This window comes from Crinia signifera, chromosome 3 (genome assembly GCF_055691185.1).
Source record: "Crinia signifera chromosome 3, ASM5569118v1, whole genome shotgun sequence".
Taxonomy (NCBI): Eukaryota; Metazoa; Chordata; class Amphibia; order Anura; family Myobatrachidae; genus Crinia; species Crinia signifera.
In genome coordinates, this window is record NC_139219.1 from 271,559,595 (window position 1) to 271,631,683 (window position 72,089).

General features: G+C 42.3%; 1 protein-coding gene across 2 annotated transcripts; it reads left to right on the forward strand.

Annotated features, from left to right (window-relative positions):
* The first annotated feature begins 15,497 nt into the window (after nt 1–15,497).
* SLC25A36 (solute carrier family 25 member 36) lies at nt 15,498–58,352 on the forward strand. Of its 2 annotated transcripts, XR_014471819.1 has the most exons (8): nt 15,498–15,892; nt 26,876–27,046; nt 30,998–31,075; nt 35,622–35,722; nt 43,956–44,022; nt 46,982–47,271; nt 48,926–56,783; nt 56,835–58,352. XR_014471819.1 is itself a non-coding variant. In XM_083178043.1 (7 exons), the coding sequence occupies exons 1-7, from the start codon at nt 15,852–15,854 to the stop codon at nt 49,117–49,119; spliced, it is 942 nt and encodes a 313-aa protein (XP_083034169.1). In that variant the 5' UTR covers nt 15,498–15,851; the 3' UTR covers nt 49,120–58,352. The 2 variants fall into 2 exon arrangements, 1 of the variants encoding a protein (XP_083034169.1); XM_083178043.1 differs by having other exon boundaries at nt 48,926–58,352.
* The last annotated feature ends 13,737 nt before the right edge of the window (nt 58,353–72,089 follow it).

A 72,089-nucleotide genomic window follows, 5' to 3' on the forward strand; every position in this document is an offset into this window, starting at 1 on the left:
TATCTCATAGACTGGAAGGAATATGGTCCTGAGGAGAGAAATTGGGTCAATGATGGTGATGTACAAGCCCCTCGCTTAATTGCTCAGTTCCATCAGGAGAATCCAGCCAAACCTAAAGGTGTTCGGTGTCCACCTTCAAATGGGGGTAATGTCAGAAATCGAGCTGCGTGTACACACCTGCGACTGCGTCCCTTATGCAAGTCTCTGTTCAGCGCTGTTCCCGGTCATTCTCTGTGGCATGATGTGCCTGCCATTTCTCTGGGGCCTAGTTGGCATCCCATGTTGATCCCAAGCCGGTCCAAGGCTGATGGGTACTACCATGTCACACTTGTAATCACATGACTAGATTCTTCCAATGACTTCCCTGTAACCTTGATACTCTGACCTGTGCACTTGATCATGTGTTCAAGGTGAGCACAGGTACTTCCTGGGGTTAATTGATGCTGTGACTGGCAGCCAATCACAGACAGTCAGGGAGGATCTTTGTTAGGCCTCTGGCTCTTCCTCCTTGGCTTGAACAACTTCTCTGATCCCTGAGTACTCCCCAGAATTCAGCGTTCTAGGCTCCAGGTTCCCTGTTCCAGAGTTACCTGTGATGATATACCTGCGATCTGCTACTCCTATTCAAGCTCCATGGTTAACCATTCACCTGCCAGGTTATCTATGAGCTAATAACATGTATAGCTTCCAGGAGAAGAGGTCTGAGCTTCCCAACTTCCACCAGCAGAGAATAATGTTAGTTCCAAGCCACTTATCATCATCGACTCCCTAATCGACACAGGCGTCAACTCTCAAGTCTACAAAGTCTGTCCACGGCTCCCAGGCCATTCAAATTTTGTCTCCCAGGCTGTTCCCATTTAGTCTCCCAGGCCGTCAACACCCATTTCATCTCCCAGGCCGTCAACACCCATTTCATCTCCCAGGCCGTCAACACCCATCTCGGCTCCCAGGCAGTTGACATCCATCTTGGCTCCTGAGGCTGTCGACATTCCTCTAGGCTCCCAAGCTGACACAGTCCCTCCCAGACTGTTGACATCTCTTTCCACTCTCACACCATTAACAAGTATATCCGGCTCCCAGGCCTTCAACATTTCTCTCTGGCTCCCATGCCGACACAGTCCACAGCTCCCAGGCCGACACCATCGACAGTTCCAATGACTACTCAGTCCAAGGCTTCCCAGACAAGAGTAAACCAAAGACTCCCGTTCCCTAGCACGCAGCCATCACTATCCATTCCTCAGTGATTGGCCAGTTAGGTGTGGGAACTCAGTCAGAGGGCTGCAACCTGTCCACCGAACGCAGCAAAGTCCACACCTCCTTGCTAGGGGGTCCCTGGTGAAAACTGTTGGTGGGGTTAGACACCACTCCTCTGTTCAGAGTCTCATCAACTCCCCCACCTAGCTGTATCCTCAGTGCACAGTGCTCTATGAACTGTCCTTATCACAAGCCTCCTGTGTTCCAGTTCTCTGACCCTTCCACTGGCTCGCTTGCCCCATTCTTGGCAATGGAATGGCCCATCCTATCCATTGGATCGCCATCCGTCATAAACCTGCAGATGGCACGGTGGCGGCCACGATGAGAATGGCCCCATCTGTAGGTTTAAAAAGTATAATTAACGTATGGTTGAGCTTCTGCATTAGCCTAGGACGGCTGGAACCTTTAATCAGGCCCTGGCAACAGTGATTTGAATACATTTTACATGTTGATGAGAAGGAGAGATGAGGTGTCAATTCACAATCGATATCCAATGAATCTATAATGAATAACATGCCGGTATAATTAATTTTAAGCTGACACTTTATCAACTAGAGACACTTCATCTACTAGAGATCTTTGTCCCTAGCTAAAACGTGTTTTTGCCGATAATAGGGTTTTCTATCTATCCATCAGGAGGTAACACAAGGGAGGTTCTTCAGCAATGTCTTCTCCATACAGTACCTTTAAATGAGGAAGCTGATTTACCTAGGATCATGGCAGTACATGTCCACAGCAAAGCTTCTACTCAGAAAGATGGCGATAACTGTGGGAAATCATAGAATACTATAGGGGAAATTTACTAAGGCAAACACGCCTAAAAAATTCAATTTGTATAGTAAAATACGAATTTTTAGGCATACACGTATTTTCAGGATGTACTATCCTGAAAATACTTAAATTTGTATTCCTATTCATGGCACATTCGTATTTGTAAATACAAATACGAATGGATACGCCCTCGATAGAATACGACTAGGAATCACCATTCAATAGATTGAAAATACGGCCGCTATTTAGCGGTAAACAGACGCTAATTGCCGGCCAAATACGTCAGGAAATTATGCTTTATTTTCCTGGCGTATTTGGCTGAAGCCTGCAAGGCTCAGTCAGATCCGCGCAGTGTGTTAAAAAAGAGCCGGTCCTGGTTGTAAAAAATCCAGGAACAATTGACATAGGGTTCACCTTATTTTTTTATCACGTCTTCTTGGTTCCAAGTAGCATCCAGGAGCAAAAAAATTAAATGCGAAAACCAGGTCCATGCAGAACAGTCAGGAGGAGACGCATATATACGGCCGCTAATACAAATTAATACACCATCGGAAAATACAAAGCAGTCGTATATGACTGCTTTGTAAATTCCCAGCCGGAATACGAATTTGAATATGGCTATAACAGCCATATGCATTTGTATTAAGAATACGAGTACGATAAATCATATTAGTATTCTTAGTAATTTTCAGTATTTTTTCTATTTTTAAAAATGTTTTGTTTTTTCTATCTACCATTTTTTAAGTGTTACCCAATAAAACCGAAATCCCAAATATAGTATTTGTACCTTCTATGCTCCCTGTTATATATCCCCCTAAATATCACACAGACATCATAGTGATATACTCCATATACTCCATATGGTTTCCTTTGCACAATTCATTTAACAAACTACAATCTGTTGTTGGGTTTCATCGGACCAATTGCAGTTTAAAGGTTCTTTTCTGAATGAACACATCAGCTTTATCAGCTATTGTTAAGGCACATTAATCTCTAAAATGTTGATGTAAGGAAACAAAATACTCATTATTGATAACGAAAACCATTACATGATGATGAGAGCAAGAAAAACATGGAGCTGCCCTCAAAAGACTTCAAAAATAGAATTTCTGTATATTACTTTCTCTGGTCATTAACACTTTAGTTGCTTCATAATTTCCAAGATGGCAATGAAAAAAAATCTTAATTTTTGTAGATCGAAAAATCATATATACTGTAAGTAGGAGGTGCTAGATACAGAGACTGATGATCACATTTTCAAAGACTCATCATCGAGTCTGTCCGATGTATTAAAGTAGCACTCATTTAAAAGGAAAAAACAAGTAGTAGATGTACACAGTCTCCAATGCGGCCGCCCACACACATGCAGTGGGGCCACAAATGCTGCATGTTGCGATGTGACAGGATGGGTGGACGAACGGATTTCAAGGCGAACACACGCATTTCAATGTATGTGTTCACAAAAAAATCTGGTTGTCAGTGGTGAAAAGGGTGGCACTTAGGGCAGTGGTACAGATAGTGGTTCGGGTCCGCAGTTTCATAGTTACATAGTAGGTGAGGCTGAATAAAGACCTGCGTCCATCTAGTTCATCCTATGTTTATAGTAGCTATATATGGATCTTGGTGAATATATGGATCTTGGTGGTTCCATAGAGAAAATGATCATTATATGAACTGGGCATATATATATATATATATATATATATATATATATATATATAGTTACTATGTAACTATATATGCCCGGGAGGCAGCCCGGGACCCCCAGCGGTGGCAACAGCGGTCTGTGCCCCCCATCATTGATGGCAGCATGGATAATCTGGGGACCCCCATGATCATCAGTGGCGATGGTCCGTTTCCCCCCAGCAGTGGTGGTCCTGAGTCCACTTGCATTGCAGAGAGAGAGAGTGGCAACTTTTAAACATTTAAAACGGCCATGGACAGCCATTCACGGCTCACTGTTTCAAAGTCCCACCCCCTTGAGATGGCTATATTAGACAGTGTGAGACAGCGGGCAGGCAGGAGGAGCAGAGAACAGCTCCTGAAGAGGCAAACTCTTAGGGATTGCCATAGACACTATTGCCATGAATGGTTGCCATCGATCACAATAGTGCAATTGGCCATCGCTTTTATTTTACTGACCCCTTGGGTAAGACAATCAAAAATATTCGGTTAAGATTTGCCAGTGATGGAGGGAAACCATCTGGTTCTCCCGATTGATGGCAAAACTATTCTACTGCACATTGGTAATAAACCATGATGATTTTAAATCATCGATGCTCAGGTGACCAGTCCTTGTGCCCTTTAGCCCAGAATAACCTCTTCTTTTTGTTAATGGGACCCAAAATGGTTTAAGGGCTGCTACATGCCCCTTTAACCCTGCAGCTTTTAGCCGGCACTTGACAGTAGTGACTCTGTAGGGGCTGTTTGGAACCTTTCCCATCTACTACTAACTATAATATATTTGTCTACTTGTTTTGTGGTCACACAGGGCTGTCCAGGTCACAGGCGACCACGCACACTGTTGATTTCTGCATGTTTTTTTAAGGGTCCACTGCACCCAACCAGGGCAATCTTCTCTTGCTGGGCAATTTGTCGTAAACTAAAGCCTGCCTTCTCAAAGTGACAATGCAGATCATTTTTCGATCGATAGCCCCTTCCTGGGAGCCATTATTCATAACACATTGGTTGCACTCACAAATATATACTATAATAACAAAAGAGTAACACTGAAGTTCCCCAAATCTGTTTCCAGTTCCGGATGAGCACCAGGCATGCACCTGACATCCGTGCACCTTTGAGCATGAGTTTCGAACAGTTGTGGGAATCATATACTATGTTCTGTTGTAAACTTCATTATCTAGCAAGATATAAATATCTGCTTCCATGTCAGTGTCTGCTTGTGTGTCAGTCTCTCTGCATCAGCTTCTGTCCGTCAGCTTCTGTATGTCAGCACCTCTGCATCATTTTGTCTGTCAGCATCTGTGTGTCAACTTAGTGTGTCATTGTCTGTCAGATTCTATAAAGAAATTTACTAAGATCGATTGGGTATTAATGGTCGTATTCGTCAATGCAAAGATCATACATATTACACGCATCAGCAAATTTACAAACATACGAATCCATATGATACACAATTTATCTATTTTTACACTTTAGTATCAGCCCAGTGCCCACCACTCTGGGGCACCGGAGACAGCCCCAGGCTTCAGCCTGGGAAGGGGGTATCCTGGAGGGGGGACCCCTTCATTGGGGGGTACCCACTACCCCAGGGTCCCTGCCTGGGTGGAAAAGTTGTGAGTTAATGCTTTGGCAGGGGAAAATAGTGTAAATAGTTCCCCTGGCTGTGGCAGGTAACTGTTTGGGCAAGGTGCTAGTTTCCAAAATATGGGGGACCCTATTCTTTTTGTCCCCTGTATTTTGGGGACCAGGACCTACCCTTGAGCCTAGTGCTGGTGTTATATTCGGCCGCAAAATATGTATACGACCCGTTAACGAATGGATACGAACGGCTACGACATTGGAAAATACGAATGAGAAGAATACGACAGCTTTGTAAATTTGTCATATTATGTATTCATATTTTCGGGTCGTACACGGACGATCCCGTTTGTGCAGGAAGCGACCATATTCGGCCAGCATAGTAAATTCCCCCCCATGTGTCTGCATCTGTCACTGTGTAAGAATCTCTGTCTCAGCATCAGCATCAGACGAACGGATTTCAAGGCGAACACACGCATTTCAATGTATGTGTTCACAAAAAAATCTGGTTGTCAGTGGTGAAAAGGGTGGCACTTAGGGCAGTGGTACACATAGTGGTTCGGGTCCGCAGTTTCATAGTTACATAGTAGGTGAGGCTGAATAAAGACTTGCATCCATCTAGTTTAACCTATGTTTATAGTAGCTATATATGGATCTTGGTGAATATATGGATCTTGGTGGTTCCATAGAGAAAATTATCATTATCTGAACTGGGCATATATATAGTTACTATATATGCCCGGGAGGCAGCCCGGGACCCCCAGCGGTGGAAACAGCGGTCTGGGCACCCCATCATAGATGGCAGCGTGGATAATCTGGGGTCCCCCATGATCATCAGTGGCGATGGTCCGTGTCCCCCCAGCAGGGGGTGGTCCTGAGTCCACTTGTATTGCAGAGAGAGAGAGTGGCAACTTTTTTAAATTTTAAATTGGCCATGGACAGCCAATCACGGCTCACTGTTTCAAAGTCCCACCCCCTTGAGATGGCTATATTAGACAGTGTGAGACAGCGGGCAAGCAGGAGGAGTATATTTTCGGGTCGTACACGGACAATCCCGTTTGTGCAGGAAGCGACCATATTCGGCCAGCATAGTAAATTTCCCCCCATGTGTCAGCATCTGTCACTGTGTAAGAATCTGTGTCTCAGCATATGTCATTGTGTCAGCTTCCATGTGTCAGCCTCTGTGTGTCCGCATCTGTCAGCTTTGGTGTGTTATCCTGTGTAAATGTGTCACACAGCATCTGTGTGTGAGCGTCTGTCAGTGTCTGTTTTTTATTTTTACTTAACAGATGCAAGAATTGTCAGAACCTATCAGCCTCCTTCTGTAACATCATAAGTTGGAGAGAAGTTGGATGGTCTGAGGAAAAAGTTGTCAGATTGGCCGGTTAGTTGTGTAAAGTGGTGTTTTAGTTGGAGAGACATGCTGGTTAGTTTGATGGTTGAAGGAAAGTTGGTCCGATGTTTGGCCAGAATTACTCCGAGATAGCATCCACCTCAATAAAGGCACCAATTTCACCCTCTCCTGGGTTCATGGAATGATTTAACTATTCAAATTAAATTAAGAACCTTAATTTCCATTTAGTGAACTGTATATTGTAACTGATCCCAGTGCACCCAAGACATAAATCTACTTATCGTCTTTATTTTATAATACAAATTGTTGTTACTATATAAGTAGTGGGTGGCAACTCATGAGAGCCTCATATAAATGTAACTTGACATAATGTTAAAAGCTGCATTTGGGAGAGTGGACAGTAAGAGAGATTAGAGTGAGAAATTTATACTGGTGCGGGATGCCCTTTGTAATAACAAGACCAGATTCATTTGAACATAACATTAACAAAGGTTTCAAACAATCAAAGATGAAGAACTTTCTGAAATGTGCTTTGATATTGACAGTGTAAAAGTGAAGATGGAGAACTTTAAAAATGAGTCCTGTGGAAAACAAATAATTATACAGTAGTAGTCTTGTGACAGATACCTCCTGGAATACATTACCACTATACTTCATGAATGCCACAACAAGCAAACAGACTCCCAAAGTATTATACAACTCTAATTCAAATATACATATACAGTAAATTTAGACTATCAATTGCCCTGCAGTCAACTCTGACCCCTCTAAACTCCCCACCCAAACACACACACACACACACACACCTTCACACTTAGGCCCTTATTCTGGTTCACTCGCAAAGGCAAATTCCTTCTCAAATGTACAAAATCATGTGCACTGCAGGGGGGGGATGTAACTTGTGCAGAGAGAATTCGATTTGGGTGGGGTTTCACTTCAAGTGAGATCTATATTGCAGTGTAGAAATAACTACTCTCTCTGCACAAGTTACATCTGCCACCCACCCCCCCCCCCCCCCCCCCCCGCAGTGCACATGGTTTTGTCCATTTGAGTAGGAATTTGCCTTTGTGAGTGAACCAGAATAAGGACCTTAAGCCACTTCTATGGCACTAAGGGCCTAATTCAGACCTGTTCGCTAGGCAGCGTATATATGTTGCCTAGTGAGCGGGTAAATGCCGCCCCTTGAAACGCACCCCCCTGCTGAGGGAATCCCCACATTAGCATACGATTTGTACGCTTCCACATCCGCTCGCATACAGCCGCAAGAAGCAGAAATGATTCTATGGTTGCTCACCATCGAATGATTTCTGTAGCCTTCACTCTGAAAAGTAAGTCTATACATATTTTTCAGATGCCCAATTACCGGTGAACTGGGGGCGGTTGCTGACATCACGTCAGCCGCTTGCCCCCCAAAAAGGCATTGTCACGTCTGCATTCGCAGGGGTCCACTCAGTGTTTTTTATGGTCGCGCCCATAAAACTCTGGCCGATCCCCTGTATTCGCCCCCTGCCTGCCCATCCTGGAGCGACCTCCTTGGTGAGTGTGAAACGCCGTTAGATCTGGGAGTTTGCACTTGCGCATATTAGCGCATGCGCATACCCAAACATCAGCCGGGGTAGCACATCCAGTCCATACCGAGTGGGTCTGAATTGCCCTCTAAATTCGCTGGAATGCAAATGTGCAGAGGCGGATCCAGGATAAAATGACAGGGGGGGCACCATGATAAAAGAGTGTTTAGGTGGGGGAGGGGCGGTGTTAGTGGTGCCAGTGTACATGCTAAGAGAGCGGCAGAGAGAGGGTGGGAATGGGATTAAAAATAGGCCCTGGCATTTAAAGTACGGAGGCCCACCATGGTGACAAAAGTGAAGCATGTAGTTGTATGCGCGCCGAAGGCGCGCTCCGGAAAATGGGGTGTGGCCATTCAACAGGGGGCATGTCCTTGAGTGTAGTGTACAACACCATATACAAGACCAAGACACATCAAGCCACACGGATTGAGCCAAAATTCACATAATGCCACATGGATTGAGCCAAAATTCAAATAGTGCCACATGGATTGTGTCAAAATTCACATAATGCCACATGGATTGAGCCAAAATTTACATAATAACACACGGATTGAGCCAAAATTCACATAATGCCACACGGATTGAGCCAAAATTTACATAATAACACACGGATTGATCCAAAATTCACATAATGCCAAATGGATTGAGCCAAAATAAACATAATGCCATATGGATTATGTCAAAATTCACATAATGCCACACGGATTGAGCCAAAATTCACATAATGCCACACGGATTGAGCCAAAATTCACATAATGCCACACATATTGAGCCAAAATTCACATAATGCCACACGGATTGTGACAAAATTCACATAATGCCACACGGATTGAGCCAAAATTCACATAATGCCACACGGATTGAGCCAGAATTCACATAATGCCACACGGATTGAGACAGAATTCACATAATGCCACACAGATTAAGCCAAAATTCACAATACGTTTAATAAACAGGAACATTGTCCACCAAAGGCGCGCATTAAACATTTAAACCATAATGTCCATTACACGTTAAGTTACACGCCATTATGTCCATTATGTATTATGTCAAACACCATAATGCCTATTAAAAATTATGCTACATAAGTGCTGCTTATCTACATGCTCATTGCCAAGGGTTCCATGCTCATTGCCAGAGGAAAACCACCCCTCCCCCCCTTTAACCAGTTATCTTATTTAACCGGCTATATCTTCGGAACCAACTGATCCGTTTACATGAGACAAGTATCATATTGAAGAACTTTTGAGTGGGCTTTGAATGATTTTGGTCCAGTGAAACTGGAACGTTTGGTTCCTGAGTAATCTGCCCTCAAAGAACATGAACAGCCATGAAATTACATTTCAAAAATAAAAAAATTAGTTTACACGTAATATCTCTGGAACCGATTAACCGATATGGACCAGCCTGGTATCATATTGAAGGCCCAGCGATTTGGAATTGAATGAGATCAACCACAAGCTTCTGTGATGCCAGGGGGGGCAGCCATCGGAACCGGGTGTGGGTCGGAATTGACGGGTCCCATATTATCCTATGGGGAAAAAATGTTACAGCTTTGCCAGGCGATATCTCTGGTTCCCGGGGAGCTAGAGACATGGGGCTGGGCTCGTTGGAAAGCCCTGGTCCACAGCTACAAAATGAAATGACAGGGGGGGCACGTGCCCGGGTTCCCCCCCCTGAATCCGCCACTGCAAATGTGTATTCATATACTTAACTATACATCAGTCCCTACATGTGCAATTGTTATTTTAATTGCAACAAGCAATCAATAACAACACAAAATGACACATATTAAAGAGTAAAGTGATTAAATAAATAATTAGGCCCTTATTCTGATCGGTGCGGCCCGATCAGAATATGCGGCCGCAACCGTGCAGGCGAATCCCCGCCTTCCATACGGATCGCCACCTGCCGTCCGTATGCGGATATGTGGCGATCCGCATGAAATTGGACGGGGATACGCCTCCTCCGTCTTGGGAGCAGCCCCTGCATTCGATGGTCGCCGAACATCGAATGCAGGGCCGCACGCTCCACCAGGTCCCGCAACACAAGACCACACGGACACTTGTCCGTGTGAAATCATGTATGGGGGCGGGCAGCTGACATCCGGCGATGTCAGATGCCCGCCCCGTACCCACGCGTCACGGCCTCATTACCATGCATACGCCCCGCGTTTGCATGGGAACGCCCATGAAACGCGGGGCGTGTGCATAGGGTAATGAGGCTAAGTAGCCCCTCACGCCCCTCTACGCCCCCTGTGCGGCGTATAAAGAATCCGTGCGGCGAAATCGCCTGCACATGCGCAGAGTGACCTCTGCACATGCGCAGACGATCAACATCGGCGGTCCGTCCGCATGCGGGAATTTCCGCACCGATCAGAATAAGGGCCACAATTTGGTCCTCGACCACCAACCTGTAGCATCCCTGATAGGTTCCACACCACCCAGTTTGGGAACCAGGGATATAATTATATTCATAAAGAAGTACAGAACATTGAAAATGTGTAATATCCCTTGGGAAAATTATTAAAAGCAGACTTTATTTTGGGTTATGTGAAACACATGCAACATACAGTGTCTCATATTCGGTATAACCTAATTATACGCTGCTAATAAGGAGAACAAGTCGAATATAATTACTGTGTTTCTTTTTTGATTTTTTTTTTTCTTAACAAAGATGATATTATATTCGGAATACAAGTCTCGAGTTTTCAAAGTTCATCTGTAAAGTGCATACTTCCTTTAACCCTCAGAAATCAAATATTAAATGCAGTTAACTAATATTTCACTTTTGCTTCATTTAACTATAGTTGTACACTAATGCACACACTAAACAGAGATTAGTTTACCTAAATAAAACTTTAATTGTTTAAATATTGATCAAACCTGGATGTTAATTGGCTGCTACAGATTATACTCTAGCCAATGGGCATGGGACATTTTTATCCAAAGCTCCAATGAGCAATAGCCCAGCTTTAAAAAGTGGTTCTAGGTATATAAAGTAGGGCTGAATTATTAATAGTGGCCTAAATGTGTTTTTAAAATTCTAATTTGCAGCTGTACTATTTGGTTTGAATATGATGATTTTGTTATTTACATATAGATCTTTCAGTTGGATAATTGCTTTAATAATTGCTATATATATATATCATGCACTTTATTTGCTTTTGTATATCTGTGTGATGTTTTTATGTCCTGAAGACAGGCTATGCCCAAAACGCCGTAGGCAGCAGTAAAGAATTTTTTTCTACACTAAGGCCCTTATTCTAGTTGAATCGGACAGATGCGTATTTTCGTACAGGAACCGACTGTTCTTAGCCCCGCCTTCCTTACGGATCGCTCACACCGTCCGAATGCGGTAAGACGCCGACCGAACACCTCCTCCATCTGTGGGAACCTCCCCCATCATTCGATGGTCGCCGACCATCGAATGCTGGACCGAGTGGTCAGGCAGCACCGAGTGCTCCAGACCACTCGGGCATTTCTCTGTGTAAAAGCAGGGATATGGGTGGGCAGCTGGCATCCGGCTATGTCATATGTCCGCCCCCATACGTGCGTCATGGCCGGATTGCCATACGTACGCCCAGCGTTTTCATGGGAACGCCCATGAAACGCGGGGCGTACGCATATGGTAATGAGCAAAATCAGCCATTCACACCCCTCTCCACCCCCTGCTCGGATGGTTTCATATGATCATTTTCTGCGTGTGAGGCATTCGCACATGCGCAGATATGCCTCTGCACATGCGCAAACACCAACCATCGGCCATCCGTCCGCATTCGGAGCCATCCAACTCAATCAGAATAAGGGCCTAAGACCTGGAGTGACATCTTTTTTGCAACAGTCTACATATATATTTTTGTCCTGAAGACGGGCGTATGGCCCGAAATGCCGTTGGCACACTATTATCTACATACTAGAGTGTCTCTCTGGATGGAAGGGCACCCAGGCCAAAGTGCATGAGGAAAGCTGGAGGTTGCGAGTAGTACCGGACCCCTGCATAGACTATACTGTATATAGATAGATAGTCCGTGGGTTTGTGGCCGGCACTCTCAGGTACAATTTGAAAGAAACATCCAGCGCGGTGCCATCAGAGAGCGGCCGGTCATTTGACAAGTATTTTAAAAATATAATAGCCGCCACTGCGCTGCCCGTCCCCGCTGCTGCTATGTGTAAGTACACTGCCCGGCCAAGTCAGTCAGCAGCACTCGCCGGTGCTCAGGGACCCGCTGCCCACCCCACTGATCCCCCGGTGTCTGCATGCATATGCCTGTCAGGTGGCAGGCATATGCATACAGGGAGGTCGGACGTGATCGTATGTACAGACCGTCCGACCTCCCTGATCCGGTCCGATGCCATCGGATCGGATATCACACACCTACGATTTTGGGCCGATTTCACCCGATTATCGGCACAAAGTGCCGAAATCGGATGAAATCGTCCCAAAATCGCATAGTGTATGGGGGCCTGTACTCTCTGTTCTGCCAACACCATCATTATAGCATTACCAGAACAATAGCATTCTTTTTTCATCTTTATTTTTTATATTTATTTATTATTTATTTACAGTTTCTTATATAGTGCATACATATTACGCAGCGCTTTACGCTATTTTAATATTTGAATATTCACATCTGTCCCTGCCCCAGTGGAGCTGTCCCTGCCCCAGTGGTAGGGAATCTATATTCCCTACCACATGTACATGCACACACAGACATTCTAGAGTTGTTAATTTTTGTTGGAAGCCAATTAACCTATCTGTATATTTTTGGATTGTGGGAGGAAACCGGAGTACCCAGAGGAAACCCACGCAAGCACAGGGTTTGAATATGGTTTGAATATACAAACGCCACGCAGTTAGAGCCATGGTGGGGGTCGAACCCATGACCTCAGCGCTGTGAGGCAGTAATGCTAACCATTACACCATCCGTGCTGCCCCAATATATACCATTATTAATGGTGTACTGCTTACCTTATTATTGGTTATAAAGAGCACATACAAAGCTTAAAATAGCTTCATTAACATCAATAATGTCTCACGTGAGTACAGCGGATCCTACATTTTTAGGGTATGGAATGGGGTCATACCCGTTTTTCACGGCATATTTGCTAACTCTCCTGTGGTATGCAGGCAAACGTGTTGGTGGAGTGAGGTAGATAATATGACACGCTTCTTCTGGTCTGAGACATGTTTCAAGAGGGATGTAGGAAAAAAGAAAAAAAGGTTATGGGAGCATAGACAGCAATAATAATTTATTAAAAAATATATTCAGAAAAAAATATTGAACAACGGAAGCCATTTATGGTTACAAAGGCGAATAAATACACTGATGGGACATATAAGAGCCTTTATGGACTGTTAAATGTGATTTGGGATTTATTTTATTTATTTATTTACAGTTTCTTATATAGCGCAGCTGATTCCGTTGCGCTTTACAATAGTAAACAGTGATAAAACAAACTGGGTAACAACAGACAGACTTGGAGTTAAGAGGGCCCTACTGCAACCTTACAATCTATAGGGATATAGGAGGGAAACACAAGGACAGGCACCAGTAATAGCATAGCAGTCCCACCAAGTTACAAGTCCAGAAGGGAAGCTATATAATACATAGGTGCCTCAGAGGGTTATGTGTGTAGAACGTAAATATGATAGGCTTGCCTGAAGAGGTGGGGTTTCAGGGAACGCTTGAAAGTTTGGAGACTGTTGGAGAGTCTTATTGTGCGTGATAGGGCATTCCATAGGATGGGATTAAGTAAGTGCATATATTATACTATTATAAACAATTTCCTCGGCTAACGTGAATGCTATTAACACATTTTATTGATACACTGTTTCTAATGTTGAAATAACTTATTTGTCCTATTAAACATTTGCTATGTGACAAACGTTGCATATAATTTTCCCATTAGCCCATAAAAAGGAGCTAATTGAAACTATCTGTTGGAGAAGGATTATCAGTGCCAGCTGTGGCAGCTGCTTGTGGTGCCAGGATCTGGGTGTGGATCAAAGGCATGACAGTGTCTAGGTCAACACTCCATAGGTTGTCCATGATTGGTTGACAGACACAAGGTTAACATGTAAAATAAAGTTGCCATGGAAAGGGTTGACACAGACAAATGGTCAACATGTGGAAAGGTCGACATGAGTTTTTCGTGTTTTCATTGACATGGACCCCCAATTTTTATAACGCGAACAATATGCTTCATTACTTTACTGGTCCAAATGGTGGTCCACATGGATTGTAAAGCATGAAAAATACCAAAGGGAAAAAAAAAGTACTTGTTTCCTCGCAGGGCGCCCAGATTTCTTACGTACGGAAACGTAGTGAAATTGCATCGCATAACGTTATAGTAGCATGCGATGCGATTTTCCCGTTCCCGCTCCGTCATTCCCGCCCCCTGTCAGATCCTCTCAGAAATCACTCTGAGCGAGGTGATATTCTGTAGTGAGAAGAAGCATACCTCAGAGCTGGTGGTGATTTTTGGAGATTATTCAGTATTTTATTGCGATTAGTGAGATGGCTGCATCTGTGACCGTGTTCATGCTGCCTCAGACGGAGGAGGAGGCTATCGCCTTTTTCCAAGGACACAATATGCTTCCGGTGGCGCAGAATTGCGTGAATGGCCACACGATGCGCCTTTCTTTAAAGGAATCGATGTGGCGCTGCCATGTAAAAGTGTGCCGGCTGAAGGTGAGCCTGAGAGCGGTCCACTGGTTTCCAGGGTGCATGAATGAAATGAAACCTAGAATGAATGCGTGTGCATGTATATTTGGTAGGGAATGTAGATTGTGAGCTCCACTGGGGCAGGGACTGATGTGAATGTTCAAATATTCTCTGTAACGCACTGCAGAATATGTATGCGCTATACAGAGCTGGTAATAAGCAATAAATATATTGACATAGATACAAAAAACCCACAAAAAAACTTGCATCAATGGGTGGACCATGTTCATGTTGACATTTTGCTTGTGTAAACCATCACCCAGTGTTGACTAGAGCATTTCAACCATTTTAGGTGTTGTCTATTATTTGTCGACCACATTGTCTACCATTTAGAACAGAACATAAAATATAATAGAGGCTGTCAGGACACGCTGAGACCTGTAGTCCTACAGTACGCGCTGACTTTCCCGTGGGACCTCCAGTAATATCTCCAAATGCACGAGAACGGCCGGCTATGAGCCAAATCACGTGCTCCTTGGCAGCCGCAGTCGCCAACGTCACATCCGGTCTTCTCGTTGGCCAATCGCGTTGTATTTATGTCGTGCTTATGAATATTCATGAGTCGAGTCAGGCGGCGGCGGCAGCAGCAGCAGAGGGGGGAGTGCAGCGCTAGGCGGCAGCAGAAGCAGCAGCATCAGGGCACAAGTGACCCGGGCGGGGTGTGTGTGAGACCCGATTAAAGGGTCTGCCACAGTCTATGCAGGCGCCATACATCAATATATATACACCACGCTTCCCTGATCCTCCTTCTACTGTGCAGGCGCCGGTGGCTGAGAACATGCCAGTGGGCCTCGCCTCAGCCCTCATCTACCCGCAGTGACTGAGGCTCCGGCGAAGCACTCTCCGCCCTCCCTGCATTTCCCCAGGCCGGGACCCGCTCCAGTCTCCTGTGTGCAGGGGAGAAGAATGAGAGAGAATGAGCCAGAGAGACACCCTGGTGCATCTGTTTGCTGGAGGGTAGGTATCTGCGGGCACTGCTAGTCCTGTCACCTTGGCCGGTGATGGGTCACTGAGGGTACTGCATGGCTCCCCTCATCTCCCTGCTGTGTGCTACCCGGGCACCCTTATTCTGTCACCTTCTGGTGCTAGTCTTCTTTTTCCTAATAGAACCGTTCTTACTGCCAACGATTACATCATTTTATATATATATATATATACATTGTATGTATGAAGAATGGCACTCCAGGATAATTGGCAAAACTAACATGTGCATTTGGATGTTGATGAAGAGAGGGCAATGTTTGAGGCAGCTCAGTGCTGTTTCCCATCAGTGTTCAAAGAAAGCCCTGAGGGGAATTCAATAGTGGGTGAAGGGGGCAAAATGCTGATGCCACAGCATTTAATGCCTGCAACAGCAGTTTATTCACATCTTTCTCCCCAGATGATTGGCACTCTATTAAAGTGCTCATTACCCTATAAGGCACAACTGTTTTGAGCAAGATCGTGCATCTATAAGGCTGTGTTGTGCAAATTTGTCAAGCAATATACAGGCCAGCAATTGAATTGCCCATTTTGAAGATAAAACCTATCCTGGGATGCCGTACTACTTGCTTTCTTTAATAGCCACCCCGATACTAGGACCCTCATATTATTTTTGCCCAACCTTATCTATAAAATATATATCTTACACACACACACACTGCTGGGCTAGATGGTCTTCCTCTTTATGACACTAATCACAAGTTTACCATTTGTTTTAAAGGATTGCAATTGTTATACCATGATCGGCTTAAATGATAGCCTACATATGTGCAGTGACAGCTCTGTTTTGGTTACAGTCAGACCAGACTTACTGCCGCTACAGGTACAGTAGGACCGGTGTATGCAGTCATATGCACAGCACTGGGTTCTCTGCTACCTGCAACCTTTTAACCAATAGAGTAGATATAATACCTATTAATGTTGTATGAACTAGGTGCAGAGTTGGAGACTGGAAACACAATGTGAATACTGTATTTTTTTCCATGCATTGCATTTTTTCACTTTACTGCAATGATAATGTTGGTAGACATTTTTTAACTTGAGTCTATTTTTGTATGTCTATATGATCACAGATACTGTACAGAACAGTAAACAAGACTTTTGTTTTCCTTGTTTGCCTGGGGGTTAGGTTATATGGCTGTCCTTAGTAGAACTTGATGTAGTCTTCTGTGAGGTAAGCGGCTAACCACGTGAAAACTTGGTGTACATGCTAAGAAAGTAGGATCCTGATCTTAGGGAAAGAGCATGCGTTCTTCCCTCTGCACAGCATTCTTCACCTGCTGAAGTTAATCATTAGAAGTGAGTGATGAGAATAGATATGCCCCCAGTTGCCTGTATTTGGCTTTCTTTTTTTCTTACCACATCAATTGTACTTAAGTTACATAGTTCTAATTATTAAATGTTACCAATCCCTTTAACATTCAGATGGGTTGCTGAGGTTTTAGCATGGTGAAGTCCTGTGAGGCAGTGGAACATCTGTTTGCAGAAGGATGAGCAACACACTGACAAGTATACATTGGCAACACTACAACAGCACAAGGGCAATGCCCTATCTAATGCTGTGATAGCAGGGAATCAAACCACATTGCTGCAGATTATGGAACGGTGCACAGAGTGTGCCAATAACCGCTAGATCCCTAAAGCCTTACCATGATTTGCTGTAGATGAAGAATTGTATTCATTCCTTTTTTTTACTTTGATCCATAATGATTTCCTAAATACAGGTGACATTTGTTAAGCGGGGCGCCACATTGTACACAGGACCAATTAATTCTAGGGAACTTTTTTTTTGCAGATCTTTTTGGTCTGAATGGTAAATGTCACATAAACTTGCTATCATTATGAGATGTGCACCCGAGATGGCGGTCACTGTTTTTTAATGTCTATTGCATCTGTAATTTATCTGACAACTGAACATTAGGGTCTTATATTGTTTTGTCAGTTCATGAATTAAAATCAGTGTACTCAGATTTTTTTTTTTAAATCTGTAAAGGCAAATACTGCTGTCTGTCTCGAGATATAGCTATATATATATATATATATATATATATATATATATATATATATATAATTTTATTTTTTTGTCACCGGTGTTGCACTGTTCTCCTTCTGTATGCCACACATAGATTTTATTTTAAAGTTATACTTTCCCTCTTAATGTAATTGTTGCAAGATTGTTCGCTTTGTCACGTTGATGCTGTGTTTTGTCGTTCTGAGGTTTCCTTGTATCAGTCAAACAATTGGTTATAACAGAAAATAATCTTGAATATTTCTTGCATTGTTGCTATGTGGTCTAATGGCTCCATTTTATCAATCCTAAATAAGTAAGATTTGGCAGCTTCACCTTGAAAGCTGTGCAAGATATTTGCATACAAACAAATGCATTTATTTATTTATGTATGTGTGTGTTATCTATGTTCTATGGTTTCCACCATAGGTAAAGCTTTGGGTTTATTTATTTTTTTTAAACTTTTATGTGCATCTTTTTGTAATTATCCCACCCTGCAAATTCACATCACTGCAGACATAGGCATACAGGCTAGGAATGGGCACTGACCATCAATGGGGGAGGACTAGATGGCTTCCCTCCATCTATGGCTCAGTGGAAAGTAATTTTTTTTTTTTTTTTTTTTTTTTTGCATTCCCCCTCCACAAAGCCATGGTTCTGATGGGCTCAAGGGCCAGTTAGTCAAAGTAAAACGATGGCCATCGATGACCTGTGCACCATTGGCAACGATGGTGATAGCACCAATGGCCATTCCTACTACAGGCTTCACTATCCACAGATGTGTACTCATACACTATCACCAACATTGTTTCTCTGAGCAAATAGGCTGTGTGCAGTACTGTGTGCACAGAGCATCTTTTTGGCGACTTTATCACAATATGATGGTATGTGCCAAATTTGCTTTACAAAAGTGTATCAATAAATTTGATGTGCAACATATGTTTATCTGTGTGCAACCATGTCTAAAGGTGCATACACACAGTGAGATTTTAGCTATGTAAGACTTTGACTATGCGATTTTTTTATTTTTTTCATCAATTGATGCTTGGGGATAAATACCTCACATACGCAGGAGATGGAAATTATCCAATAATTAACTCGTTAGGAAATCACCAGATTGCGAGCAAGCCCTGTTACAATTACTGGAACTAAACTATCTGGTGGTTTCCTAACAAGTTAATTATTGGATAATTTCCATCTTCTGCGTATGTGAGGTATTTATCCCCCAAGCATCAATTGATATAAGCGTTGGCCAGCCGATGGTAAAAGGGAGACAATAATATCGATTGAGCAACATTTATCTCCGGTAGAAATGTGTTTTGTTTTAAATTATTTAGCAATTGCTTTATTATTACAATCATTGTTACTTTGTGTCTTTTTATTAATTGTGTAAATATTATTGTATTCCCAAATTTATTTATTAATTATTATTATTCATAATAAATAAATTAGTTATTGCGCTCTCTGAGAGATGATTCTCTTCTTTCCTGTTACCCAAATCAAGTAATTTTGCAGATTACATTAGGGAGCTGCATTTCTACTCTTAGTGAATTATATTCTGTTGGTTATTTTTATTGAGTTAACTTCATTGCGCCTGAATCTTTTTATTGTATTCAAACTGGGCCTGACTCAGACCCATAGAAGTAAAATCATTCGATGGTCGTTCACCATTAAATTATTCTTCTCCTCCCCGCCCCCCCCCCCCCCCGGTTGGCTCGCTAAGCAGCGGTAGTTTGCTGCGTTTTCCTGTGCGCACCCTGCGTTCTGGTGGCACGTGCAGCGCCCCCCCCCTGCTAGCACAGAACCCCTTCATATGCAAATATATACACATGCGCAGTGCTTCAACATCGGTCCGAACAGATCAGAATTAGACCCTAAATGCTATGTGGTCTAGTCCATAAACCACGTGCTGCACATGCTTTTGCACCTTGTGATATGATGTGCGTGGGAGCGTTAATCGCATCGGATGGTAAAATAGCAGCGTGTGTGCGCAGCTATAGCCCTACTGGAAACTGAGACTATCGGCCCATGTAGTAGACAGAAGCCATGCTAGGACATTTTTGTACTCTCAGTGGCTTAGATGTTTTCTTGTTTATTAAAGTGTTTGTCTTTGTAGGACAAGCAGTGGCAGTGGGTTATCTGTCCTGTAAACGTGGAGGGTGAACGTCTCCTCCGTAAAGTAACCGCTCAGTGTTTTTGTCTAGTGGGGGAAAGGTCACTGAGCAGCTAGGACGGTGCAGATCTGTGGATTGCTGTGTGAAAGAGCATGCCTTTTCTTGTATAGGAAGCTTTTCCACCACACAAGGGCTGATAGGCCAGGACAGACTGACGATTATAATGAATATTTTGTAAGTTATCCAAGGGCACAGTAACTTATGTTACATATAGTAAGTTATGTTAGGCATAAAGTAAGCGTTGCGGTGTTCTGGCTTGTTACATGTTTAGCATACCACTGATCCTGCTTGTCAATCTACAGTATATTGCAGTTACATTAGTCAATTTGGCTATTCTGAATACATGCAAAAATAGCCACTGTATGCGATTGAGTTACTGCTACAGCCCATGCCGGTAAGTTTTAACTTTTCTAATGGAAAACAAAGTAATATCTATTGTCCTATTTAATCTTGTGGAAGCTGTTATTGCACGGTTACTAAATCTTTCACCTATAGTTATGGTAAATACTAGTACATGTGTGTGTGTGTGTGTGTGTGTGTGTGTGTGTGTGTGTGTGTGTGTGTACATGCTTCCTCAACTAAATAAGTTTTGGCAACAAGAAAAAAAAAAATCTCTATCTATCCAACTGAAACCCGTCTAATATCTTGTCAAAGGTACCCTGCATCAGTTTTAGCATGGTTAAACTGTAGCCGGGCATGCTGGGATGTGTAGTTAAACAACACCTGGAGTGTCACGTTAGTCATCACTGGCCTAGGTCCTCTTGCTTTTAGTAGCTTCTTTTTATTAAGTACCTCTGAGATAGTGAGTAGTCCAGGAAATCACACTATGGAGGGTACCCAATTACATTTTCTTATTCTTCAGCCAATAAAAACAAGCTGATTTTCAACCAATGGTTATTATCCTTTTTTCAGGCAATAACACATGGTATTTGGGATAAGTATCTAACTTATCACAGAGAAACGTGGCTTGTATCATTCCTTGCATGCCTCACGATACTCGATAAGTGCCGGCATTTGGGCAAATTGGAAAATGTCCCTCTGTGAATCCATTATCCGCTGTAAGTTGCCATGGATAATTGGATACCCCCTTTAATATTAATAATCTTACTACACTGATATTGTAAACAGTACTCTTAATGGGAATGGTGTGGCTACTGGCACACATTCTTTTTAGTGTGTGTTCTCCTCTTCCCTAGTTAACAAGCTAATATATTTTTGGGTGTTAATTAGTTTTGACCTCATGGTGTTGGTCACTCGCTGAATCAGAATATACTTGCTCTGTCCTTTCTTTCCCTGTCTCCTCAAGCTCTACTGCCAAGACCCACAGCACAAAAGTTTTTTTGTGTATTTAATTAGGACACGTTGCTCTGAGAACTTTGTTATTGTATACACACTTGTTTAGAATTAATTAACTTAGAAGAATCTCTACACGCGATGCCCATTAGAAACTTTGGTGCTTTCTTTTCTGCCAGCTAATAGGGCACACGCTGGTGTGGATACTCCCGCCAAGTGTCCTTCGCTTTATGCCAAGTCTGCTGGTAACAAGCAAGTAGGTGTTAGGATTGTGTATTAATTATTGGCATAGGTACTTTCCTCTTCCCAAACAACTGGCAAATGGCTAGAAACTGCAATTGGCAATACCCTGATTATTTTCCAGACTATATGCATCAAATTAAAGATGTCATTAGTTTCTTTCTTTTTTTTTACTTTGCGTTTCATAAACAGAAGGAAGAATGGGTAAACGCCTCCTGCAAGGCTCTCTGTGCTGAGATAACATATGGTCATGTGTTCCACTGAGCGTTCATCGCAAGATGAATAAACTCTGCTTATTAAACTCAGTTTATTTTGCCTTATATTTTTGAGCAGCTTCTAGCTGTGATCCAGTCTGTTTTGGAAGGGTTTCGGCTTGCACAATGACAGTACTGTTTAAGACAGACCAGTGAAAATAGAGTTCTGTGAGGTTTTCACTGTCCTCCTCCTGATCTGATCCAATCAGACCCGAGAGGCGGATATATTAGCACCAACCCGTAGGCCTTTGGTTTCACAGCCAGCATCTCCTCTTATTTGGTTTTGAATATTGAAGTTAGTGCATAGTGCTAAATACATGTTCTAATTCCGTCTTTGTCCCTTTTGAAAAGTACTCGTTATATTTTTGCACACATGGCTAAATCCTGGCCTTAAGATCCATGTGCATAGACAATTTGTGTTTTTTTTTGTTTTTTTAAATTTATTTATTTTTTCTATGGAAATGCTTGCTAAACCAGTTTATTCGTGTTCATGTAATGTTAATTTATGGAAATCTTTTCTGCGTTCCTTGATCTTCATTTCTAAACTGGTGCAGCAATAGCTGTTTTCGGGATGATTTATCCCTATGGAAAAGCTAACTTGTTATAGCTGTTTATACTATGTGGTGGCTCAGATATTTAGAGATCATGGCCCTACCTCCGTGCCATATTATCTTATCAGAATTTCTTTAGTAAATCCTGCAAGTCCAAAAGTTTCTTCTTTAGAAATTCAGAATATTAAGTTGTGTTTATAGGTCATCCTTAGTGTCTGTCATGTGGTTGAGGGACAGGATTTGCTTTGGTTTGTCAGATATATATATATATATATATATATAATTTACGATTAGAAGCCACAAGAACTGATTTTTGCCTATTACATAGACCAGTGGTTCCCAAATTGTGTGCCTAGGCACCCTGGGGTGCCTCAGGACACTTGCAGGGTGCCTTGGGTTGGTGGACCAGGATCAATTTATATTATGAATGGTCAGTGGCCCTTATTCAGATCTGATCGCAGTACAAATTTGTTCTCAAATTGGGCAAAACCATGTGCACTGCAGGTGGGGCAGACGTATCATGTGCAGAGATAGTTAGATTTGGGTGAGTTATTTTGTTTCTGTGCAGGGTAAATACTGGCTGCATTATTTTTACACTGCAATTTAGATTTCAGTTTCAACACACCCCACCCAAATTTAACTCTCTCTGCACATGTTACATCTGCCCCACCTGCAGGGCACATGGTTTTGCCCATTTTGAGAACAAATTTGTATTGCGATCAGATCTGAATAAGGGCCAATGTAACAGGCAAAACCAGTGCTGGTGGCTACCAACCATAAAATGTGCACAAATAGAAGCAAATCCTGTCCCTCACCAGATAACTGTGACATATAAACTCAATGCACTTAATTTAATATTTTTTTCTGAATTTATCGATAAAAAGCATTTGGCCTAGGGGTGCCTTGAAAATGTTTTGATGCTCTAGGGTGCCGTGATTCAAAAAAGTTTGGGAACCACTGACAGACTATTAACTATATGAATTGATCCTGGACTGCCTATAGCTCCTCTGTAAGTTTGGGAACCACTGTATTATACACCAGTTTGGGGCAAATCCATTGCAAGAGTACCCAAAAAATAAAATCCTGCCATCTTCTAATTTATTGTAAGTCCTTTGCAATGCATGTTCTCTGCATGTGTAGCTCCTAGCCTTCATTATCTGGTCCCTGAATAATACATTATGTTGTCCTCCTCTGCTCTAAATAAAGCACTTTACATACAAGCAAACCTACATGTGCGACCAAAGCTTAATGAGAAGGTGTGGTGATGTTATAGGGAACATATGGGTTCTATGGCCAGTAAATTCTATGCTTTCTCTTGTTGGTTTTTACCAATGCATGTGTGCTGCTGCAGTTAATCATACTCCATCATTACAGTCCAGGATTTAGGGATATCCATGCTTGAGCACAGGTGACTTAATTAGGATATCTGTCCATCTGATATAACCATCTGAACTCAAACATGGATATCCTTAACCTCACTAGTAATTTGTAACTTTAATTTGTCTGTAAAATATCAGAACCTACCAAATCAGCAATGGATATCTATACCAGGTTGAACTAGATGGACGCAAGTCTTTTTTCAGCCTTACCTACTATGTAACTATATATACACTGTAATGGAAGAGAGGGAGTTTATATAGAGCAGCATATTCCATTGCACTTTACAATTGGCGATGTATCGCATTTTAAGTGTACCGTTTATTTTTATAACCGCTTTCCCTGTCCTCCCCATCTAATCTATTTTAGACAGTATCCATAGTTACAAGGTAACCATAGTCCGATACTTCTGATTTTAGCTGTAAAGCTTCTAGGCCCTAGCTGTAAGAATTGCTAAACCTGCTTGACTTTTCTGGTTTCAGCTGGCTTTTGCCTGTAAATTAATGTAATTTGACATGGTAGCACATGACAGTATAGCATTTTATAATGTGTTAACTGGCAGGAAAGTACAATGTAGTTGTAACTTGAAACTTCTATAGAGGCCGTTTTTCTTGTAGCCAGGAGATAATAGCACATGCAAGTTTGGTTAATGAAGCTTTATCATATATAAAGTATAGGTATTTAGTTATGGTAGCAGTGCTTTCTATTAGTTTAAAATCTTAATGTCTGTCTAACTTGCCAAGGGATTCCAGATATCTTTGTGGTAAAAAACGATATTGTTGGTCAATTACAACATGGTATACGACAGCGATACCCCAGGGAGGGAAGAGGAACTGCATGGGTTTTCAAAGATAGCGGGTGCTAGAATGAACACTACTCTGTGCCCTTACATTGAATACGGCAAAGGGGTTTGACGTTGAGGATGGCTTGTTTCAAAAGCCATCCTCGCTGTACAAACCCCCTCGCCGGCCCGCATTGAATACCGCCCTTGGTGAATAACTTCTTAACGTCTACATTGTCTTTTGTTTGGTTTATGTATCAGAAGTGAGGATGTCACTCAGTCCTCTCATCTGAAACATAAACCATTTGAAAAGTCTTTCGTCGTGGCAGTTATCCCATTATTCTCTTGTTAATTCGGTACTTGTGTATTGTCACGGCGCCCACTACTCCATTTGCGTAGAGGGCTATTCACGGTAGTGAAATCGCATCGCATTGCATGCCATATTGTATGTAATGTATTCTCTGCTCTGTGTCAGTGAATCCATTAAAAAGATAGGATGCGATAAATCGCATCGCATGCCATTATTGTATGGCATGCGATGAGATATCTGATCTGATGGAATCTAGAATAATGCCATTTAATGGTAAAATGACATGTCATTTATTTTGCCCCCCCCCCCCCCCCCCCCACTATCCATGTGGTACGCGTCCGACCGACATTTTCATACCCCTACTATCCATGTATATATGTCATTTAATGCTATAGTACATTATAGGCACTCATAAGCATCAAAATCGCATCGCATGTCATACCATAACTGCATGCAATGCGATGTGATTGCACTAGGTTTGCGTACATAGTTTTTTCTGTCGCCATGATAATACACAAGTACCATTAATTCTTCCAGCGGCCTTCCACCTGGAACCTAGGTTAGCCCATGCCTTAATACATATACTGTCGGTGATACTGTTATTTATGTTTGAAATCCGTATATAATTTTATTTGTACTGTTTATTTACCACTTTTCTTATGAGGATGTGCATGTATGCTCATTTTGTTGGATATTTGATATTGCTAATTGTTGGTGAGGTTGGATTGTAATTTTTAATTACTTGATTTAATAAAAAAAAAAAAAAGGGGGATAATGTGAGGTAGTAAGTAGGGCATGCACTTCTATGCTCCTGGCAGTAAGTAGAGGTTGTTTGTTCTATGTATTTATTTACAGTTTCTTATACAGCGCAGCATATTCCATTGCGCTTTACAATTGGAAACAGTGATAAAAAAAAACGGATAGTAACAAACCACCTCTTTTACAGTTAAGCAGTGTGGCATATTATTATTTAAAAAAAATGATGTCTATTTCTATTGTTTTTATGATGAATTTAGCTATTTATCAATTAATTTTGTTGTTTATGGACGTGCTTTATATTTATGATGAATGGTTATTAAAATATGACATTTCTAAGCGGCTTTTCCACTGCACTCAAACTTTTTTTGGTACTTGTGTATTATAGCGGCGCCCATCGCATCGCATACCATAAGGCATGCGATGCGACGTGATATTGTACAATGGCATACAATTTTAAAATTGGATGATATTGTGTATGGCATACAATGCCATACAATGCGATGCGATTAAAAATTGTATAAGCACCCTAATGGGTGCTTACAATGTGAAATGCAACCCCCCACTATAAACGTCAACCCGAAGCGTGGCGAGCGGCGGCGATACGCGTCCTCCAACCTTTTCATACCCCCACTATCCACGTCGGCGTGGAGTTGAGAATAGAAAGTGTGGCGAGCGCAGCGAGCCACCGCGAGGGGATGCAGATACCTTCACAGGTATCGCGTCCCCTCGCGGGCTTCACAGGTATCTGCGTCCCTTCGCGGGCTTCACAGGTATCTGCATCCCCTCGCAGGGCTCGCCACGCTTCGGGCTCGGTGGCTCGCTGCGCTCGCCACACTTTCTATTCTCAACTCCACGCCGACGTGGATAGTGGGGGATTGAAAAGGTCGGAGGACGCGTACCGCCGCCCCTCGCGGGCTCGCTGTGCTCACCACGCTTCGGGTTCACGTTTATAGTGGGGGGTGGTGTGGGGGTGCATTTAACATTGTAAGCACCCATTTGGGTGCTTAAAAGCACCCTTTAGGGTGCTTATACAATGTTTCATCGCATAGGGGGCAAAAATCGCATCGCATGCCATCGGGTGCATGGCATGCGATAAAAACATTGCGCGATGTACATCGGGGGTGCCGCTATAATACACAAGTACCCTTTTTTTTTTTTCCCTGTTAAGGTAAATGTACAGTATTACAGTCCTGATTTTTGCATTCATTACAGGTGCGGGGGCACTGTTGGTGCCATAATAACATGCCCATTGGAAGTAGTGAAGACCAGGCTGCAGTCCTCATCAGTGACTTTCTACATCTCTGAAGTTCAGTTGAACACCATGAACGGTGCGAGTGTTAACAGAGTGGCAAGAGTGTCCCCCGGACCACTGCACTGCCTCAAGTAAGTGATGGATACAGTATGTGTTATCACAGTGGAGAGATGACGTTGTCTTGATAGTTTCTAGTACAGTTACCTCACTGTGTATCCCAGCAGTGTTCCAAAGTTATAAGCATGACAGAGCATTGACAAGAGGCAACAACTATAGGGGATCGAGGAGAGCCGTAACCAGTGTACATCATGCACTAAATTGCTTCCTGAATGGCTAACTTGTAGCCAGTGAACCATTTTAAGCCAATCCTTTTTCATAATACTCCTCGTATAGTTAAACCATCTGTGGATGTTTTTAGTTTGTTCTGTTTTACTAAAATGTTTGCCTTTCAGCCTGATTAGACCTCATTAGTGAAACCGAGAAGGATGTGCGAAAGTGATACAGGACAAATGTAGATTACTGGGTACATGGTGTGTGATATCCTGCTGACTACTGAAGTGCTTATACCACCACTCCTATTAATTTATCTTTGTTTTAACTGACATTGTAACAGGTGTCTATTGGCACCAAGAACATTTTTATATTTTGTTACTCCTATACTCAGGGTCTCGTCATGGGGCTGTCTGGCTTGGACCCAATAGGAAGTCACAGTGAAGCCAGTGCAGTCTCGGGGCAGTATTCAATGTAGAAAATTCTCTGTGCATGGCGAGAGATTTTTTTCTCTCGCCATGCACTCGCCGTGTTCCGGAGCCTCCTGCTCCCACTATTCAACGTATTTAAGACTCGCCGCCACTCGCGGCGAGTCTTAACCCCTGCAGCGGACGAGCGTCCGCGGCAGGGAGCTGACAGGGAGCCGTGGGACGGTGGCATCCAGGGAGATTAAAGTCTCCCTGGATGCCCCAGAACATATGTGGAGGGTAGGGGGCCCCCCCGGGACCCAGGCAGCACAGGCTGCCCCCCCTATAGCCAGCGGGGGACCCAGTATTCACTGCACCCGAACGTGCATCGGGTGCAGTAATTTTATGAATATCTAATGAGCGGCTCGAGCGCTCCGGCCCCCTGCTGGCTGCACTGTGTAAAAAAAAAAAAAAAATATTAAAAAAATATATATATTTTTTAATTAAATATATATTCATGTGCTATGAGCACATGAATAAAAATAACATGCCCCTTCACAGAAAAAAACACCTAATTTTTGACACCAAAATTAAAAAAAAAAACCTTTTAGATTAAAAGTTCACATTCCAGCTTCCAGCTCTCCATCAAAAGATGGAGAATTTCTACACGGAGAGAGACGGCGAAAATCACTTAGAAAGACGGCGAATATTTCACATTGAATAGGGTGGTTCACTTTTGGAGAGCAAAATGCTCCGTCCAGGGCGAAAAAAGCAAAAATTCTCCATAAAACACGGAGAATTTTTCTCATTGAATACTGCCCTCAGACTGCATCTGGCATCACTTTAGGTAGAGACAGTGGCGGATTTTACCTGGGGGGGGCTGCAGCCCATAGGTAAAAGCCGCCACTGCTTTTTTTCCCCATACCTGTATTCATCCGTTTTAGCATGGGCAAATAGTACAACTGTAGCAGGGCATGCTGGGATGTGTAGTTTAACAGCTGGGGTGTCGAGGTTAGCCATTACTGAGCTAGCCAGTACTAGATCGACCTCTGATCTGCTCCCATTAGCCAGTTCCCACTGCAGCCTACCTCATTGCTCAGCATATACAATGTGGGTTTCTAAATTGGGGAGTTGCTGCAATGAATTAAAGCGCTACTGGATTTTATGAGGGATTTTGTTTTTGTGGAAGCACTTTACGGTATAGTTTTTAAAGCCCATAAATGGCTATCTCCACAGTTATTATTAATTTTGAGCAATTTCACACCATCCCCATTTTTTGTTCAGTTGCCGACCATCTTTCCTTTCATTACTAGTTGATAACTTCTAAACCAGAATGTTAACATTCCCGAATGAAGCCAAACACGTGGTGTGTTACTCACTGTTATGTATTGGGAGCTTCCCTAATGCTCAGTACATTTGGGAGTGGTGAGAAATAGCAGACACATGTCCAATGGCATGCAGCATGACAAACCTTGTGTAATGAGCCTGCAGTGCTGTGTTATGTAACTGTTTGCCCATGCTGAGTTTAAACTCAACTTCAGGACACTGCAGTCGGAAAGGAATTGCCTGTTGCAGAGAAACTCCATAGTATGAAAAGTAGTAGTGTAACATATGGGACTTGGTGTCTGTGTCCATGCAGCTTGTTTTCTTGGCTGTGCCCTGCTGTATGTACATGGATAATAAGCAAATGGCCCAATAATTTGAAGTGGGTGTCTGTCTGGCTTATTTTAGGGTTACAACGAACTTGTCAACCTGTTGACAAATGCAGCCTGATAGTGTGATATTTGACCACATGGCAGTATTGTAACCCAGGGGCAGAATTTGAAAAATTCAGGGGTAGATGTATGAAGCAGTGATAAGGGAGGAGAAGTGATAAAGTGCCTGGAACTTTATCACCGGCCAATCAGCTCCTGACTGTTCCTTATTAAACCCAGCCTGTAACTTAACAGTCAGGAGCTGAGTGGCTGGTGATAAAGTTCCAGGCACTTTATCACTTCTCCTCCCTTATCACCGCTTCATACATCTGCTCCTTCACTGACTAAAGGCCCCCATACATTACTGCGATTTGGGCCGATGAAACCCGTTCCTGATGGATTGGGCAGAGAAATCATCCCAAATCTGATGCATTTGAGAAGATACAGGACCACGCATCGGAGCCAATTCAGAGCTCGGACCCCCCCCCCCCCAGCATCAGGGAACAGGGGTCGAATGCGATACATCACATGTGAATGGACCACATGCGATCCTGCTGCCCGATGTCAATGTATTTAGGGATCTATCTGCTACCAAGAAGCTGCCCCCAGGCAGGACTTGTGCAGGAAGAGTTTTCACATTTTATTTTATACCTGTAATCTGTAATTGTCCTTTTAAATTCTATCAAATGTTCTATTTATTTTAGTGTTCTTTTAAAGCATTTTTGTGTCTGAAAGGTGGCAATACGGCGAATATATTACAGGTAATGTGAGATGTCTGAATTGTGGAGAATGACTTGACCAGCGTAACTTAGGCTTGGTCCTCGTGGTACCCTAACAGTGTGTACTACTAGCAAATCTCCAATCCAAAAAGATGGAGCAAAGTAATATGACCGCAAAAGTAATTGTAAATAACCTGCATTCCTTTGCCGTATTGTAATGTGCAAGTTATTATTAATAGAATGCTTGGCTTTTTAAATGTGTAGTAAATGGCACTCCTTGTCGAGAAATGTAGAACTTATGGTAGGTGCTGTAACTTGCTCCATGTGGCCATATAATATAGAATTCTATAACACATATTATCGGCTTATCAAGAGAATAGTTGGTATTCTATTAATACCCATCCCCCTCCTTGTGCAGTATTATCCTGCAACACCTTACAAGTATAGTCTCGTTTTATGCTGCCTGTTCTCTGATGGATGGGCAGCTCTATCTGGCTTTCCTACTGGTTTCCTCCCTTCACATTTTAAACACTATTTTGTAAATAGTCTGTTTAGTAAGTTCACACACAAATATTTCTTTGTTGGTTACCTGACTTGTTTTTCAGATTTTAACATACTGGGGATTTACATTTCTGACCTGTTTTATAAATTTGGTAGAGCATGTGTGAATGGTTCCATAGGTAAAAGATCCAATGGTGGATTAAGATGTGGGTGATTGATGGTTTTGTGTCTCTTCCCCCCCCCCCCCCCCTGAACTGAATGTTCTTTTATATGTCTAGTATGTAACGGGACCTCTTGTGTTATATATATATATATATATATATATATATATATATATATATATATATATATATTGTCGCAAATATCATTTAGGCCAATTATCTGAATAGATACCATAGAATCAGAAGTGATCTGTTCTAGAAACCTGAAACTAACCTCTCTTTGCCCTTTTCATAGTCTGTGCTTATGGTTCTTACTCTTTTGTATTCCAGGATGATTTTACAGAAGGAGGGTCCTCGCTCACTGTTCAGGGGTCTGGGCCCCAACTTAGTCGGTGTGGCTCCTTCCAGGTAATGCCATTTTCTAACATAAGCCATAGCACCGCTTTTTCTATATACTGTATTGTAGCTGTGCGAGTTCTGCATTTCGGTCATTAATACCATGGGGCCTCCTTGTAGACACTTGGTAATAAGTCATCATTATCATTTTTGTGGTAAAAAATTAAGTAATAGTGATTTGAATAATGGAACCTATGTGATCTGGAAGCCAGGTAGGGGGAGTAACAGAAACGGCAGGATCTCTCACCAGTGCATGTTCTTTATTTGGCTTTCTCACATTAAGGCCATAGCAGTGTCACATCCCAGATCTTCAGGTAGTCAATTGTCAAGTTGTCAATATAAACTCTGCCACACTAATCATGCAGACGTGTGCTGGATCAAGGATCTCTGTACCAGGTGGATCAATAATAAAGTGTGTTAGAAGTACAATACCTGTAGTACATATTTAGTATTGTAGCCATTTTGAGCAATAGTGTTAGTACCTGCAGAAAAGTGGGGTCCCGTGAAGGGGGCTGCAGGCTTAAATGCATTGATCAATTCATGAAGTAAATCTCCACTATTTATTAATATCCGTTAATTTAGTGAGTGCAGAGCCCCTACAATTTCTGTTTAAACAATGTGGTCAGAAGCCATAGGGCACCCCAAAACTAGGAAAGGTGAGTGCCGATGTTTAGTGCATATTGCATGTGTGTGTGTATTATTCTGCAAAATTATACAACTTGCAGACAGAATAGCCCCTTAATCCTGACTTTTACTTGGCATTTGAGTGCCGGGTTGTTTTGCTGGTAACACTTTATTGAAATAACTCTCTTAAATATAACAATATTATTTACACAAAGGAAAAAATAACCTTCCTGATAACTAGTACAGTGATAGGAAAATACTGGGTTATATCAAGGAATAATATAACTTTTTTTTTTTTTTTTATTTATAGTACAGTAAATGCCAGCATTAAGTTTTATATATTTAAGTATGGTTGGCAGCATATGACTCATTCCCAAGGGCACTTCTGCTGGCTGGAACATTTGTGCATGTAAAATGTGCTGCATTGAGGACTTACCCACACAGGTTCTGTTTATTACAGACCACCAATAAATGTTCTCTTACAGAGTATATTAATACTGAGAACAGATAAGCAACTCATCTTGGAAATGGCACTTTTTAAAACTGTATGTTACTAATTATGTACCTTATTCAGCATTAAGAAAATAAAAAAGCGCTAGAGGCCAGTCCCACCAGATAGATAGATAGATAGATAGATAGATAGATAGATAGATAGATAGTCCGGGGTGTATGTACACCTATAATGGTGTTGAATGTCCAGCACTCTCCTAATTGTAAATCCAAAACAAATTTTGGTAAAATCCAAAGAATGGTTTTATTCAATTTTCACAAGTGGTCAAACGGATAAAGTCACAGGTATTCATGGAACATGCCCCGACGTTTCGATCCCGCATAAGGGGACCTTTCTCAAGGAGCCTACAATACACATTGTGAAATAACCTATCAGTAAATATTAACATAGGCACAATAACAGCACATGGTAAATGAAAACAAAGCAAAAGAACATCTTACTATTAGTTCTGTAGTACATCAATCTCAACGAGGATGAGAAGGAAAACCCTGGGTGACCGGAGCAGCTGCTACATGATACTTCCCGGGCCCGGCTATTTATTCCCTCTAGTAGCCAATCAAGCAGAGCGTGGACGCCGTGTCCACGCGCTGACGGCGCTACTTCCGGTGTTTACCGGAAGTTCGGGACCGGAAGTCTATGTGCGGTGACCCACACTAATGGAACGCACGGCTTCCTGTTGGTGACTGTAGCCGTGCGTGTGCTCTAAGAAAAAAAGCCTCAGTGAGCCCAGTATAATAGTTCCGGGCACTCTTAGGTATCTCAGACACTCCGTTTTTTTTTGTCTTTTAAATTGCTATATGCAACTACTGGCTTCTATAAAACACCGTCCCCGGCTTTTTCCCTTAAATAAACTAATAAATATACACATCTAGTGGATTAATGAACTCCTTTAACATTTAACACATAGCGCACCGGCAAGTCTCCATTTGATTCGTTAAATCATGCAACCCCGTTTTGTCTGAGATACCGAAGAGTGCCCGGAACTATTATACTGGGCTCATTGAGGCTTTTTTTCTTAGAGCACACGCACGGCTCCAGTCACCAACAGGAAGCCGTGCGTTCCATTAGTGCGGGTCACCGCACATAGACTTCCGGTCCCGAACTTCCGGTAAACACCGGAAGTAGCGCCGTCAGCGCGTGGACACGTGTCCACGCTCTGCTTGATTGGCTACTAGAGGGAATAAATAGCCGGGCCCGGGCAGTATCATGTAGCAGCTGCTCCGGTCACCCAGGGTTTTCCTTCTCATCCTCGTTGAGATTGATGTACTACAGAACTAATAGTAAGATGTTCTTTTGCTTTGTTTTCATTTACCATGTGCTGTTATTGTGCCTATGTTAATATTTACTGATAGGTTATTTCACAATGTGTATTGTAGGCTCCTTGAGAAAGGTCCCCTTATGCGGGATCGAAACGTCGGGGCATGTTCTATGAATACCTGTGACTTTATCCGTTTGACCACTTGTGAAAATTGAATAAAACCATTCTTTGGATTTTACCAAAATTTGTTTTGGACTTACAATTAGGAGAGTGCTGGACATTCAACACCATTATAGGTGTAGATACACCCCGGACTATAATTGGAAACACGCACACTGCGTATCTCCTTTCGTGATACTTTAATTAAAGTGTGAGTGCGGTCTACACGTGGAACTATATATATATATATATATATATATATATATATATATATATATATATATATATATATATATATATATATATATATATATATATATATAATTTCCCATACCTGTATTCATAATTGAAAATCAATCAAGCCCTGGGATACCCATGAGGAGTGGAACAAAGAGAATACCATAGTAGTGCCCGTTATACATTATTCCTACAGCAGTAGTACCCCTTGCGCATTAGGTCATGGACATAATTCTTATTAGTGAGAGAATAGGTGTACAAAAAAAAAAGTCCCAGTGGCATTTCTTAGCCTGCAAGCCTATGCAAAGATCTGTCATCGTATCTGTCAACGACAGATGTTCCGACTCCAGCTACCATCCTATTCTGGTACCTTCAGGTCCCCCCTGACTACCTTGTTCTAATTCTTAGTGGTTTTCACTGGCTTTGGATGAGATCGTGGCCCTGAAGCCACCAGAAACCAATCTGAGGGGCTTAAACTTACAAATAAGCATGCTCTGGTGCTGCAGGGTCCACCTCCTAGCCAGTGGTTGGTCACCCACCACTTGTGAACCTGCTGAGGCATGAGGAAGGCAGCATTTGAGCAGAGTATTCATGCTCATCCCTGCCCCGGCTGAAAATAGATAAGTGCACCTCAATTACAAATATCCCGGATTTGGAGGCACCAATCCAGGGATTCAAATCCTTACGTTATTTTTACCTAAAACTCCTGGGATCCTGACAATCCTAGGAGTGGCCTTCCTAAATAGCTTCATGTGCCATTACACACTGATTGCCAGTACTAGCTTAACTGCATTTGGTTGGTAGAGTGTGAATTTGCCTCTGGACTTTTTTGTGTATATTTAAATAACCAAATTTCATTTTTGTGCTTCTATTCTACATAAACTTTAAGGAATAGTCTTCATCTATGAAGGTGTGTGGGTGTACATGCTACTGGTTCAGGTTGGCTGAGTGTTGCCTTGCTTACTCTTAAGCATATGGCTTAAAATGTAATGTAAATCTTTTTAGAGCTTAAGGGGGATATTCAATCACCCACCGCCATTCCCGATGGGGGGAAATGGTGGCGGGGCTCTATTCAATGCTTTCTTCCTCGACAGCATTGAAAAGGGATCTTGGCAGAACGTGCCCGACTTCACAAGCAGTCGGGCACGTTCTGCCTTGAACGTTCTGCTCGACGATTCCCAGCCGCTTCTCGCGGCCGCACCCCCTTCTTTATGCTCAGCAGACGGGACATTGAATCCCGCCTGCAAAATCTCGAGCATAACGGGACAGGGTCATGGCTGTTGGGCCAGCCCAACAGTCATGACCCAACATTGAATACCCCCCTAAGTTTGGAGGTGTATGCCATAAATCCAGGGGGTATTCAATGTCAGGGGCACGGCTCTCTAGCTAGCTCAACAGCCGTGCCCCTGTCCCGTTCTCGCTTTGCTCTGCAGTCAGGATTCAATGTTCCGAGCGGCGAGAAGGGGGCGTGGCCGCGAGCTGAGGCCGGAAATGAGCTCCGGCCGGGATCTCGACTATTTCTGGCTTTTCTCTGCAGAACGAGCTCGACAGCTTGTGATGTCGGGCTCGTTCTGCCGAGAACCCCTGTTCAATGCTGTCGGGGAAGACCGCATTGAATAGGGCCCCGCAGCCATCTCCCCCGTCGGGAGATGGCTGCGGGAGCACGACAGATATTGAATACCCCCCTAAATCTTTTAATAATTTTTCTCTTTCTGCAGTGACTTTCCATATATAGCAAATGCTGACCCTGTGATCTGTGTCTTTTACAGGGCCATCTACTTTGCAGCTTACTCGACCTGTAAGGAAAGGCTGAACCATGTGTTTGCAGCAGATTCCACACAAGTCCATATGGTCTCTGCTGGAGCAGCAGGTACTTGTCTGCAGTTGTATCTGGCTGGGGTTATTGAGGATAGGCATTTATTGAAATAGTTCCACTAGTTCTTGGATTTTGGAATAACCGAATACAGATTTAGGGTTACCAGTCTGGCATTCTTTGTTTATTTATCGCATATCATCCCCTTCCAGCACATGGGTAATTTATATATTGACATTATTATTATTATTATTATTATTATTCCTTTTTCTGTCCCTCCTATTTTTCTTGCACTCTCAAAATGATACATAACTGTGGGGTTCTAGTACTCTGTCCTTTCTCTGCAAGCTATAGGGAGGATATATGTAAGTGAACATCTGCCTGTTTAATTTTGTTTATATTCAATAAAATGTGAATCTTTATTCTGATTGTGTATAGTGCACCGGAGGGCCGTGCACATATATATTTTTTTTCAATTCAGTTTAATGTCTTACCAAAGATGTCCCTATTGAACAGGAGTACCTGTTACCGGTGTTGTCTTCAATAAATTACCTCTCTTTCCAACCCATTCAATTTATGCTTATTTCATAACTTTGTTATATTTTCCGTTTGGGATAATTTCAAATACATATAAATCATGCATATGTTATAATTTTTAGTGTGAGCGCCATGTATAAATATTAAAAAGAAAAAATCTATATTAAACATTTTTTTTTTTTTTACAGTTCACATAAGTTACCCTTTTTTTTTTTTTTTTTGTATGTGCAGTGCATCTGGAAAGTTTTTTCACAGCGCTTCATTTTTTCCACACTTTGTTACAGCCTTATTCCAAAATGTAATACAATTTTTAGATCAAAATTCTGCACCCACTACCCCATAATGACGACATGGAAAACGTTTTTTTTTTTTTTTTGCAAATTTATTAAGATCAGGTTGGATGGGAAGAGCCTGTGCACAGCCATTTTCAGATCTCTCCAGATATGTTCAATTGGATTCAAGTCTGGGCTCTAGCTGGGCCACTCAAGGACATTCACAGTTGTCCTGAAGCCACTCCTTTTGTTATCTTGGCGGTATGATTAGGGTCGCTGTCCTGCTGAAAGATTAGCAGTCGCCCCAGTCTGAGGTCAAGAGCGCTGTGGAGCAGGTTTTCATCCAGGATGTCTCTATACATTGCTGCGTTCTTACTTCCTACTATCCTGGCTAGTCTCCCTGTTCCTGATACTTAAAAACATCCCCACAGCATGATGGTGCCACCACCATGTTTCACTGTAGGTATAGTATTGGCCTGGTGACCTCCAAACATGATGCCTGGCTTTCACACCAAAGAGCTCAATATTTGTCTCCCCAGACCAGAGAATTTTGTTTCTCGTGGTCTGGGAATCCTTCAGGTTCATTTTGGCAAATGCCAGATGGGCTACCATGTGCTTTTTACAAAGGAGTTGCTTCCATCTGGCCACTCTACCATACAGGCCTGATTGGTGGATTTCTGTGGAGATGGTTGTCTTTCTGGAAGGTTCTCCTCTCTCCACAGAGGAATGCTGTAGCTCTGACAGAGTGACTATCAGGTTCTTGGTCCTGTACCTGACTAGGGCCTTTCTCCCCCAATTGCTTAGTAATAAGAAGGCTGCCCAGCTTTTTGTAGAGTCCTGATGGTACAGAACTTATTCAATTTATGGATGATGGAGGCCAATGTGCTCATTGGGACCTTCAAAGCAGCAGATATTTTTCTGTAGCCTTCCCCAGATTTGTGTCGCAAGACAATCCTGTCTCAGAGGTCTACAGACCATTCCTTTAACTTCATGCTTGGTTTGTGCTCTGACATGCATTGTCAAGTGTGGGACCTTTTATATAGACATGGGTGCACCTTTCCAAATCGTGTCCGATCAACTGAATTTGCCACAGGTGGACTCCAATTAAGCTGTAGGAACATCTCAAGGATGATCAGTGGAAACAGGATGCACTGGAGCAAAATTTTGAGCTTTATGGCAAAGGCTGTGAATACTTATGTCCATGTGATTTCTTAGTTTTTTATTTTTAATAAATTAGCAAAAATCTCCCAAAAACTTTGTTGATGTCATTATGCGTGTAGAATTTTGAGGGAAAAATGTATTCTATTTGGGAATAAAGCTGTAACATAACAAAATGTGGAAAAAGTGAAGCGCTGTGTATAGCACAACACCGAACTGTATGTAATCTTCCAAAAGCATATTATTAATAATAAATATTTTTATATAGCACGCTTTCTATATTAGGACTTGAGGCTCTACTAAACCTATTTTAAAGAGCAGAAATGGTTATAAACCGTAGTTCTATAGAAAAAAAAATATTCTTTCAAAATGGTCATGAACGTGAACTAGAGTCATGATGGAGTTTTTACACAATATGTCTTTATAATCCTCTTAATTATGTACTATATCGCCTGTGCTATTTTGAATACTTTTTTAAACTAACCCATACAATTGTGTGATCAATGGTTCTTCTACATAAATACTGTTTTTAAATACCTATATAATTATTCCCCATCCTTTGCTGCAATAACTCTCTTACACGACACCCATGATCAAAAGCAAAAACTAGTTTGAGGGTTGGTTTATAAGTAGCTTGTTTGTGAGATAATGCGGAGGAGTGGAAACTTAAGTCTCCTCAAATTTGGTAAATCCACTTTTTCAGTGACTCTAAAAAAAGCAAAACTGGAACCTTTCATATATTAATGGGTAAGTATTTTACAAAGATAACTAATCCATTAGGTTGTAAATAAGTCAATTAGTTTATTTAATTTTAGTTGTTTTATTATTAATTTTTAATAAAATCGTGTTTTAAATGTGCTTTACACCCATTAAAATGTGCTGTAAAAAATTAATGCAAAATGTCAGCGGCTTTGATGTAGACGTTACTATTACTGCGCTTATGAACTTTTGTTCATATAGTTTTTATGTATTTAATAGTCATTAATGCAATATAGTCATATTTTTTTAAATATATATAATTTTATTTTTATTTTTTTTTCTTCTGTAAGTCTTAACATTTTATTTTGTGAAATCCCTTCCTTGGGTTTCATTGGTGCGCAATGTTGTGGACCGCTGCTTGTTGTTGTGATACAGAAAAGCCTGTGTCTATTTTAGGCATTTACTGTACATTTCAACTGTGAAAGGCGCGAGATTGTGTCATCTCATGCTCGCCTCCTGCAGGTCTCGTCCTGCGGAAATATGGACTAAGTTAAACCTCGTGAGTACTTGACCCAGCTTCTCTCTGCAGCCAAAAGCGTAAGAACCGCACTTGGACATTGTAATTGCCTTTTTTAATGGGGAACAAGCAAGGAGTGTTGTACTCAAATGTAAGGAAATAAAGTTGTTGTTTTTTTTTTTTTTTTTTTGCCCTGCAACTCTTCAATAGTTATATGGACTATGATAACGTTGTAAAAGTGTGCTGTGTGTGTGTGTGTGTGTGTGTGTGTGTTCATCATACATCTCCTCCTGTCTATAGCATGTGACATAGACTGTGTCTCGCAAACTGTGTTTGGCTATTGGATGCATTCATGGAAGTGTAATATACTGGGCTACAGTATAATTGCACACCTGAATTTACACCAATAGATTATTCTAGTTTCTTCTTCTCTCTCTCCCGACCACCCCACTAATTTTTACAAGCCTTATGTTTTGTGCCCATGTAAAGATGTTTACAATCATGGAAGAAAAAAATGGCGAATTTTGGCATTTGCCCCTAAAATGACGACAGCTGCATGTTTCAAAGGATTCAATCAACACTTTGTCACTTGCCACTATTTTGTGTTTCAAAGGGATTGAGCTATCCCATGCACCCTAAGAACATTTGGGCCCCATTCTTATTGACTCAGAATGGGGCGATTTCCACCCCGTTCCGATATTTGGGATTCTGCACATGTAAAAGGTCCCCTTTGTGAACGGCTACAGCGGCAGGGACCGAGGTCGCCCATGGGAATGCCCAGCATTTAATGGGTGTTCCCATTAGTATGTGGGTGGGCCGATGCCTGGCGGGCGTGGCTAATTTCAGCCGCCTGCCCAGTCTATGTCCCAGTGGGCTCAAATTAAAGTCATTTCAGACTGACTTTCATTTGCAAAGCCAGAAGAAATCGTTCAATGGTCGGCGAACGGGGACTTGTCGGCGGTGGAAGGGTTCTCACTTGGACGGGTGGTGGGCGGCGGCCTATCTGTGCTCAGTAAGCTGCGATCCTCATAGATTACCAAGCCAACCAGAAACACCACCCCTGGTCTGTATGCAGACGACTGGGTGTGTAGGTATTTGATGCTTTAAAAAGACCAAGTTAGTTTTTGTATGATAGGTTCCATTTTTTTAAGATATATAGATAGATATAGATTAAATAGATGGAGTTAGTATTGCTGCGTACAGCAGTGTCTGTTAGTGGCACTACTATCTCTTGCAGCCGCCGACTCTCCCAATGAAAAACATGGCAAGCGATTGTAAATGGCCCACCTCTTTGTATTTGGCTTACTGTCGTCTTGTACCAGACAATACAGACCATTAACCAATCTCACTGTGTCTGATCCCTATTAGTGGACTGGCTGATTTCATCTCTAGATCTGTCATATTGGCACTTGGTCAGCTTGCCAACTGTGATAATGTTTGTGTGTTCTGGGCACAGTCCCATCGGAAGCTTGGCCAAAATCACAAATGTATTACCTTTATTCTCTTCACAGACCTACATCATTGTGTAACTTTCTGGCCTTGACTGAGTTTTGTCAACATAGTAAAATAAATATAATCAGGATTCACCGTGCTGGAACGTCATAAATGTGTCTATTCTGGAGCATAAATTCAGCAGTTTAAATACAGGTTTATCGTTGTATGTTTAACAAGTTTTAAATTGGCCAGAGATTAAGAATTTTTGTGTCTGGTCAAAACTGATCAGCAAAGTTTTTAAGTGTGTTCTGCTGCCTATTGAAATAGCCTTCCAGCAGCTTTGGGAGGTGGTGGGGCTCCTATATTTATAAGAATGCAGTGAAAATAATAGAGCTCTTAAGATTTGGATCTAAAATCAAAATGCACTGAAGAACAGAAGGTTCTTCCTACAGTCTGTTTCATTTATTTATACTTGAATATGATTTGAGTCATAGCAGTAACTGCAGATGTATTTACCATTGAGCCTGATTCATGTTGTGTAAGTAAACCAAAAAAGCAAGGGTACTTGTGTAGTTTCACGGCGGCACTGCCCGCAGATCGCATGCAAATCGCATAGGATTTGCATGCAATGCGATTTAGCACACCACCACTATCCACGTCAGCCCGTGTGGCAAGCGGATGCGGTACGTGTCCTCCTGACCTGTTCATACCCCCACTATCTACAGCAGCGTGGAGTTGATTTTATAAAGCGTGGCGAGTGGAAAACGGGCCCGAAGAGTGACGAGCGGACACTGATTACTTGATGTATATTCTGCGTCCCCTCGCGGGGCTCGCTGCGCTCACCACGCTTCGGGCTCATTTTCCGCGGGGCTCGTTGCACTCGCCACACTTTATAAAGTCAACTCCACGCCGATGTGGCGGGAGGATGCGGGGCTCGCCACGATTTGGGCTGACGTGATTAGTGGGGGGGGGGGGGTGCTAAATCACATTGCATGCAAATTGTATGCGATTTGCATGCAATGCGATCTGCGGGCAGTGCCGCCGTGATCTACACAAGTACCAAAGCAAGCAACTGGCCAAAGCCATGCTGTACTGCACGTGGGGCAGATGTAACCTGCATATTGTTAGATATGGGTGGAGTGTGTTCAAACCGAAATCTAAATTGCAGTGTAAAAATAAAGCTGGTCTAACCTAATTTGTGGGCTACATGCTAAAGCAGACAGTATTTACCCAGCACAGAGAAATAGAACCCAGCTAAATCTCTGCACATCAGCACAAAATGCATTGCAACATGGTTTTGCCCAGTTGCTTGCTGCTTTACTTTACTTACAAACCTGAATCATGCCCATTATTTTCACATTGACAGACATGTACATTTTGGTATTGATGTAATGCCATTAATAGCATTGACAGCTCTCTATAATAGATCTAGGAGCTACTGTAAGTGAGTAGTGCCCTCGAACTTGAGGGAATGGGTTAGACCCCCATATACTGTGTGACTTTGGCGGATCAGCCCAAATCGCATGTGTAAGACATTCGATCTGATGCATGGTCCCATGCGCATCAGATCAGAGCTTGGATGGGCTGCACCTAAGATAAATCGTATGGGCAGCCATCAGCAGCACATCGCAGGTGCTTTTTATCACCCACGATGTATTGCATATGGTCCATGTAGGTGTGTGCCTGCGGTGCTGCACCGCTGACTCGCACCGTGGCGTTGGGCAGGAGAAGTGCTCACCTGCGGCGGCGGACAGGATATTTGAAAACTTGAATATAAAATAACGGGCTGCTCCTGATTGGCTGAAAACTTTCTCAGCCAATCAGCAGATGCCTTTTTGTATTTTTTTTTTTTTTTTTTAATAGTTCTACTGCCACTCCACAGGAGTTACTTGCGATAAATAGCATGCAATTTAACACATGTAAAAATGGCGCATCAAGTCCAAAATCAGGGGAGCGCAAGGGAAATCTGGTCCGACTTTAGTCAATAGAGTTGCTGCTGCCACCTACTGTACAGGTGCTATTTCAAGCAAACGCCTCTATTAAATTAGGTAATGTATGCTGTGAAACCACTCACAGTGACTGACATTATTTCTTGCATCAACAATAAAATCTGGCTACATCACTAACCTCAGCAGTAGGTTATTTCTCTATAACCCTCTGCAGTTCTGGCAGATCCCAGGAATTCTCTCATTGGGCCTCAATTATAAGTTGGGAGTAATTCAGCTAGAGGGTGCAGACTTTCAGCTCAGCAGAGTTGTGTTGTGCTGCAGGGGAGAATATGTTAAATGTGCAGGGAGAGGGATATGTGTATATGTAAGAATACAGACAGTATTTTCCCAGCAAAGAAAATGACATATGCCCCTTTATATGATATTTGGTTTATCCTGGTACAAACTTGCTGGTAACTTGTCTTGTGTGCCTGCATTCTTCATGCAGTCCTGCGGTCTCTTCTTTAAAAAAACAAACGTGAAGTATTAATGCTTCTGTACAGAAGTCAGAAAGTGACTTATACGGCCTACACACATGCCGATATTAAGGCCTTTTTTTAAGCGATTTTGCTTAGTTTGGCAAAGTCGCTTAGCAAATGCCCTCACATCGGTGTATGTGTGGGGGCTATATCGGCAGCCGTGCGCGTCCCCGCGCGTCTTTATCGCTGGCCGAGATTGATGGACAGTGTCCATCAATCTCGGCATCGGCAGGGTTCTCCCACCGGAGAACACTGGCTCTGTCTGCTCGCTTAGCACACAGAGCTGACAGCTCGCTCTGTGTGTGGGCTGTCAGCTCTGTGTGCTATGCGATAGCGGCGCAGCACAGCCCGACCTAGCATAGCTAGGTAGCCCTGCACACATCGCTATGTGTGTAGGGCCCTTTAGCCAGGGTAAAGAATCTGGTGATGCTCACACTCTCCCACCAGATCTACAGCCACATTGTAGATCACCTATACCCCACTCTCCCCTTGAATATTGTCACATGACAATGTGCGACCTGTTTTCAGAACATCTGATTGGGCCAATTCATCTGGTTTGCAACCTATTTTCATGTGTGTGTTGGCGTCTGAATGGTTTTGGTGTCTCTAGCAAGTTAGGGTGTCTGATCACACCATGAGCTCTCAGTCTCTTCTCCATCACTCCAAGCACTGCATGCTCAGCACTTTTTTTTTTTTTCTTTATACAATTGGACATTGTATTTTACATTTCTAAAAATAACTTCTTTCAAGTCCTCCCCCGCTACATTTTTTTTCCTTTTGTAATTGCTCCTGTTCTAGTATACTGGGGGGGTAAAAATGGCATGCATGATGTTCAAGCAAATGGTGGGACACCAAAAATCCTTAGGGGAAGAATAGATTTCATTCTCTACAAATATTTAACTGATTTAACTATTTACTGACACATCCAACAGTCAACCTTTGCTAGTTTAACTACAATAATCTGTATGTTTATTAGCAGTTTAAAACTGAATGTCCATGGGCTACTGAAGATTAGTAAAACTATTGAATGTTATATATTTTAAACTATACAGGCCCAGAATTGGACACTAGTTGTGCTTGAATTTTTTCTGAAAACTAGTCTTTTTTTTTTTTTTTTTTGTTTGTTAAATTGATAGGATTTTATTGCACAGAGCAAAATCTTACCTTCTGCTGATGTCAAATGTTTTTTGTTTTTTTTTATTGAAGGTTTCACAGCGATAACTGCTACCAATCCTATTTGGTTGATTAAAACACGGCTACAATTGGATGCAAGGTGAGATTATTTGATCAGCTGCAAATATCATGTAATTAATGTGCTTTCTACAGACTGAGGCTCGGTACACACTTAAATATTGATCTGCAGATCAATCTATCTACAGATATATATCTCTAGAAGGATCGGGCAGTGCGTTCTTAATATATGCTGCCCGGTCACTACTTGGCAGGAATTGCCTGATTATATCTGGCATCAATTGTGTTGCACAGCTGATGCAATAGGTCTGTGAATGATTTAGTTCAGGCACATCGCTGGTATACATTGACCAGGGATTAATCGGCCATTCAAAATGAACGGACGATACATCAACCAGTGTGTACCCAGCATGACTTGCAATGGTAGTGCCATTTTTAAGTGTCAAGTTCCGTTTATTTGGTAAGTATACGATGAAATGTGCTGGACGAAAATTCGATCAACACAGCAAAAAATAAGATACTAAATATAAGAATAACACATTTAGAAGTACTGAATCTAAATAAAAAATATAACGGACACCTATAGAAGATATCATCGGTAGTGAAGTGTCAAAGTCCAGATTGAAAATACAGTGCTATGGATTAGAATTCAATAACCTTATCGACTGATGATAAAAACTGTTCTTGAGTCTTGTAGTGCGGGCAGCCATGCTCCTGTACCTTCTACCCTATGGTAACGAGGAGAAAAGGCTGCGGGCTGGATGGCTATGATCTTTGATAATGCTGTGAACTTTCCGCAGACACCGCTGGTGATAAATATGCAGGATGGCAGGGAGTCTGCTCCCGCTGGTACGCTCAGCCGCTGTCACTATCGGCTGTAGTGCTTTGCGACTGTATGCAGAGCAGTTCCTGAACACAGCCAGTCAGCAAGCTCTCAATGGTACATAGTTTAAAAGTTAGCGAGAATTTTGGGGCTCATACCAAACTTCCTCAGTCTTCTCATGAAATAGAGCCGCTGGCGAGCTTTATTCACAGCAACAAGATTATATTATAAAATAATTGTGTTTTTTTTTTTTTTCTCATATTGATACACCTCTTCATCCATTTAAACTTTGAGCCTCATAGTGGGTACACACAGTGTGATTTGATACCAATTCGATTGGGATCGAATGGTACGCAAAATGCATTGACTATATAGTACAGATCTGTACTATGTATTCCTGCCTGACAAGGCTATTTTTCTATTCGATTTACACTACACCAGGTGCACGTTGGGATCGAATCTGCATCGAATGTAGAAAAACCATTCGATATTCTATTCAATTTTGCGTCTATAAGCAGTTGTAGAAAACTGGAATGGAAAAAAAAAAACATTATTTACTGCACATTTAAAATTAAAAAAATGCCATACATATTTCCCTACCTCACTTCCTTTATGACTAAAATTGAAGCCTGAAGTTGGTTTGTTTTGAAATGTGTGGTTTTTTTTTTATTAGAGCACTTTAAAGTTTTCACCTAAATTTCCCTGTGGGGGGGGGCTGATAAAAATGTCAAATTCACAGCATACACAGTGTCCTCATCCACTAAAGGTTAATACGCCATGCATTGGTGCAAGATACCATGTAGCATAGTGATTTTTTTTTTCTTTCAATTTTTATGCTTACTCTCACAGTAGAAACACCACTGTAGGGTGAACCACTGTCATAGAGTATAGGACTCAAATGATTTCGGTTTCGGAGAGAGTAATGTGTCCCCCATTTGCTTTCCAGCCACATGATACAAGAGCTTAATGGTTTTATTCTAGCCTGGCCCAGCACTGTAGTATCCTGAATGATTATTCTGACATCTGACTCCTCTTTACTCATGTCACAGATAGCAGGGATTCCTTAGCCTTACAATAACCTTTGAGATGTTAACTACAGACTTATCCCTCTACTAAATATAGAATGTTTGGGTAAAATTCTAGCCAAAATATGACTGACGGACCAAGTATGCTTCCGGGGACACTGGCTAGACCTTGCTTTGAGATTGAGTAATGTCAGATGTAATTGGATGTACACACGGTTCAATTTAGTCAGTTTTTTATTCCATTTTGCTTATATAGGCAAAATGTAAATAGACCGGTTTTCAGTCGAATTTGATCCTGATGCGTGCTCCCATTTAGTCTATATCCAATAAAAAAATTTGACTAAGCAGGCAAAACTCTGTGATACAGATCTGTACTAATGTCAATATTTTTTGTGTACTATATACTGGTAGTCAAAATGAAATGCGTTTTTGCTTGCCGTGCAATTTTATTGATCGAATCGCAAAGCAGTCCCGCTTAGTATACACCCCTTAAGGCACATCTGAGCACCAGAGGTGTCTGGTATCCACTTTGCAGATGGACTCCTTCTCCTGATCTCCAGCCCTTAAACCTCCCTCCTAAGATCATATGAACTGCTTGCGTGTTTCTCAAGTGTGTCAGGCTGTCTGTTTTTAATCTGTGTTGATAAACCTTCCCAAAAACAGTGACTGTTATCCCCCTCTTATACCAGGATGATTATATACAGCTATTTTACAAGTAGGACTTTCTTCACCTAGTACTCATACATAACCTAGCTAACACCACCAGATTCAATTCACTCTGGGTGTAAAACGTTATGCTATTTAATTAGTAATTTTCCTCTTGCAGTAAATCTTCTTATGTGTTTTCTGCTTATAAATGCCTGGTTAAGTGCCCAGAATGAATTGCTTACCCCACGTGATATGCCCTCCAAAGTTCATTTACTGCAGATTTTTTTTGTTGCAGTTCCTGAGTCTGCAAGGAAAAAAATCTCTTGAACTTCTCAGGCAGCTAAGCAAAAATCCTACCTTGCTCCTGGGATGGCCACCAGCCTAGATGTCTTCGATCATAGGCAGTTGGATACTTCTCTGTCTAACCCTAATGTATCTAGACTCCTTCTAGAAATCTTCTAGTTTTTTATCTAAAGATTTCCTTTGTGCAGTGAGAATATCCAGAAATCAATTTTATTTAATTAAAAAATCCTTTCACTTTCCAGAAACCGAGGAGAGCGGCGGATGAACGCATTCGAATGTATTCGCAGAGTATACAGGGCAGATGGCCTGAGGGGTTTTTACAGGGGCATGTCTGCCTCCTATGCTGGCATCTCTGAAACTGTTATCCACTTTGTTATTTACGAAAGTATTAAGCGCAAATTGCTGGAACAGAAGTCTGCATCAATGATGGATGATGACGAGGAGTCTGCAAAAGAGGCTTCGGACTTTGCTGGACTCATGTTAGCAGCAGCAACTTCCAAGACTTGTGCCACCTCCATAGCATACCCACATGGTAAGTAACCAGCAGGTGGGGCAGATGTCAAAGCCTTTGGTAAAGTAGAGGGGGAAAAAAAAGATTACAAACTGCCTGTAACAAGGCAGGAGATGATTGGCTGGTACTTTTATCTCTATCCACTTTATCAATTTCTCCAAGTTCTTTTGTGATTGGACTGCATTCTGTATGGGGGGTATTCAATGTCAGGCGTGCTCCCGCAGCCATCTCCCGAGGGGGGAGATGTCTGCGGTGCCCTATTCAATGCTGTCTTCCCCGACAGCATTGAACAGGGGTTTTGCGCAGAACGAGCCCGATAGCACAAGCTGTCGGGCTCGTTCTGCCGAGAAAAGCCGGAAATAGGCGAGCTCCTGGCCGGAGCTCGTCTATTTTCATCATCAACTCGCGGCCACGCCCCCTTCTCGCCGCTCGGCAGCCGGGACATTGAATCCCGACTGCCGAGCTCCAGGCGAGCAGAACGGGACAGGGGCACGGCTGACATTGAATACCCCCCTAAACCTGCACACTGACTTCTTGGGTTCTTTAGTGAGCAGTGTGTCATATATCTACTGCCTTTATTATAATTTGTAGATTTTTGCCAAGCTGGAACTAATATATATCAATGTCACTTAACAATTCATCATGTATAGCGTTGTATTACCAGTATTCCTGCATCACTGTTTCAGGATTGCCCTAAATCTGTTCTGTGCTCCTCTTTAACTTTCTGTGGCTCCCTGATTGCCTCCAGCTCTTTCATGTCCTATTGGAGCTTCCCACATTTACCTACCGCAATAGTTTGTGCTATTGTAAAATGGCTAATAAACTGGGAACTGACTCGATGCAATAGTTACAAATTGGACCTGAAGCTCAAGCTACAGTATTCTCTAATAATAACAAAATAAATAACTGTACATCTCAAGTGGTTAAACGCCATAATTTTTTACAAAATTTAGCTATTCAACTGAATAAAAACATGCATAGGACAACCCTTGAGGCTTATTTAGAAGACCCCGTGTAGTGTTATATGGTGATACAGGAAATCTCTTATCGCCAAAGAGTTTCCTGTAGCAGTTGGCCCCTCCCTCAGTTATCAACTGTACAATTTTTGGCATCCGCTCCAACCTCTTGTGCAAGGCCACATAGGCCTGGGCTGAAAATGTTTAAGGACCTATACTGAGAAGGGGAGAAGCTGTGACCAGAGTTGTGTGGGTGTGGCCAGTGCCATTTAAGTAGTTAATAACTTAAGTATGTTTCTCTGCTACTGTCTCTGACACTAGGGTCTAGGTACTAGGCCTTTGTGCCAGATGTATCAAGCTTCAAAAGTGATAATAAACAACCAGCTCCCAACTGCCATGTTACAGGCTGGGTTTGAAAAATGACAAAATGGACAGTGATAAACAACCAGCTCCTATCTATCACTTTTTAGAAGCTGGATACATCTGGCCCTATGAGAGCGCTGAAGCACCAGGCAATCAACTCCTATCTGTCCTTTTTGAAACAATGCCTGTAACATGGCAGTAAGCTGATTGGCTGGTACTTTATCTCTCTTCAGGGCTTAGTAAATAGACCCCACTGTATGTATGTAAGTTATACACCACGGATTCTGTCAAAGTCCACATATTTGGTTCTTTGTAGCCATCTTGGATGTCCTTAACTTTTTTTTTTTTTTTTACAGAGGTTGTACGGACAAGACTACGTGAAGAGGGAACAAAATACAGGGCCTTCTTCCAGACCCTGTCACTTCTTGTGAAAGAAGAAGGCTACAGCTCCCTCTACCGGGGCCTCACAACGCACCTGATTAGACAGATACCTAACACAGCGATAATGATGTGCACCTATGAGGTGGTTGTCTATCTTCTGAATGGATAGCAGCCCAGCATCAGTTTTCTTGTCTGTGAAGAACATGGGAGACCAAAGGATTGAAAGTGGACCAGGGAGCCTATACAGGAAAGGAAAGTGACGGTGCCTGTCCGCAAAAGGACTCAAAGAGAAACCACCATGGAGTGTTATAGCTGCTGCTGGAAGCTCCCATGCCTCCTCCTTTGTGTGATCATTGGCTATTCGTACAATGTAATAGAGAGGGTATCAGAATGTTGAAAATCCATCCATTTCAGAATGACCATTTTCACATTAGGTGGGGCAGTCCGTTTGGGTTTGCACTTCTTGACCTGTATGAAGCGATTCAAGTTGCCTACAGATACCCTAATGTGTTACATTGTGCCGATGTTAGGAGAACAGCCCAGCATTGTATCTGTGTACTGTAAAACCTGCAGAGTACTCTCCATAGGCATTTAGTTTCTGCGCATGCTTTCCTGCTGTGTGTATGGCTTCTAGAGATAAGTGATGTGAACTGGGGTTGAAATTGTTGTGGTATTCCATTTATTTAATGTATGTTCCATCAGACGCCTGGTTAATGTCTTTCTTGTACTGATGTCTGGGCATTGGCTCCATGTGCACTTCCCTTCCATAGCCAAAGTAAGGCTTCCCAATTATGTAATGCATCAGAACACAAACTCCTGGAATACAGTTCTAGAATGGCCTTATACCTGGTAGAAAGCACTTTGAATATATACTGTGAAAGGATGCAAAAATACCATGTGACCATGCCTGGACTCCCTTTAGCATTCTGGGTTATGGTATCCCTAGTACTGCACTTACTGCTACACTGAACCACACAAACTAAATTCGAATTGTAGATTTCCAGTTGCCAGTTAAACTTTTTTGGTGCTCAAGATGTCTTGATGCCTTTTAACACGCTGCATCGCAGCTTTCCTCTAGCTGATAGGGGCTTTAATTAGTTTATCTTATTTAAAGTACTTTGTACGGTTTTAAGCTGCATTTCCTTTCATTGCAGTTTAAAATGACAGTATTTGTAGCAGTTTTTGTAGAGATGTTAATACAACTTTGCTATCTTTTACATGGTCTACATTTGACCTGCAATGCCATGAAGAATCCTGTTTTATGGTGTAGTTCTATGCAGCAGAGTGTAGCACAGGCAACACTGCTGGGTGAAAAGGGTAAACTTGTCCCTTTTACAGGGATTATATCTACACTTGCACTGCCAGCGGTCTACCTACACTTTACAAGGCTGGCAGAGCTACTTTCACCACAGCTGCTTTGATTGCAGCAGTGTGTAGAAATCTTCTAAGTAGTGTAAACCTTCTCTTGATGTATATCTCCACCGTCTAGAATGGGCGATGGAGGTGGCGTGATATGACCTCGAAGTCTGAGAGAAATAAACGTTGCAAAGGAGATTTCTTATTTGAAGCATGTTGACATGTTCTTGTGGACAGAGCAATATTTTTGGAATAAAGGTCTAGGAAATGTTTAAAGCAATGGTGTTTGTGCGTCTCCTGTTCAACTATCTGCTGAGGCACCTACCTTTTAGTTTTACTCACTGGCGTATATAGAGGTGTTCTGAGAAAGCACTAGTAGGAAACCCATGCAACTAACATAAGGATGCATATGGATCCATCTTTTATTTGCAAACTGACGTGTAGTGTTGCGGATACATTCCTGTGTCCTAGCTATTGCTGCCCCACTGGACAATAATCCCAAAGTGCATTTCATAAGTGTCGCATGGCAATTAACACTAAATGCAATCGGTTTGGTTAATCGATACTTCAGTTATAAATATTGTATTCCAAGCAAATGAGATTCTTGGATTATGAAACTTTTTTACTTATTTTTTTCTCCTCCCTATGAGTTCAAATGTAATAAAGAAATGGTTTCCAGTCACAATATTAAAGAATCTCTTATCTGGTATGAACTTCATTACAAATGTTCATGTTCTGAATATGCGTGAACTATGCCCATGTTTGCTTTTCATCTGGGTTCTAGAACACCTTGCTGTATGCTGTGTTTTGTCTGCTGACGTATTTCATAGTAAGCTGGCTACACACCTGACAATGTCATTCAGTCTGGTGGATAGGGATCATCTACTATGGACCCCTGGTAACTGACCGTGCGCAACATCCTCTGCCGGTGCTACATGCAGGACTGGTGGGATGCCTGCAAGTGTGTGCATCTGCCGATGCCAGGTTCTGTTGATGTCTAGCTGAACACAAATAAAATCGTATTTTTTTTTTTTTTTTTTCATTTTTATGAGGACACAGGTGAAACGTACAGTAATTATTGGCCCCTTTTTGTAATACAAACATGGTGGTTTAGTTCAAAATAAATTAGGGAAAACAATAGTTTAAAAAAAACCGCATCTCTGCCACTGCTCATTTCAGGCCTGGTGTAGAAGTGTGTATAAGATAGTGACTTGTGCATGCACAGTATACTTTTCACGTATGCAGTATCTTTAAGTACAGTAGTTTGCATCTTAAAATAAGCGCTTGGCTTCTGCTGTTAGTGAAACCTGTTTCCTGCTTCTGGGTCGCCTATAGACTTGCCAGGTGCTTTGTGTGGCTTTTTTATTTTATTTACTTTTAATCCCTTGAGTGCCAACAACTCTAAGAGATTCGCAAAATATCTGCTAAAAATGCCAGCGTCACTCACATTCAAATAAAAAATAGTTGAAATTTTTTTTTTTTCCTATATAGGGGTATGCAATCTGCTGCTGCTATTACCTATGTGGGAAATAGCGGGGGCTCCCTATTCAATGCTGTCATTAGCGACAGCATTGATGCGGGATCACGGCAGAAGGGGCCCGACTTCAGAAGCTGACTGGCACGTTCTGCCGATTAATGGCCGTGGATTGTCGTTATCCGGGCTGCAGATCGACAATCCGTTCTCGCAGGCGGGACATTGAATCCCGTCTGTCGTTATGCGGTTGATCTGACCGCAAACGGGCCTGGATCACGGCTGTCGTGGGGATCCACAGCCGTGATCCCACATTGCATATACATAAGGTAAATATTACAGGTCATTATGAAGAATAAAAATGTTCGCGTGGCAATTTTCACACCAATTTTGACATATTCACTTGCCAATCAAAGGGCTGTCCGATGTGGGACAGTCCTTGTTTTGTGATTGTTACTACCTTCTGAAGGCAGAGACTTGATTTAGTGCAACGGTTACTGGTTTCAGCACTTGGGATAAAATATCTGCTTATTGATCTTTCATCTAGGTCTCTACCCCAGTAATAAATAGCACTAATCCATCCATTACCAAAGTCGGTCTCCTTCTATTGGTCCATCGTTTGTCTATCTGAGAACGGAATGCGGCCGACAGTCAATAAGTAGACCTCTATTGGTCGAGATATCTTGGGTTGACACAAACAATAGGTTAACAAGAAAAATGTCTACATGAGTTTTTCAAATTTTTTTTTTTTTTTTTTTTTTACAAAATAGTTTTTTCGTACATTAACTCTGTCAAATTGGATAGTAATGTATAATAGGGTTCCAAGAGTAGCGAAACACCATGCCCAAAGCATGGCGAGCCATCGCGGTACATTTTTAGACAATGTCGACCTATTTCTTGTGTCAACCTTTTGACCATGACGACCAATAGTGGTTGGCCCTATGAACCCATACCCCTAAGAACAAATATATTATGGATATTGAGTATTCACTCCACTAGCCGCATGCGCCTCTTCTTCATCAAGCTTGCATACATGTCCTGTAATGAGACAAAACTCTCACAAATCAAAAAGCGCCCTGTACTGTATGTGCAAATAGGTTTAGATGAAAATGTCCACATAAGTACACTAAGGGGTGTGGTATAGGGGTCCGACAGTCGGGATCCTGACAGTCATTATCCAGACAGCATGGTGAGCGCGACTAAGCTCCTTGCGGGCTCGCTACGCGAGCCACCTATTCTATTCTCCCTCTATGGGGGTCGTGGACCCCCACAAGGGATAATAGCAGGTGGCCATCGGGAACCCAGCTGTCTGTGTTTTGACAGTCGGGATCCCGACGTTGGGTGAATGCCTGTCGGGACCCACACTAAGGTATGTGCTAGTAATAGTAAAGACTGTCTTTTGTTTAGTTGAGGAATCAACAAAGCAGAAAAGTAGAGGTTAGGATCCAGTCACAAGTAGAGTCCTATTGGAGAAAGGGCGATCTATAAATAAAATTATTATTCAAATATATACTTTTTTTTTTTTAGTTTTCATTTTAATTACACATGTGGTGAAGGTATGAATTCCAAGGTACAAGCCGGTCTGTACCAGCAGCTTATGCTACCAGTTTACAATGGGCACATGTAACAAAGGCCCATTTTCTTTTTTCCCTCTTACTTGTTTTTCCTTGCAAAATACATTCTATTAATAGTATTTCAATAAAACATAACCGCTATAATATAGCAGGAGCACATCTTTCAATCGTGTGCGCAACAATAAAAATTGCTAAAATGTTCACAAAATAAATCTGCTTTGTGGGCATGTGCTGAATATTTTTCCCCACTACTCAAAATTCTATAAATACCACTCCATATTAGACCCAGTTGTCTACAAAGTGAAGCAGAACTACAACAAAAAGTGAAGGAAAAAAAATATCTTACAATCTATTGTTTTTAACTACTTTCATAGTGGGTACACATGGTGCGATTCTGCTTGCGATTCAACCCAGATTCGATTGGGATAGAATCGGGAACAAATCGAAATGCATTCGATTTGGCTATAGTACAGATCTGTACTATATAGTCTTGCCTGACCAGACTATTTTTCTATTCGATTTACACTACACGGGAGCGCGCCTTGGGATTGAATCTGCATCGAATGTAGAAAAACCATTAGATGCCCCTTCAATTTTCTATTTGATTTTGCTTCTATAAGCAAAATCGAATAGAAAAATAGTGCATATCTCACTGTGTGTACATTATATAACATGCACACACTGTTTTCAAACATGTTTTAATAACATAAATTGTAAACCCCTCTTCCATCCTCCCATATCAGAACAGCCTACATATTGGTTTAGTAATTATAATAGAACTCTCAGAAAGATGTTTAGGGGGTGATTCAATTGTGTTTTTTTTTGCATTTGTCATCCATACTCCCATCCCGACAGACTTCTGTTGTGTGTGCAACATATTAGGTGAAGGTTCTGACTGGCCACACGTTTGTAGTGTAACTTTATTTTTTTTTTACCAGTTATTACAGATGTCCATAGCACCAGTAAGTAGATCTGCTATACTTGTGTTTATTGCCAACTATTTTATTCCTTAATGAAGTATAATGGGGTAATAAAATATTACGGGGGCAGCATTTTTGATTACAGTAGTTGAACAGACAACAGTGCTTGAATCGGACTGCTCTTACATATGGCAATTGTTCCGTCTTACAATAAGTAAGCTATTTGCAGTCCTGCGTAAGTATCATCCATTTTTGAGAGCCAGGATCTAGTGTCGGATTGCTAGGAGGTAATGATAGTCACTGAAATATGATTGCTAAAGTTTGTGTAATCTTATCAATACAGCCTTTACATTTTAGTGTTTAGGTGTAACTGCTTATTGACACTGGATTGGCTCTTGAAACTTCTCATGTTTAAATGTAGCATTCCTGAACCAATGCACTACATATTAAATGATTTTCAGCTACCAATGCAGCTTTGACTACAGTTTCAACACCAGTTTACTTTTTGTATATGCCTTCTGTTAGAAGTGAATGCTTTTAGAGAATACATTTTCATTTTGAACAATCATTCTCTATAGATGGTAACTGTATTCATGTTCTGTAGCTTGCCATCTGCCCACCAGGTGGCAGCCATGCTGCTCATTGAAGAGTCAGTTTGTTTATTTGTGCTGCACACTTGTTTACTGAGTTTGAAGAACACTGTACTTAATGCTATATCCACAAATGTGATTTAAAAAGTATGAATGTGCAAAATGCCATTTTTAAAGATCCCCTTTGTCATTTTGGCTTCATTCTTAGGAATGACTAAAAGTGTAGGACTATTGGCATTTAAGCTGTTGCAATACTGAATTTGCAACAACTGAACTTTCTGTGAATTTAGGTGAAAATGGCAGTGTGATATCATATAAATAATAAGTCTATAGATCCTTAAAATAAAAAATTTAAAAAATCTACACATATATCAGCTAGTTGCTATCCACATAATTTTGTTCTCTAAGTGCGTCCGTCTGGAAATGTATACTTGATACATTATTTGGTTCAGGATTGCAGTTAGTAGCAAATTCAGAGTGCAGCACTTAACAAACTGGAGTTATAAAATTCATCTGATCGCTCCCCTGTTAAGTATAGGGAGAACATTGACCCCCCCCCCCCCCCCCTTTTTTTTTTTAACTTATGACTGCATTTAACAGAATAAGCTTCCTTGGTCATTTCAAAAGGATGATATTTACATGTCTGTATTACTCAATATAAGGTGTTGCTCTCTGTAAACCAATCAATTGTGTAGCCAGCGTTGTAATTCTGTTTAGTTTACAGAACATTTCTTGAGTCCTTCAGTCAAAATTTTTTTTTTTTTTATAGACATTTTGGTTCTATAATCTTAATTCACTTATATCTGATAACCTTGCTTGTATGCTTTACCCTTCTAATAAGCGTTCAGGTAGTGTGGAACTACAAGTCTCGCTGTACTTTTCCAGCCAATGCTCAAACTGGTAGTTCCAGAGTATCTGAGAACCACCTACAGTATGGGTACTTTCATAATTGTGACATAGCCATATTAGAGGTTACTTTAACCACCTACTGGAGAGGTTTCTTTATGTTGCCATAAATAAGCTTTTCAGTAGTGCACAATGTGAAGAGAAATGTTGATTTGCACTCCCCCTTAGGCTTTTGAAAAATGCCTGCAACTGTGATGGTCTTTATGGAGAGCTGGTGTAAATGAGTTTTGTTTGCCTGTGTCTGCCAAAATAACAAAGCACCTATTTTAAATAGATTTACTGGTATGATCTTTTTAACTTGATAGATATATATAGATAACGTTTTTTCATTTGACTCAAGCTGACCATACACTGAACGAAGATTGTGCTGCTATGACTGATGCAAGAAGGTTCTGAACGATAATCACTCCAACCTATATATATAGTCTGGGTTGTGTCAGTTGATGACCGACACATTTGATCATCATCATTCTGCTGAGTTTACATGCGGCGTACAGTGTAGCGAAGCACAGCTAAATTTGTTACATCGCTGAGCTTCGTGTCCATTTTGGTCAGATTGTGTGTTTTGTCATGTAGTGTATAGCCAGCATTAGAATGTATGTATGTATAATTTTCATGCGCAAGACATTATCTGTTTGAATACCTAGTATCATCTTGTATGTCAGTACTATGTATTGTATATCCATGGCTCTATATAACTGCACTGGATTCATTATATTAATATGCATTATTTAGGACTATAAAATTTAACTTTTACATGTGTGCTTAAGTAGTAATGCAAATTAGCTCTTTGTTTTATTTTTTCAAATTTACTGCTTTAAATTTTGGATGTGATACAAAGTTACCATATACTGATCACTGATTTTTGCAAATTTAGTGCCTGGGACATTGAGATAGTGGTACTCTCCTTGGGTCATCTGGTGTAGTATTCAACATGAAACCAATTAACCAGCAATTGAATTGTCCATGAAAGAAATGTCCCATTATACCCCTTTCACACTTGCAAAAATATCCCGGTTTTTTTCTCATGAACGCGCATCAACCCAAGATTTAGCTCAGTGTGAAAGGGTCTTGGACGAATATCCCGTGTTCAGCATTCCGGGATCTCTACCCAGGTCCTGACCTGGGTAGAACCCGGAATCGACACGGGATGCAGTCAGTGTAAACGGGTATTCTGGGTCAGCGTGACCCAGATCCCGTTCACTGCAGTGAAAATGCGCCGCTGGGAGGTGCTGACACCTCCCAATGCCGCCCTGGCCAAGCCTCCAGATGACGGCACCCGCCCAACTTCATTCCGGGTCGGGTGGCCAGTGTGAAAGGGGTCGGGTGGCCAGTGTGAAAGGGTACATTCCCGGGAAGCATCCGGGAACACATTCCCGGGTATGATCCGGGTGTGCGAATGTGAAAGGGGTATTAGTGATGCAGTCGTCTTTTCGAATTCCATTGCTTTAATTTATTTAAACATGCACTCTTACTTCCGTTCCTTTTTTATTTTTGAGTTGTGTGTCTTACCATGTTCTAACCACCCACTGCCTCTCTGTCCCTCTCTATGTAATCTGGTATGATGTACAAATGCAATGGTTGGTAATGAATGGCAGCCACCATTGTCAGTACTAGCCCAAAAGTTCAGGAGATTTAGCAGATACAGACTGATTGATTCAGATCACTAGAAGCTGTGGTGAAATTCTGTTAACCTAAAAGTATTGGATGGTCACTGATCACTTTTTAAAAGTGATGAACTCCTATTAGAGCAATGGTTCCCAAATGGTCTTAAAGGACTACTAACGGTCCAAGTTCTAAGTGTAAAACTTGTTTGGCCACAGGTGATTTAATTATTATGAATGAATTAACCCTCTGTGCTGAGTCATACATATACTTAAAACCTGGACAAGTAGTTGAGGACTTTAAGAACCACTGTTGTAAAGAACATAGGGATGTCCTTGTTTAACTCTCCTTGACCCTTATACTATTAATTCCAGTGTAGGATCTAAAAGTGCATCAAAGCTGATCATGTTAGCACACAGAAGAGATTTCAGAAATTAAGGTATGCTGTGTATTTCGAGTACAAAAACATTGTGTAAAAATACTAATGTGAACAGGGTGCATCTTTTTGTGGGTTTTTTTGTTTGTTTGTTTTTTTTAACCACTTTCATCATCATTAAAAGCAAACACCATTTGAGTTGCAGTGACCTACAGGATGTCCTTTTGAAGTAGTCCAGGTGCGCCCTTGGTTCCTCTGTTATCTGCACTATATGATTGTCCATCAATATAACCTTAAATTGGCTCATTTGGATGTGATCGACTGAAGAACACCATATATTGGTGAGCTTTAGAGAAACCTACATTTGCATAGAACCTAACATGAGCCAGTAGCACTGGAAATGGTTGTCGTTTGGGTGACAGCCATCCTTTTCCTTCATAGAGAGCAGCGTCGTATCACTGGTACATGCCTGTGTGGAGTGCCAAGACTTTGCTTTCCTCATTGAGAAGGTGAGGATTCACAATATATGCTTTTTTTGTTGCTAAATAGAAGCTGACATTTTGTTATGTATAAAAGAATAAATAAAATTGCCTACTCCGATATATTTCTGTCTCTGTCTCTGTTTTGGCTAAAAATACCGAATAAGAGTGTGTTGTAAGAGTAATTGTGGATGTTTCATGTATGTTTGGATTGTGATGTCAAATTAAAGTATAAAGTGATATTTTCTTAACCTGTAACATCTGGCCTTGACAAAGATATATATTTTACTGCAGTGCCCAGATTTTGACATATTAGGAGATCTCATCCACGCCAACAACTGACAATCATTACTACAGATGTGACCACATACACCTATTCTTAAATCACGGGAAATTGCTCTATTTATCGCACCACGTACTTTGAGCACTAATTGTGCCTTGTACACTTACAATTAGATGAAGAATTGAGGGGAGAGTACAAAATCTAGAGTGACTCATGCCACTCATAGCTATGCTGAATCTGCCACACCCCAAACTGGAATGTATGAAAGCAGACACTATATATGGAAGTTCACTTTTTTTTCTCTACATTCTCTGCAAACCTCTGATTTTGCCATCCTACTATTGTATAGCAATGCAAAAACACCATTCAAATGTTACTAAACAATAAGCAACAATTGTGTTTTATTTTCCATCAATTATATGTTGTACATTGTTTATTATGACCCAGAAAAAAGGGTGAAGTCAGCTGCATGCCCCATCACACATTTAATTCCCTCCCTCTTGGTGAGTTAAGGAGTTGACCAATAAGCGTTTTTCACGTTGTTCCATATCATTTGAACAAAACTGGTCTGGAAAGGTAGACGACACCCAACCCAATTTGGTAGGGCAAAATTTCAAAGCTGAACAGAAAGTGGATTTTGTAGACATTCTTTATTTTTGCTTTAATTGTGTTTCATGATTTAAAAGTAACACACTTTTAAGAATGTATTCATAAACTGCATGTGGCAATTCTTGTCTGGGTGCTAACTATAGGTTTCGAGTTTGGTAATACCCAGAACAGAGGTGCAGACTTTATGACCTGTGACCCTTGAAAAGGGTTTTGGATTCACTACACCTGATACACAGGTTGAGGCCCTTCTGACTGGTTTCCAGTGTATGGGCTGCTGTTCACAAGGGACAGATGCTAAACTTGGTCGCTGTGGGGTGAACTGGAGCTAGAATGTTGACTGGATTCTGTCAGGGGCAGATAAACCAGACAGTACCTGCGGCCTGGCAGGATGGAGTTAGTGGTATAGCCAATTTTATAGTTAGAAGATCACTTTCAGGTGATACTAGGGCTTGCTCAGAATTGGGTTAGGAGTAGACAAGGTCAGAACTAGGATGTCACTAGAAACTAGTCAGATAACGCAGATCAATCACAAATTTTACACTGGAACAAGTCTGTATTGTGGTATAGAGTCACTTGGACAGTGCACGTCTTTATTTTACAAACCGTGGAGGTTGCATTTAATGGCAAACATGATGACCTGCTTGGTGAGTCTAGTCTTTTTAGTCTCAGGCAGCTATATATGGGTCCATATAAGAGCTAGAGCCATCACGGGAGAAGAGGATGCCAGCAATATCTACATAGACAGAACAGGTCCACTGCTGCTGCTTTTGGTACCTGTGGACCACCCCTACACCTGGATCTCATATGCTCTGGCATTTGCCCTCCCTTTCTTCAGAGGTGGGATTTGAGGAGGGATCTCTGAGAACTTTACTGAGCATCTCTCTTTAGGCTCAAATCCTGGATGGATCCTTGAGTCTAGAATCCACTTTACTTCATAATCCGCTTGGTGGTCAATCAAGATGGCAAAAGGAAGGCATTTTGAAGAAGAAAAACTATTTTGGTATAACAAGCGATAGAAGAGAGACATGGAAGACCCTAGTGAATGTGTTGGTAGCATTTTCAACCTCAAAACCACTGTATTTATGACCTGTACTATCTGGAATGCCCAATAAATCTAGGGGCCCGATTCAGACCTGTTAGTAAGGCTGCAATTTTCTTCTACGATCCCCATGGCAGCCATACATTGGGATATTCCCTTCCCCCACTAGAACAGACAGGATTGGTTTCTCTTGGGACCGCCCACCTTGGGTATAATGGACCCCTCCTTCACCTCCCCTGCATCTTTTTTCCTGTCTCCGTTTAGAAGTAGACAGAGTAGGACAGATTATTTTTGTTTAAAGCAGGGTTACCTCAGAGCAGCATGGAGCTAAATGGGGTGGCTCCCCGGGGAGAAGAAGGTGCAGGAGGCCAGCGGTATTTGTCTCCTTGCACGCGATATCCTGCCATGGCAGTACCTGGTCCGGACGCCATACACTGCATGCTGGTGTATGGAAGAAACGGGTCTGCTGGGGAGACTGTGCACAGCCCCGCTGTAAAGCCGCGGCTACACATGCTGGAAGATAAGGCAGAAGGGGCGGAAGTGCCGGTAACGTGTCACTTCCGCCCACAGATGCTGGGTGCGTCTTTGAATCCAGTCCCACCGGAAACGCTGGGCAGTGGTTTTAGTTCCACTTCGCCGTGCTGAGCACAGAGGGCGGACAGGGAACAGTTAAATAGCCAGCAGTGATTTCTATCATGGCGTCTATCTGCTTGGTGTGTTTGCATGCTGTTTGGAAACGCTACAGTATTGACCATGGAAGCGCCTTCTCCCCAGAAGCCGGATGATGCCCCAGTGAGGTAAGCCCTTTGGTTTTGGGCATCAGTATTGTTATTTTGAACTAGATATTGAGTGTAGTTTTCTCTACATTTTTAGTGCGCCTGTCTCTCCTGTACACAAGAAGAGGACAGCAAAGAAAAAGTTCATAGAAGCAGTTTGCATGACATGTGATCAGACCTTTGCTTCAAGTCAGAAAAAGTCAGTATGTGAATTGTGTGAAATGGCACAGTCTAAAGTGGCAAAGAAGCCAGAACAGTCGGAAATGCTTAAAGAGTTAATGGCATGGATGAAGCAGAATTTTGTTTCTAAGAATGAATTTGCTCAAAGTCAATCTACTAAAAGGTCTAGAGTACAAGCAGAGTTTACACCTGAAGAGGATTCTTCTGATGAGTTTGAGTGTGAAGCTAAGGCAGGGGTGGGGAACCTTTTTTCTACCGAGGGCCATTTGGAAAATTTTAAAACCCTTCGGGGGCCATATCAAAATTATCAATTATCGGCATATACGCGTGGGCATTATACACAGGGCAGCGGCATATACATGTGGGCATTATACACAGGGCAGCGGCATATACATGTGGGCATTATAAACACTGGCAGCGGCATATACATGTGGGCATTATACACACTGGCAGCGGCATATACATGTGGGCATTATACACACTGGCAGCGGCATATACATGTGGGCATTATACACAGGGCACCGGCATATACATGTGGGCATAATACACAAGGGCAGCGGCATATACATGTGGGCATAATACACAAGGGCAGCGGCATATACATGTGGGCATTATACACACTGGCAGCGGAATATACATGTGGGCATTATACACAGGTCACCGGCATATACATGTGGGCATTATACACACTGGCAGCGGCATATACATGTGGGCATTATACACACTGGCAGCGGCATATACATATAGGCATTATACACAGGGCACCGGCATATACATGTGGGCATAATACACAAGGGCAGCGGCATATACATGTGGGCATTATACACACGGGCAGCGGCATATACATGTGGGCATTATACACACTGGCAGCGGCATATACATGTGGGCATTATACACAGGGCACCGGCATATACATGTGGGCATAATACACAAGGGCAGCGGCATATACATGTGGGCATTATACACAGGGCACCGGCATATACATGTGGGCATAATACACAAGGGCAGCGGCATATACATGTGGGCATTATACACACTGGCAGCGGAATATACATGTGGGCATTATACACAGGGCACCGGCATATACATGTGGGCATTATACACACTGGCAGCGGCATATACATGTGGGCATTATACACACTGGCAGCGGCATATACATGTGGGCATTATACACAGGGCACCGGCATATACATGTGGGCATAATACACAAGGGCAGCGGCATATACATGTGGGCATTATACACACGGGCAGCGACATAAAAAGTGACAGTGTGGAGGAAGGGGGGCTGTCACTCCCAAACAGGTTAATGTGATTATGTCTGATTATGAGAATCAGACATAATCACATTAACCTGTTTGGGGGTGAATCCAGGGGTAAATGACAACCCCTGGATGTGTCAGTCACTGCCTGGGAAGGGAGGGTGATTATCGCCCTATATTACAGCCGCCCGCCCGCCAATACTACAGAAGTATCATCCGCCCGCCGGCTGCCTACATTTCATACCAGCCGCCCGCCCGCTGTATCAGCCGCCCGCCCGCCTATATTAACAGCCGCCCGCCCGCCCTCCTATATTACATACCAGGCGCCGGGGATGGCTGCTGCTGCTGCTGCCGCCGGGGAGATGTGTAGAAGACGCGCCCTCCAATCACAGTGGCTGTGGAGGGGATGCGCCGGCAGTGATTGGCGGGCGCGTCTTCTGCACATCTCCTCGGCGGCAGCAGCAGCAGCCATCCCCGGCGGCTGGTATGAAATGTAGGCAGCCGGCGGGCGGATGATACTTCTGTAGTATTGGCGGGCGGGCGGCTGTAATATAGGCAGGCGGGCGGGCCGGACAAACTGGGTGCGGGGGCCGTATCCGGCCCGCGGGCCGGAGGTTCCCCACCCCTGAGCTAAGGAGTCGTCTGACGAATCTGGTGAAGTAGAAGATGTCAGATCATTTAACTTAGAGCTTGTAGAAAACCTGCTGAAAAATATTTACAAAGCCATGAATTTCAAAGAGGCGGCCTCCTCATCGGACAGAGAACCCTTATATGAGGACAGAGATAAGAAAGGGAGACCCTTCCCACTTAACAAGATGGTGAGAGACATGATAAATAAGGAGTGGATCAATGTCGACAAAAAGTTTACCTTGGGTAATAGGGTAGAAAAAATGTACCCATTTAAGGATAAGGACCTACTGGGATGGTGTACCTTACCCAAAGTAGATGCAGCGGTGGCAGAAATCATATCAAAATCTACCATACCAGTTGAAGATGCGGCGGCATTTAAGGATGCCATGGACAGAAAAATTGAAAATTCTTTCCGTAAAGTACACTCAGCCTCTGCAGGCTCCCTGAAAGCCAACGTGGCTATGGCCTCTGTTGCTAGGGCCGTTCGACTTTGGGCCTCCAATCTGAAAACGGATGTGGAGGAAAAGGTATCAAAACAATACCTTCTCAAAAATTTAGAAGTCATGCAAAAGGCCATCGACTATATGTGTGAAGCCTCACTAGACGGGGTGTCCTTTGCAACCAAGGCTATGGCAGCAGGTGTAACAGGGCGTAGGGCTCTATGGCTTAAGCCTTGGAATGCGGACGCTAATTCAAAGAATAAGCTCACAAACTTACCCTTTGAAGGCAAATTCCTCTTCGGCTCCAAGCTGGACACTATGATCCAGAGGATTTCAGGGGGAAAGTCAGTCCGATTACCCCAGGAAAAGAGGAATCGCTTCAACTTCCCGGCCTCATCTAAACAAGCTTATAGGGAGGCGAAGACCTACCGTCCTGGCAAGACGTATTACAAGAGAGGGAATGCTAATACCTCCAGGCAACCCTTTCGACAAAATTTTCGTGGCCGATATCAACCAGAAAAGGATTGGGGCCAAAAGGGAAAATTATGACTATCTTCAGGTGAAGAAGATTGGGGCCAGACTTATGCTGTTCACGGAGTGTTGGAAGATGATGATAAGAGACACCTGGGTGTTGAACATAATACAACAGGGCTACTGTATAGAATTCAAAAAAATCCCCACCCATCACAGATTCATGAAATCAAGGATACCAGGACTTTCAGAAGAAAGAAAAGCGCTGTTCTTAAAAATCGATCAACTCCTACAGTCAGGGGCCATAGAGTTAGTGCCAGAGAAGGAACGCAGAAAGGGTTTCTATTCAAATCTATTCCTGGTACGGAAACCGAATGGCTCATTCAGAACGATTCTGGACCTGAGGGAGTTGAATGTGTATATAAAACAGATAAGGTTCAAGATGGAGACCTTGAGTTCTATTGTGATGGGGATAAGAAGAGAAGACTACCTCGCATCGATAGATCTCAAGGATGCCTATTACCACATTCCGATCAATCGATGGTACAGAAAGTTTCTGAGGTTTTCAGTGGCCAATCATCATTTTCAGTTTACTTGTCTGCCCTTTGGGCTGAAAACTTCACCAAGAGTTTTTACCAAAGTGCTAGTGACAGTGATTGCAGCATTAAGGATGCAGAAGATTCAAGTATGGCCCTACTTGGACGATCTGCTCATTGCAGGAGAGTCTCTGATAGAGACAGAAACCAATGTGAAAATGACCATAGACCTATTACAATATCTAGGTTGGGTCATAAACAAAGAGAAGAGCCAGCTGCTACCGGTACAGAAGATACAATTTTTGGGAGCCATAATAGACACGCAGCAGTTCTCAATTTCTCTGTCGCCAGACAGATGCAGAAAGATAAAAGAGTTAGTCGACATCTTACTACAAAAGAGGAGATTTCCCCTAATTATGGCCACCCAATTACTGGGTATGATGGCCTCTTGCATCAAAATTGTTCCCTGGGCACAGTGGAAAATGAGGAAACTCCAATGGCTACTGATTCCTCTACAAAAGAGAGGGTGTGGCGACCAACACCTGATCTCATTACAACAGGAATTAAAGAAGGATCTAATATGGTGGACACAGGGGCTAGAGTACAGAAAGACCAGCCTAAAGGAACCTGTGTTTTGTATAGTAACCACAGACGCCAGTTTCTTCGGATGGGGCGCCCATGTCGAAGGGAGGTCAGTCCAGGGTATATGGACAATAGAAGAAGCAAGGAACTCATCGAATATGAGGGAATTGCAAGCGGTATGGGAAGCCATAAACTGTCTGAAAGAAGAAATCGGCAATTCCCATTTAAGAATTATGTCGGACAATGTCACTGTGGTTTCCCACATAAACCATCAGGGGGGCACAAGAAGTATAAAACTTATGCGCATGTCAGAGAAGATAATGTGTTGGGCAGAACACAACTTGAAATCCATGACAGCGGTGTATATCCCAGGAAGGAGGAATACCCTGGCAGACTTCCTGAGTCGAGAAGTAGTGTCCCCAGGAGAGTGGCAGTTGAATCAGGAAATATTCTCCCAAATAGAAAGAAAGTTTGGCAGCCCAGAAATAGACCTGATGGCAAGCTTTGGGAACAAGAAGGTGAACAGCTTCTTTTCAAAATCTTTTCATCCGCAGGCCCGAGCAATAGATGCTCTGTCAGTAAAGTGGAACTTCAGACTGGGATACATATTCCCGCCCTTCCCTATGATTGGAAAGGTCCTGAAGAAAAGAGAAGACCGGGTAGAAGTCATAGCAATACTACCTTACTGGCCAAGAAGACCGTGGTTCGTCAATGTTCTGAAGATGGCAGTACAAGAACCTTGGCCCCTACCCGACAGGGTGGATCTGCTGCACCAGGGTCCGGTTTATCATCCAGAGCCCAAGAAATTATCACTAAAGGCATGGAGATTGAACGGAAGATCCTGAAAAGACATAACCTGTCCCCCCAGGTTATGGAAATGATGCTGAAAGCCAGGAAAGACATATCATCCCTGGCATACTACAAGACATGGATCAAATTTATTGATTGGGGCCAATTCAGAGGTGATTTCTCCTCCATAACAACGGATAGAGTGCTACAGTTCCTTTACGAAGGTTTCCAGATGGGTCTCGCTCCTGCCACAATTAAATCGCAGATATCAGCACTAGGGGTGCTATTGGATAGATCTTTAGCAGAAGAAAAACTGATAAAAAGATTCAACAGGGCTATGAAGCGGATCCAGCCACCAGTCAAGGCTATAGTGGCACCGTGGGATCTAAATCTGATGCTTTCGGTCCTAACCAAGTGTCCGTTTGAGCCCCTAACGGAATGTTCTTTGAGACTCTTAACTTGGAAAACAGTATTCTTAGTAGCAGTTACCTCTGCGAGAAGAGTGAGTGAGTTGCAGGCTCTATGGATCGAAGAGCCCTATTTGGTTATCTTCCCTGACAGAGTTGTCTTAAGGACTCACCCAGAATTTGTACCAAAGGTGGTGTCAGCCTTCCACCTCAATCAGGAAATCACTCTACCCAGTTTCTATCCTAGACCTGAAAATGAGGAACAACAAGCCTGGCATACTTTAGATCTAGTCCGAGTGATTTCTATCTATCTGGAAAGAACTAAGGTTTTCAGAGCAACCAAACATTTGTTCGTCATTCCAGAAGGTGTCAGGAAAGGAAGGGAACCTGGGAAACAGATGATATCCAAATGGATAAGAGAGACTATTGTTACAGCCTACAAACAGGAAGGCAAGAAGATACCTCCTATTGTACAGGCACACTCAACGCGGGCAGTATCTACTTCCTGGGCGAACAAGGCCAAAGCGTCGGTGACGGAAATATGCAAAGCGGCTACCTGGTCGTCAGTACACACTTTTGTGAATCACTATGCTCTTGACGTTTCTCTGGCCCACTTTGGGAAGCATGTACTCCAAGAGGCAGTTTCCTAAATACCTCTTGATAATAAAATATTATTTTACATGCATTTACCCTCCCGTTTATTTCTTGGGTATGTCCCAATGTATGGCTGCCATGGGGATCGTAGAAGAGTCGAATTATACTCACCGATAATTCCTTTTTCTTCCTAGAGATCCCATGGCAGCCACTGATTGCCCTCCCTTGTGTTCTGATGTGTTTTCTCTAGGGACCAAGAGACGGAGACACTCAAAAGATGCAGGGGAGGTGAAGGAGGGGTCCATTATACCCAAGGTGGGCGGTCCCAAGAGAAACCAATCCTGTCTGTTCTAGTGGGGGAAGGGAATATCCAAATGTATGGCTGCCATGGGATCTCTAGGAAGAAAAAGGAATTATCGGTGAGTATAATTCGACTCTTTTTGCAGATGGACAAAACTATGGTGCACTGCAAAGGCAGAGAGTTAGATTTGGGGGCTTTATCTTGTTCCTGTGCAGTGTAAATATTGTCTGCTTTATAATTACACTGCAATTTAGAGTTTAAGTGTGAACACACCCTACCCAAATCTAACTCTGCACATGTTGCATTTGCCCCACCTGCAGTGCAGCATGGTTTTGACCATCTTCAAAAACTGCAGCTTTGCTCTTCGGTCTGAATCAGGCCTTATTTTCACTGTAGATCCCTTCAATTGTAGATTCCTGGATGAAAGCCGGACCCAGTCCCCAGGCTTCAATAAAAGCAATTTTTTTCTGTGGAAGTCATGAACAACAATAGTGAAACAGTCATGCTGATTGGATGAAACATAAATTCTGTTTAATTTTCCTAGATATGTTCTTTTTATATATATATATATATATATATATATATATATATATATATATATATATATATATATATATATATATATATATATATATATACACACATACACATACACATACACATATATACACATACACATATATACACATACACATATATACACATACACATATATACACATACACATACACATATATACACATACACATACACATATATACACATACACATATATACACATACACATACACATATATACACATACACATATATACACATATACATATATATATATATATATATATATATACTATTATTCTGTAGATTGTATACTGACAAATTATTATTATCCTTTATTTATATGGTGCCACAAGGGTTCCGCAGCTCCCAGTTACAAAATAAACATTCAAACTGGAAAACAGTAACTTACAGTTGAAGACAATACAGGACAAATTCAGGGTAAATGATTATAGGATCATCAGCCGATTGCTGCAACATAAGTATCAAGGTGTTGGGAAACCACATGCTTTGGTGCAGTTGAAGACTGCTGAAGTAAGAAAGGATAAGCACATGAGGTAAGAGGTCCCTGCTCGTGAGAGCTTACATCAGTGGTCAGGGAACTCGGTCCTCATTACCCCACACAGTGCATGTTTTGCTGGTAACCCAGCAGGTGTACTAATTACTCAGACACATTTTATAAGGTCCGCAGGTGGAGTTAATTATTTCACTTGTGATTCTGTGAGGAGACCTGCAAAACATGCACTGCGTGGGGTAATGAGGACCGAGTTCCCTGACCACTGGCTTACATTCTAGAGGGGGGGGGGGACAGACAGACAGGGGGGACACAAGAGGGGTAGATAGGGCAAGGAACAGAAGGTTAGGAGGACAGTTGGCTGGGTTTGGTGAAGAAGTGGGTCTTAAGAGCCCATTTCAAGTTCTGTATAGTGGAGAGTCTGAGGGGGAAGAGGTAGAGAATTCCAGAATAAGGGAGCAGCATGTGAAAAATCTTGGAGGTAGGAGTGGGAGGAGGTATTAAGTCGGCAGGAGAGCCAACAGGTGTTAGCCGAGCAAAGGGGACGAGTGGGAGTGTAAAGGGATATAAGGTCAGAGATGTAAATGGGAGAGGAGTGGGTGACTGCTTTGTAAGCGAGTGTGAGAAGTTTGAATTGATTTCTGAAAGGGAAGGGAAGCCAGTGAAGGGCTTGTAGAAGGGAGGTGGAGGTAGTGCGTTTCGTGAGGAAGATGAGCCGGGCTGCAACGTTGAGTATAGATTGGAGTGCAGACCGGCATTTGTCAGGGATACCAGTTAGGTGGAGATTGCAGTAGTCCAGCCTGGGTATGATCAGTGAGTGGATAATGGTCTTCGTGGCATCCTGAGTGAGAAAAGGTCTAATTTTGGAAATATTTTTGAGATGAAAATGGCAGGTGTGTGGGGGTGCTGAATATGTGGTTTGAAGGAGAGAGAGGAGTCAAGGATTACTCCAAGACAGCATACTTGGGAGCTAGAGGTGATAGTCGTGCCACCAATAGATAATGAGATTGTGAGATGCAAGGTTGTGCGGTAGGGAGGGAAGATACTCATCTCAGTCTTGGACATGTTAAGTTTGAGAAAGCGCTGGGACATCCAGGAAGAGATAGCAAAGACTCAGTTGGAGATACGAGTGAGGAGAGCGGGGGAAAGGTCAAGAGATGAAAGGCAGATTTGAGTATCAGCATAGAGATGATATTAAAAGTCAAAAGAACTAATGAGCTCACCTAATTAGATGTGAACTGTGCCCCTTGATCGAAAATTATGCTTTCAGGAAATCTGTGTAAACAGGAAGATTTCCTTAACCCTTAGTATACCAAGGGAGGTCTTTTTAAGACTCTCCACACAGTTATTTTTTCTGATCTATTGTATAGCAACTATTTTACTCCTGATTTTTCTATGTGCCCTGCATCGGATTAAGATAAATACTGTGTAATTAGTCTTATAAAATATTCTTAAAAAAAAAACATAAATAATAAAATATCCTTCAATGTCATAATAACTGTTAACATCTTTTAATATCTGAAAAAAATGTTTTACAAGTGCGTATTTAGTCCACTTTCTATTAAAAGTTAAGTTTTAATATGGCTCATTAGCATGCAGCAAATAGAGTTTTATTTTTTTTATAAACTACTTGTAAATACATTATACCAAATTAACCTACCAGTATATCCAAAATTATTATGGTAGGTTAATTGGCTCCCAACAACATTAACCCTAGAATGTCTGTGTGTGCATGTGGTAGGGAATATAGATTGTAAGCTCCACTGGGGCAGGAACTGATGTGAATGTTCAACTATTCTCTGTAAAGCGCTGTGAAATATGTGTGCGCTATATAAGAATCTGGTCATAATAATAATTAGAACACTACTATCATTTAAGTCCTGTCGTTTCCACCTCAAAAACATTTCTAGGATCAGACCTTATCTCACCCAGGAGGCTACAAAGGCCCTCATCCACTCACTTGTCCTCTCCAGATTGCACTACTGTAATCTCCTACTTTCTGGCCTTCCTGTAAAACACTTCTCTCCAATCCAATCTATCCTCAGTGCTGCAGCACAGCTCATCTTCCTCTCCAAACGTACTATAGCCCTTATTCTGGTTCACCCGCAAAGGCAAATTCCTTCTCAAATGGACAAAACTATGTGGACTGCAGGGAGGCAGATGTAAAGTGCAGAGAGAGTTAGATTTGGGTGGGTTATTTTGTTTCTGTGCAGGTAAAAAACTGGCTGCTTTATTTTTACACTGCTATATAGAACTCACTTTAAAGTAACACCCCACCCAAATCTAATTCTCTCCCACCCCTCTGCAGTGCACATGGTTTTGTCCATTTGAGAAGGAATTTGCCTTTGCAAGTGAACCAGAATAAGGGCTTATGGCCACCTCCCCTCTCTTACAAGCCCTACACTGGTTCCCCTTTCCCTTCAGAACACAATGCAAGCTCCTCACCCTCACTTACAAAGCCATCACCCACTCCTCTCCCACCTACCTATCTGACGTTAGCTCTCCTTACACTCCCATCCGCCCTCTCCGCTCCACAAATGCATGCCCCTCTCCTGCCAGCTGGTTACTTCCTACCACCTCCAAGATTTTGGCCATTGTGCTCCATACCTCTGGAATTCTCTACCTCTCCCTATCAGACTTGCCCGTGCCCTACAAAACTTTAAACGGGCTCTCAAGACCCACTTCTTCATTCAATCTAACCAATTCTCTTCCTAACCATATGACCATGCTCACTTCTACCCCTGCTGTGTCACCCCAGTCTGTCTGCCCCTTCCCTTTAGATTGCAAACTCTCACGAGCAGGTCCCTCTCTCCTCATGTGCTTTTCTAAGAATACGGTATAACTCTACCACTGTTAAAATTGCGTAAATATCCGCTACTGCAACTCTCTTAATTTACCATGTACCTGTCCTAATTTGCACTTGTACTGTAAATCATTATTTAATTATTTTTGCTCATCTATGTATTGTAAGGCGCTGCAGAACCCTTGCGCCATAAATTATGATGATGATGATAATAATTAATGTGTTTGTTTCTAATTATAAATTGCAATGGTGTAAGCTGGTGCTATCTAGTTAATTGTTAATAAATCATTTCTACAGTATGCGGGGATTTTAGCACTACAGGCTTGGGGCCTGATTCAGGTCCGCTCGTTCTTGTGCAAATTCAGTCCAGGGACTGATGTTGTGCTTCTGTGCATGCAAATGGATGAAAATATGCATGAGCAGATAATCTGTGAACGCTTTCGGTGAATATCTCACTTTCCGAGGCTTTCACACGGACAGGGTGGGGAGGGGGGCAAATAGTGGGCTGGAGGATGGGAATGGCCAGCGCTTCTTGGGCGTGCCTAGAAAAACGCTGGGTGTCCTTACGCGAACGCAGGCCCGTCCCCATGCGAACGCAGTTATTGTCGAAGCCTGCCCTGAATTCTGCCATATCTGTGGCAAATAAAAGACAGCCCAGACGGACTTTTATTTGCGAACGGGTAAAAATCATTCGATGGTCGGCGACCTTCGAATGATTTTTCAATTGTTCGGATACATGCAAATGGATGTAATGGATGCAAATGGATATATAGCGTACATATCCATTCACATGAAAATGTGGACATATGCTCGGTGGAGGGGGCGGGCTTTTGGTCGCCTGACGGGCCGCGTTGCTGTTCGCTAGGCTGGGAGTGAATGCAGCCTAGCGAACAGGTCTGAATTAGGCCCTTGGTACACTCTGGTTTTGGAAGACTGTTGTAAGTTACCCCTCTGGAATTACAAACCTATTAAGCCATGCCAATAAACAGGCCAATGTTGGCTCTAGCTTGAACATAGCAATATAATACACTAGAGAGAAAAGGGCATCTGTTTTGCTAGCATTTAAGTCATATATTTAAGTAACATTTCAC

What these genes read in the sequence shown, in the direction of transcription:
- SLC25A36 (XM_083178043.1), top strand. Translation starts at nt 15,852, where the DNA reads ATGAGCCAGAGAGACACCCTGGTGCATCTGTTTGCTGGAGG. An exon ending in GTCGGTGTGGCTCCTTCCAG is followed by an intron (nt 31,076 to 35,621) that starts GTAATGCCATTT and finishes TGTCTTTTACAG; the next exon opens with GGCCATCTACTTTGCAGCTT. An exon ending in CGGCTACAATTGGATGCAAG is followed by an intron (nt 44,023 to 46,981) that starts GTGAGATTATTT and finishes TTCACTTTCCAG; the next exon opens with AAACCGAGGAGAGCGGCGGA.